We start from the raw sequence: 72,089 nt of genomic DNA, 5'->3' as shown, positions 1-72,089 counted from the left end.
CGGTTCGAGTCAGTTTAATAGATGTGTGAGTAAAGTCGCTTTCTTTGGAGGTAATCGTGTGTATGCCTTGACAAATGTAACTATCATTCTTACACTGATGATATAAAAAATGTATCAACTGGGTTACATCTTGAATACAAGTACAATGGCAAGTCTTGTTGAAGAAAAAAAAATTCAAATAATTAACTTTAAAAAAAAAAAAACTTGATCATTATAACTTCCCGAGTTTAGATTTGCAAAGTTAAAATGTGATCATTAATCTTCAGCATCACAAAATTTTGAATGTTAAGTTTTATTCTCCTTCTTCCAATAGCATACAGCTGCCAAAATGTGCAGCTGTATGCTGACAAAGGTGCTACCAATACAGAACAGTCACAACAAATGTTCCAATGAAGTGGAGAAAACAGAAACACCAATGTGTGCAAAACAAGCAGACTGACTAAATTTACATGCCGTCACTATTGGGTTAAGGTCAAAATTCTGGTTTCTGGAAACATTTGAGATAATCCGTTTCCATGGCAATTGGAATATCCCAATCTAAGACCAAGAACTGCAGAACACAAACCAATGTTCCGTTCAATGGAGGTAACTCTACCACATTTATATTACCAAACTTTTGGATTAGAAAAGGGGTAACCCAGGAGTCTTATTCAGGTTATTCGGGTTTAAAAAACCTGATTAAGAGCGGAACATTTGGGGTTTTGCTAATTTTTACATGGCCTTTCATTCAGATTTTTCAAAGGGTTATTGACTGCTTGTAAACATAGTCAATGATAACAAGTGAGAAGCTGCAATGTCCCAAACCAGGTGTGCCTGATCAGTAAGTAATAGAGCAATTAAATCATAATCACTGTAATCAGATTATAGTGATTCTTGTTTTCCTTTTACACAAGGAATCCAGTCATGAATTATAACGTCTTTCCAAGTAGTCATTATTAAGTCAGGGCTTTTACATTTGATCAGTGGTTGTTTTCAGTTATGGTTAACCAAAATGTTTGTTTGGTTTTGACTTCAGGAATGAGAGGCAGCTGTCTCTGAGGCTTAAGTGCAATAACTCTTATCACAAATGACACATTTGGCTTTGAAATCTATTCCTCGTCAATTTTTAGTCATGGGCCTTCAGCGATCCCAATGATAATGAAGCTGTCTGAAAAAAATTCTCAGGACCCTTCGGGTTGAGGCCATGGGAACATCGTTTGCAAAGGAATGGATACAATCGTCCATGTCTAAGATCGTATTGCCTGGGCCTGATAAATGCTGGCTTTTTTGGGGGCCTGTTTGAGGCACAAGGCCTTCATGGTCACCACACTGCCCTTATGCTTATAGTCTCCTGGACCGCATCTCCCGGGCACCCCGCTGAGCAGCTAGCCGCTAGCAGCCGAGCTCCCACTGGGCAGGCTCAGCAGGAGCCGTGGGCGGCGGGCGGGCTCCCATGGGACCACGTCGCAGCCATTTTCCAGACTTTTGTTCGTTTGAGAGCGGGGTCTGGAACCAACCAATACGACTTGACTCGGGCATCTGCATGTCTTCCTACTTGGCCCAAGTATGAGAAGGAAGACGTCATGCGCCAGATGCTTCCGCTCCCAGAAGTGGTAGCGGGGTGCCAGGGGATTCCCGCTGGGCCATCACAGTGGGAACATACATCTCGCCGCGGGGGAAGCCCAGCAGCCTTTAATGACGAGATGCATCAGTCTTCCTCTCAAGCACTGTCTGACATGCCCGGGTGTCTTGGTCATGGTGGCATATCCACGGCGAAAGAATGCATATGGCGGGGGTGCTTTATAAAGCCCTGTGGGACCCTGTGTTCAAGCTCAGCAGTGAGAGTATTAAAGATTGTCCAGCACAGTTGGTGCAGTTTGTTCGCCTTGCAGGAGGTTGCGATCTCATTTGCCTGCTACCGACTTTACTCTTTTGCTTCTGAACACTAAAAATGTCATTCTAAATGAAAGGAAGGTGTTTTAACTTGCATGGTGGACTTGCGGTTAGCAGGCCTACCTCGCATTTCTGAGGTTTGGAGTTCGAATCTGAGCTATGGAATTCTTGTCTTGAGTTTGAATGTTTTTCTTGAAATTGGCTTTTTTTGACCCCAACCTCTTTCTTTGTGGCAGGTTTTCAAAAAGAAATGACTGGGACTGGGTAACAGGATATCTTTTCCTCGATTTGATTTCACTTCAGAATTACGTTTAGCTGTCACAAGCCGGAGCTGTTGGGGCCGCACTAACACAGAATTTTCATTTTTGGCTCAATAGTAAAACATCCGCTTCATTTGCTGAGTCAAGCCCTCTGAGCAAGCGACCGTGCCGAGCAGTCTTTTCCTGAATGTCCAAGATGTTAAAATTTCCAGAGAATTGGGAGACAATAGCTCAAAGGATATTGAACATATAACTACCAGAATGTACAATTTACAATGAATACAGTATGCTGTATGTTTGGCGGTTTCAGGGAGCCTTTTGAATATCAGCATGTGAACTCTGCCTATTGCCCAAAAGGGATCCAAACTTATTTTTTTGCTATTTCAGTGAAGATACCAGGAGAGGCTTTCCAAAAATGAGAGGAGCATATCAGAGGTGACTCGTATCTGCCTCTCTGGATCACATCTCCTTCCTTGTTTTGCTTAAGGAGGTCTTCATCACTGGAAACGATCCACAGCTGAAGATTATATAACAACAAGTGGTTTACTTGTGGAGCTAAAACACATCAGAACATGAGGAGGAGGAGGTGGAGGGCACACAGTGAAGAGACCGTGGACAAGTCCAGAGGTGTTTTTGCATGAAAGCCTACCTCACATTCTTTGTCTCCGCTCTCCTTTGTTTTTCATGTTTTCCATGTGAAGAGCAAGCAGTGCTTGGCTTGCCTCAAGCCAGGAGGTAGACGTGAACAGCAGAGCCAGGCTGCCAAGTGATGAAAGACTCTGGCATCCAGGGACACCGTGGGCCTGGACCAAAAGCTCACAGCAAGAGAGAAAATACTCGCTCTTAAACTTAATGCTTTTTTTCCTGCCGCGTTCCTTTTCCAGCGCTTTTTTTTTTTGTATGTGTCCTTTTTCTATCACTGGTTTGAGCGATTGCTGCTTTATTTTCTCTTTTTTGTATGAGTGATTGTAGCAGAGGCTTGGAGCAAGAGTTCCTCGTGGGAGACCTGTGGATGTGAATAGTGAGGAAGAGGAGCAGGAGGAGGAGAAGGCCAAAAGGATGCTATTGAGTTTTGGTGTGGGAGTGTGTATGTGTGGATGCATTTTGAACGTGGGTGTGCAATTCTTATTACTGGCATTCATTACCACCACAACCATCATGACCAGTATCCAGAGAACAAATTATTAATTCTATACTGACACTCGGTTGTAATCGTCCCATCCTGTCAAGTCCTTGCTAAGGGTTTGCTGTATTGGTACCTCTGGTCAATACCTCTACAAGAGGTGAATAAGTAAGAACACCCCCCCACCCAACTTCCAGCTTTTACAGCTTCCACTCCTCTAGGAAGACTTTCCACAACATGTTGACAAGCAGTGGAGTGAATTGATCGATGGATGAGGAAATAAAGTCAAGTCGCTCCTATATGTAGTTACCGGTACCTCATTTAACAGGTCAAATAAGTCAGATGAACTCTGGCCTTAAGAACAGCATTGCAAAGTCTAGAGGATTTATGAGAGAAAATGTTAGCTAACTAGCTAGCTAGCTACTATTTGTCTGTCAAGAAAAGTTGCACGTTGTCTATTAAATGTAAATGTTACCTCCTTTCCAGATTGAGGAGCCCTCAGGTGTTCAATGGACTTTCTCAACTGTTTTCAATAATTAGCCACTGATCTATTACTGCAATCACTAGCCGGGTTTACATGGAGCCATGTGATACAATTAGAATGAATCCGAAAGGTGAAACGGAATGAAAATGGTCCATATAAACACCTCAATCGGAATGAAAAGGCTGAATCCAATTGGAATTTCAATCGGCTTGGCAGGGGTGGGTTATTCTTTTCGGCAATCTGAACGAAAGTCATGTGAGCATTTCAATCGGAATGGCGAGGCTGCGTCGTTTCTGCCCATTAAGATGGCGGCGTCTTGATACGAACTCCCCTGCAAGGGGAGAACTTATTTTAGCACTTGGAACTTGTTTTAATCAAGATTTAACTTCAATAAAAGTGATAAAACGATCACAACTATGTGCTAAATGAAAAATCAACTCCCATCTTGATAAATCACATACTCGATGTCCGCAGAAGACTGTAACAATCTGCAATGTGGCACCGCGCCACAGGGTGGCGCCTCTTTGTTTTTCTTGTGCATTTGCAGCGCTTTATCGTTTTGTGTTTGACGCTGTAGAAACATACGATTATTGTGACGCTTGGTGGCGCCGAGCACACTCTTTTTGTTTCTTTTTCATAAAGTGAACCTGTGGACTTCCAGTTCTTTTGTTGCTCTCCCATTTTTGCTGTCCTGCTGTGCCGTCCACGGCCGATCAGCCACTGTGCGTTACAAGACGTAAAGTAACATCATGTCACATCGTAACTATTTCAATCGGAATTACAAAAAAGTGTGTAAACTGTGTATAAACATATTTGAAATAATCGCAACAAAATATTCGTGGCTAGAGAGCACGGGTGATTAATTTACAATCACTATCACTAATTATTTTTTGAAGAATTGTACCATTTCTAGTGGTTAAAAAAAGCTGAGCTAAATATAAAGTACTAAACATAAGTAACTCACTAATGTGGTCCAATCATTTTCTCACTTTTTGTTTCTACTGTGTGGTGTTTTGGTTTGATGAAATATTTGGAACGATAAGCAAATAGCACTTTTTGTGCCCACTTATTGTGTGTCTGACTGCAGTTAGTACTAAAAAAAGTCAATTTAATTTATGTAACGCCAATTTACAGCAGAGGTTCTATCAAGATATTTAAAACAGCCCCTAAAAAAAAAAAAGACACCAATTGAACCCCGCATGAGCTATACAATTGTATTACTATACCGTATTGAATATAGCAGATACAAAATTGTTTCAGTTGCAGTTGTTGACTGCACTTCTAGAACCCCAGGCACCTATTAGAGGTGAAGGTGTACTAGCTGTGTTTTAGTCTGTGGGACAGGGGGAGGAAAGAGAGAGGTCGGTGGCATGCAAGGCAGCCGAACTAAGACGTGGGGCATGACATTAAAACAGAACAACATAATTGTCCATCATCAGAGAGACAAGTCAAGTCCTTATGCAATAGAAGACTTGAATGAAAGTGACAAAAGCTACAAGCTTTATTGGAATTTGACAAAGCTTTGTATGTTTGAGCTTTATTCCGGTTTGTGGCGACGATGTGCTTGAGACAATGCTGAATTCAAACACACAAGACCCAATCCCCCAATTCTCAGGTCAGGCTATGAGCGCCCTGCCAAGACTTTGCTTTCCTGACATAATCCCGTCTCATACGGCATGAAAATGTGATGCAAGGTGTCAGCAACACCATCAAGATTGTGTGTGCTTCCCCCCCCGCCCCCCTTTAACAGTACAGCTTTGCCGAATTCCATCTAGGGGTGTAATCCACCATCTTCCACTGTTCTGTCTATTCATCACACTCCATTTTTCATACGGGTGTAAAGAAGCCAAGGTGAGGAAACTGCAGGAAAGACTTCACAGTGTTTATATCCGAAAGAGAACACACAATCAGAGAGGAGACTCGGAGGAGGAGTTGGATCAGAACTCAGCGTCTGCTTTTGTGTTCCTGCTGCTGGAGACGTGATCACCTATAGACACACGCATTCGGGCTGTGCGTTATGTGTGTGTGTGTGAGTCATCTTTGTTTGGATGCTTCCTTGCTCTCATGTAGTCCGCTGCCTTCAGTCATGCACACATTCTACCTTGTGTGTATGTGCGAGTCTGGGGGGGGAAAGAGGGGGATAGTCTTGGAAAAAATCCAAAGTCAAATCAATCTCACATGTGGAGGCCGAGTGCGTTGGCGGCGCTGATGTTGATAGAGACTGTGTATATGGATGTGTGTTTGCTTGGGTGTGTTTTTGTACCTTAAATTGGAGCCATGCTGCAGGGGATTAGGACTGCGATGCAAAAAAAAAGAAAAAGAAAAATCTGACCTTTCCTCTGCAGCTAAACTTTTTTTATTGTAGGTCCATGAGTCTTCAGGACTTCGGAATCAGAAATCTGGGCGGCAGTAGCTCATCTGTAAGGACTTTGGGGCCAGACGGGGCATGTGTGATGTCTGCTTGTGTGTGTGTGTGTGGTGCAACAAAAACACCATAACCAGGATAAAAGAAAGCAAAATAAAAAGAAATAGAAATACTGAAAGGACATAAATAATGTTTTTACTATTCCGTGTACAAGTAAGTTACAGCCACAATGAAAAGGATAAAAAAAAAAGTATATGAGGGGGTGTGGGGGGATCTGCTTCACCAGAATTTATTTAATAATAACATGATAATACATGTATAGTATGAACCAAACGTTTCCTATCATTGCAAAAATTGCCCCAAAAAATTAGACCATTCTTCTTTACAAAATATTTCATTTTTAAATGTTACTCCCTTGAGTTCAGGTCTCTGACTGGGCCACTCCAGAAGGTGAATTTTCTTCTTTTGAAACCATTTGATTGTTGATTTTCTTCTGTCCGATGGCCATCGGGACTTAAGTTGTCCTGCAAAACGTCATGATAAACTTGGGAATTTCTTTTTGTGTTGGTGATAGCAAAGCACCTTCAAACCATGACCCTTCACCATCTTGTTTCTTGTCAAATAATTTAACTTTCATCTTGTCCTCAAAATAGTTCGCCAGTAGTAAACCTTGTAGCCTGTTTTTGAGGGGACAGCAATGACTTCATCCATTGACATATACAGGCCAGGCCTGAGCCATCTGGCGAGGCGGGACAATTCCCGGTGGGCCGCCAGAGGGCACTATTTATTTCAGGCCGCAGGTTTGTTTCAAAATCAGTAGCAGTAGCCCACACATTCATTTTGAAATCAGTCCATAAATAAATAGCGTCCACATCATCTTAATTAGACTGCCTCATTGTCAACCAACTGTAACACCAATGCTCCTTACAAAGGCCATTATATTATTTATAGCACCAAGGGGAAAGCCAAAAGGAAAAGAAGAAGAAGACTGACTGCCTGCCTGTGTGTCACCAAGTTCAAATCGTTAATCTACGAATAGAAACAATAAGACTGTAACTATATTAAACCTTGTCTGTACCAATGTTGTTTTAGTTAACGAAAAATAATGAAAAAACGAAAATTTAAAAAAACGATTTTGTTAACGAAATAAAATAAAAACGAAAATGCTTTTTAAAAAACTAAAACTAACTGAAACTACATTTTATGTTTACAAAACTAACTAAAACTAACTCTAACTATAGCAAAAATGATTGATTGAATGAGTGATTTTAAGTATATTTTTTTCAATATTAACTGAGATAAGGACATTTGAAAGTGTGTCACACAAAAGTGATGTAATCAAGCAGCAGCAAATAGAAAAGCACCTTGCTCGCTCCCATGGTGTTTTTTTATTTATTGTGCACAAGTCATACACATTTTTTAAACTAAAACTAAGACTGAAAATAACTCAAACTAAACTAAAACTAAGCATTTATTAAATAACAAAAACTATTAAAACTAACAGAACCACCCTGAAACCTAATTAAAAATTAAAAACAAACTCTAACAAAATAAAAACTAACTAAAATGAAAATTTCAAAACTATAAAAAACCTGGTCTGTACAAAAGTAACACATAAAAGAGTCAAAACACAATCATAAGTGTTACTAGTAACAGCAACAAAGCATGATGGGAAAGCCTCCTACGATTACCGTTGTGCTCTTCAAGTTAGCATCAGTCAGCTCAGTAGTGCACCAGAAGTGGTGAGAACACATTTCAAAATAAGAGTATTAACAGGAAGTACAGTGTTAGCTGCCTTGAGCGTGCTGGCTTAACTTCATTTAGTAAGTGTGTCTTGTGAAGTTATTTAATGTACCGTACATGTGAATATTGGTTTCTTTTTGCCCTTTTTGTTATTATTATTATTTTATAATGTGACCTTTTCCAGCCTCAGGCAAGTTAACACGTCGTAGTTGAAGATATTGTGAGTATTTAAAAAATAAATAAAAAATTGTGCAAGGCATGGTTAAAATCGGGCAATGCTTCTTGTGAATAGATAACTTAAAACTGGTGTAACCAAATGAACTCCATACAGTATATTTCTTTTCTTTTCTTTTTTTTCCAATTCAGTCATCAATTCCAATTTTAGCAGCATAATTACGATAGATACTACAAAGTTACTTAAGCAGTCAAATACAGATCCTTTCTCACTTGTTACACAAGTAGCCTCATGTAAAATTTTGAGACTTGCAAAAACATCTGAGCTATCCTCTCAAGCAAGACATAATTAATCGTTCACCTACCACAGTCAACTGGCTCCAGGCCAAAATTCCTAGTTTGGTGGTCTTAATGCAAACCTTCCACGTGTTTGTGAGTGGAGTGTGTCTCTCCCTAATCACTTCTGACGAGGTGCGAGAATGGCTTTACATGAACAAAAACCACTCAGCAAATGAAAAAAAGCTGTCCTTTGTGCACCTTTACTTGTTAGTGGGGGTATTAAGCAGTATGTAAAAATTAAAAATAAATAAAATCATAGCGTAGCTGAATATACAAGACTAAAAGTACTGTATGTTGTTTGTAATCTGACAAAATAACTATTGTTTCACATTGTTTCATGCAGGTCTCCTCCATTTTATTTGGAATATATTTACATAATGTGTGTTAATAACATTAAATTAAGTGTTAAAATGTCAGCGTTAAATTTCTGGAAGTTGATTTTAGATTAAATGGTGTAACGAGTAGGTGTTATTTTACAGAGTTGATCACCTAGTGTTAGATTAACTCTGCAGAGATGTAATTAAGCTCCCCCTTCACACCTGCAGTCCGTCCGGTTGAGAGAGATGAGTCAACGCCATTTTCTTTCTCCTCGCTAATCACTGGGAAACATTGATGATGATGAAAAAAAATCCATATATTGTACCACATTGTCATATTGTGTTATTGTAAAGTCAATAAACTGTTATAAGTGGTGGAATTGTTATTTTTTCACTTCAACTGCAAATGTGTTTTTTATGGAATGTAATAAAATATTATTACATAAAAGAATTAGGAGATTAAATTCACACTGTAGCATTTAAAAAAAAACTTTTTAACAGAATTAAATTATTTAAAAAAACATAAATTTGAAATATACAACACTAGATGGTTTAATATTTTTAATATTTTAATACTACATACTAGTGTAGAGTACAGAGTACCAGTGTTCGCTTATGTTAAATTTCAACTACCATCAGAGTTTTGACTCCATCTCAGTGTTAAAAAAAAAACTTCAAAAAGTGTTGTTTTAGTTATATATTTTGTATGAACCATTACAGATTAAACACATATATGTGTTAAAATAATTATTAATTTCAACTCTATAGGCATTGAATTAACGCTTGCTGTGTAAGCTTGTAACCTGCTTGCAACATTAACTCATTCACTGCCATTGACAGCTATAGACGTCAACAATTCATTTGAACTATTTCTATTAGTTTAGTTTTTAAATTTTTGTTAACAAGAGTATGAAAACCTAGATTTTTTTGTACATTTAGAACAGATATAAAATTTGTGATTAATCGTGAGTCATGCGAATAATTGCGATTATAAATTTTAATCGCCTGATGCCCCTAATTTTTTAACAATGTCTTCTTCTTTTTTTCTTTTTCTTTTTAATAATCTTTTTTTTTTATAATCTTTTTTTTTTTTTAAGAAAAGATTATTAAAAATTAGGGGCGTCAGGCAAGTACTATTTTTAATTGTAATTAATTGCATGACTTCACTAGTTAACTCACGATTAATCACACATTTTATATCTGTTCTAATACAATATAAAAAAAACACTAGGTTTTAATACTCTTGTTAACAAAAGTGGTAAAAAATGTTAAACTAATAGAAATAGTTGAAATGAATTTTTGACGTCTGTAGCCGTCAATGGCATTGAATGAGTTAATATTGGATCCTAATAAAGACCGGGATACATTGTGGTGGCAGTGTTGTTGTTGTTGTTGTTGTTTTTGATCAAGTAATGCGGACCAAAAAAGCGTGTGTTGTGGAGGTGTGTATCAGATGCAGACGTCAAAAACAAAACTGAAAAAAAAAAATGTTCAAAAGGCCGAGAGGCAGCCAATAAGCCCAGGCTGAAAAGATCCCAGTGCAGCCCGCCATGTGTGGCGGATGTTTTCCACACGCTGATCAGCCAGCTTGGCCACAGCTGTCCAAACCGCAGACCCCGGGAGAAGTGTGGGGGGGGGGGGGGGGCAGCACAGGAGTGGGCTGGGGGCGGAGGGGCGGCGGGTTTGGCAAAGGTCAGACAGGCTGAGGCAGCCGGGAGTGTGGGAACTGTCCGGGAAGGCATGTGTGAAATGCTCCGAGATGAGGGATCATCTTACAGCCAAAACCACCTTAGGGAAAGTACGCTGCGCCTGCATGTGTAAGTGTTTTTGCGCGTATGCCTTGTGTGTGCATGCGTGTGCGCTCGCATTTGGGAGGGGGCTGCTTTTGGGAAATGACGCTGAGCGGGGAGGGGAAATGCTGTGAAAGATGAAAAGAAAAGGAAGTCATTTTATGAATGCTGAGAGACAAGCATTCACACTAATGCTGTAGTGTGTAGTGTGGCAGAAGGTGTAATATATATATATATATATATATATATATATATATATATATATATATATATATATATATATATATATATATATATATATATATATATGTTATTTTTATAATTCGCATATCAACAGATTCCAGCTCAGTCTAAAATAAGGTGTTTTGTCTTTTTGTCTTTTTTTCTTAATTGATTTAAATCACCATTGCTTTTGAAATGTTGAGTTCAGAGCAGCGCTGTGCGCTAGTGGTTTATGTGTCTGTCTCACAAGGTCCTGCTCAATGGAGTTTTGCTTCATTGCAAAAGTAAAAAAATAAAAATAAAAAAATAAAAATTTATGAAGTGAAAAAATATTGTAATATAATTATCATGAGATTAAATTTATAGTATTAAAAGAACATTTTGGGGAATTTTATACCAATAAAATATGAAGATAACTTGAAGGGTTGCAATCAAAGATGTTCGATACCACTTTCTTCCAATTCAAGCTTCAGTAGTCACAGATACCGATACAAAGTACAGATACCACTAGCACTTTAAACACAAAATTTCCCACCCAAAAAAATGACAGATAATTTTACAGAAATATATCAAATATAATCCAAATTTTGCATTTTTCCTTAAAATCACATGAAATTAATGGCAATTTTCTGTTTTTCTAATTCAAATGTCAATTTCTTGATCATTTAACGGCCACAGGAGGGTGTTACTCAAGTGTTACTATTAATTAGCATTAGGGGTGGAAATCTTTGAATGTCTCACGTTTCAATCCGATTCCGATATTTGGGTGTGCGATTCAATTCAGAATCGATTTACGATCAAGACCGATTTTTGATTCAAAATGATTGGATTAACAATGTTTTTTGCTTCAATTCATAGATGTTCAAGGAATCGTAATGATTTACTCCAGTCTGACTCGCTTATACTAATTAGTGCTCTACTCACGGCACTTTTATCACTCAAAAGAACGGCTCCATGCTGCAAAAAAAACACAACTTTTATTGGAATAACTTGATCGTGACTGATTCCTTCTACTCTCTAATGTGGCTACAACTTAACAGTGTATGAGACCGCGTGGAACCACACTGCCCCTAAGTGGCCAAATCGGGTTCAACATGAACAGCGCTCCCAATAAAGGCACACATAAACAAAGGGAAGACAGTAAAAAAAAATTGAATGAAATCGATTTTGGGACATTTAAAATAGATTCTGAATGGTACGAAATGAGAATCGCGATTCTTATAAGAACCGATTTTTTGGCACACCCCTAATTAGCATGTTAGGCAGAACAATGAGGTCCTAAGCATGTCAAAAGACTCTGAGTTCGCATTGTAGCTTTGTCCTTCCTGTGTAGATTTTGCAAATTCTCCTTAATTACACTCCCGCATTCCCCAAAATCATTAGACCCCAACCCTAACCGTGACCCCAAACATTTTTGGGGTTGCCTTGGCACTGTCGTGATATTTTGTATTCAGCCTCTATCAACTCATACACACGTCATGGTATGGAGTACTTTATGTGTGTGCGTATGCATAATTTATGCCAATCTAAACTGCCTCACGTCTTAGAAATTAGCCCAATTGACTGTTATTATGGTTGCGGTTGGAGGTCACGTGCAGCGTGTGCTTCCCGACCCTGTGTTGTGCGTGTGCGGATTCCTTCACATTTCTGGGCAAGCGGTCTTCCCAGTCATCCATGTTTGTCTGCTGCTGATGCTTTTAATGAGTCGCAGACATCCTGGCTTGAACTTTTTGTGCACTCAAACTCGCAGATAAGCGTTTTCCGCGTTCACGTGCGCACGCACAGTCAAGTGAAGCGACACATTATCCTGCTGCGGATGCCTCGACATGTTATCTTCCTCCTTCTTGATCCACCTGAGGCCCACGCCTCGCCAGCGCGGCTGTTCCATACATCATCCGAGCTTTCCGTGTGTACCTTAGTGTCATAACAGATAAGATATGTATGTATTGCTAACCCCCACCTTTGTCTGCCCCTCCCGCTTCCATCTTTCTTATGGCCGACCCTTTGAAGACGCCTAATCCGCATTATTTGCTTTCCCAGGCTTGTGTCGGGTCCCGCTGTGAATTGACTTGTGGAAAATACACTCCAGTGTGCCGGCCGCTCCCCGTGTCCTTGATTTATCCGAATAGGATGTGGCTGATGGGCACACATAAAGCCGTCTGAATGGTGGGTAAATATGATCTCTTCGGCGCTCTTTTAGTGCGGAGGGCGACACTGCGGCTGCCGGTCAAAAAGCTTTATGCAGCCTGACGAGCATTCAGGGCGTGTTTCATGCAACCTCGCTAAATTTGAGGTCTCCAAAGAGCACTTTTGCTCACAATGGGGCCCCACTTCATTACAGTAAATAACAGTGGCAGTCGCCGCATTGTCTCCATGGTGCACGTTGATTCAGCACGCTTTAAATGGGGGATTGTTTCAGCGCCAGTGCAGCTTCCTCTCCCAGGGGAGGGGGGGGGCGGGGGGGGGGGGGGGGGGGGGTGAATGGGTGTGAGGCTTTTTAAACGGAAAAAGGTAAGTCCTGATGTGGACAAAAAAGGGAAGCGTATTCGAGTGCATGAGATGAGTATGTTGTGTGCCAAAGTACAGTCTATTTTCTGGGAAAACAACTTTAATTAAAAATGTTGCAAAAATAAAATATTTAAAAACGGATAGAATTTATTTATTTATTAGCAAATATTCACTCATTTTGAATTTAAGGCCTCCAACACATTCCAAAAAAGCTGGGACACGGGCATGTTTACCACTTTCCTTTTTACAAGGCTCATTAAGCATTTTGCAACGGGTGGCACTAAAGCCTCATCCCACTTCTTTGCCACAAAAGATATTTTGAACATGAAAAAACATTCAAACTGTTTAGAGAAATTTTAGGGAATGTTAAAAGAATGTTGCAATCTTGAACGAACCCCGACGAGGAATCACTTTTTCACAAATGTACTCGCAACATGAAAACATCATTTACACTGTTTGGATAACAATTAAAACTGTTTAAAGAATGTTGCAACCTTGAAAAAACGTTGTAGTGGGTGTGGAGCGTCACATGACAGCTCCACCATGGAACATCAGCTGATAAGACACGTCACAACTGTCAGTTTGGCAGCTTCTGAGGAAGGCGGCAGTCGTCGCCGAAACTAGTCAAGGTAAAGCACAACCTTTTTTTTGTCTTAAAAAAGAAAAAACACAGGTTGAACAAACCCCGACGAGAAATCATTTTGAACATGTTCAAAATTTCCTTGCGACATGAAAACATCATTTAAACTGTTTAGAATTGTTTTTGGAAATGTTTAGAGAATGTTGCAATCTTGAACAAATGCTAATTAGTGCGCTACTCGCGGCACTTTTATCACTCAAAAGAACGGCTCCATGCTACAAAAAACACAACTTTTATTTGAATAACTTGATCGTGACTTTTTCCTTCTACTCTCTAATGTGGCTACAACTTAGCAGTGTATCAGACCACGTGGAACTACACTGCCCCTAAGTGGCCAAATTGGGTAAAACAAGAACAGTGCCTCCAATAAAGGCAAACATAAACAAAGGAAAGACAGTATAAAATAATTTAAATAAAATCGATTTGGGGATATTTAAAATTGATTCTGAATCGTACTAAATGAGAATCGCGATCCTTATGAGAATCGATTTTTTGGGCACACCCCTAGATGCGACCTTGAACACAAATCAACAAGAAATCAACTTGAACATTTAAAAATCTCCTTGCAACATGAAAAAAAAAAAACGTTAGCAAACCATTAAATTGTTTAAAGAATGTTTGGAGAATGTTACAGAATGTTGCAACCTTGAACGATTTCGAACAAGGAATCATTTTGAAAATTTTCAAAAAATTCCTTGCGACATGAAAACATCATTTAAACTGTTGAGAATTTTTAGGGAATGTTTAGAGAATGTTTCAACCTTGAACAAACCATTTATAAACATGTTCAAAATTTACTTGCGACATTCATTTGAAAAAAGTTTAAAGAATGTTTGTAGAGCGTTACAGAATGTTGAGATTTTGAACGAACGCCAACAAGAAATCATCTCGATCATGTTCAAAGTTTCCTTGCGGCATGAAAAAACAAAACTTTAGAAAACCATTAAATTGTTTAAATGTTTGGAGAATGTTACAGAATGTTGCAACATTGAACAAACCCCAACAAGGAATCATTTTGAACATTTTCAAAAAATGTCTTGCGACATGAAAACACAATTTAATTAAACTGTTAAGATAACAATTAAAACTGCTTAGAGAATGTTTAGAGAAGATTTAGAGAATGTTGCGACCTTGAACGACCCGTGACGAGAAATCAACATTTGCTACCTTTGCAAATGTTTGCCCCTCAGCGGGATACGAGCTTAATTGTTGAAGCTTTGTAAGTGGGATTTTGTCGCATTCCAGCTTGATGAACAACTTCAGTTGCTCAACAGTCTGGGGTCTATGTTACCCTATTTTGCACTTCATAACATTTTCAATATAAGACGGGTCTGGACTGCAGGCAGGCCAGTACTCACACTCTTTTTACTACAAAGTCACGCTGTTGTAGCACATCCAGAACGTGCTTTGGCATTGTCTTGCTGAAATAAGCAGGGATGTCCCAGAAAAAAACACGGCTGGTTTAGCAGTGTACACATACAGTATGTTGCTCAAAAACTTTTATGTAGGCACTAACACACTCACATACGCAGACTTTTAAACATTGGCGCTGATAACAATCCAGATGGTCCTCTTCCTCTTTGGCCCATCCATGATTTCCAAAAAACAATTTGAAATGTGGACTCATCAGACCACAGCATGCTTTTCCACTTTGCGTCAGTCGATCTCAGATGAGCTCAGGCCAAGAGAAGCCGGCAATGTTTCTAGATGATATACGGCCATGTGCAGAGATTTATCCAGATTCTCTGAATTCCTTGAACTTGTATGTTGAGAAACTTTCTTAAACTGATGGATTAGTTAACCTCGCCCCATCCTTGTGAATAATTGAGCCTTTGGAGGTTGCTTCTTTTATACCCAATTATGACACTCACGGCCAAAGTGATGTGGAAACGCTATAATAAATTGCGCAATCCCTTTAAAAAGTTTCTTTTTTTTATGCTCATCCAACTAACTGTATGTGTCCTACTATTTACTGTTCTTGACTGCTGTGGAAAATATCATTAAAAGAACCCAAGCGATGACCTCAGACGCTTGCACAAGACAATCCAGTTGGACGTAACGATGGGCGTGTTCCTCGGACACTCGCCCTCATTCAGCGTTACGCTCCGGCCACCCTGCCTCAGTCACGCAAAGGCCGTCCGTGGGTGCCTGCCAAAACCTCAGTGGCCTCCGCAATGTGGCATTTTGTGTTCCCGGGGGCTTTCAGAGCTCCAGCCCGGCCCCCGCTCACTGTGTTTATGTCCTGCGTAATTGCAGACCTCATCCCGAGCGGGAGGCCGGCGTCTGTGGAAATAGCTGTGTGTTCGCTTCAAGTGAGACCTCAATCACATCGACTCAAATCTCCCATAACCCCCCGCCTGGCGAGGCTGGCGGGCTCCCCCCCGCAACCCCCAGGCGGCCTGATTGGATCGACGGCGTGAGGTTTCACTGTGGCGGCCGCCTCTTGTCCACACGCACACACAATCCAAACATCATTTTTCTCAGCTGCTGCGGGGCCCACGCCGGGTCCCACACCTTGAGCACGCAGCCGTGAAATGGGGCCCCGTGCGTGGGAGCTGTTGGCAAGCCGCTCGGAAAACAGCAACAGCACGCTGCTCGTTAGCGACGATGACGCCAGCCGTCCTCCGGGGAGCGTTACCGCGCCGCCGCTGCCAGACAATAAAACCTTCACACACACACACATGATCGGATTTTGAATGTGACCTCAAACTGTACCACAACATCAGCAGTCATGCCAACATCCGTCCGTCCGGCCAACCTGCTGACCTTTCCCAGCCAGGGAGGCCTGGCCACATACTTGCGTTGACCTCCAGCACGTCGCTCCCCTCCCACCCGCTTTCTCCTCCCCTGTCGGGAGGCAAGGGCAGATCAAGGAGTGGGTGGGGTGAGTCGTGGACGAGTGACAGGCGAGCATGAGGCGTGGGGGGAATTTTCGCAGCGCTAAATCCCTTCACATCCACCCTGGAATCAGGGAATTGGGCAGCCCACACAAACGCAGCCTCTGTGACACTCCCGGAATGCCGGGCCTCCCGCTCCCTTTTTTTCTTTCTTCTTCAGGTAATTACCACAGTGGTCACGGTGCTCAGAAAAGAGAGCGTCACCCAGGGCGGGCGTCGGGATAGTGGCAGGAGCTGAGGCAGCACTCCTCCGCTTTGTGCTGGAAAAACACACCACCTTTGGTCTTTGGTGGTTTTTGCCTGCCGACTTGAGTTATGTGTTGTATCAGGAATGGCCGACATTCCCATAGAATGAAAATGTTCTTCAACTTCTTACTTTGGCTGAAGCTCTGAGTTAAGAGTGAGCGTTAACACATAAGCTCAAAGTCAGCAAAGGCCCGAGTATTGAATGTTTCTAAATGATTATTCTGTGGTGTGAGTGATTTTTTCCCCCCATGTTCAATTTGCTCAGAAAATGGTCATAATGTCAATCATAAATAGCGGTTTCAAAATTAATTGACAACTTATAAACTATCAAATTAATTGACTATAATAATCAAGTAATCATTTAGATCTCTTATGAAAGTAGACTGATTATCTGATTATTTGATTTTACTTTTTGGAAAAAGGTGACCAAACCAGTGACTGGATCATTTCAATCCCTCACGTGTGATATTGCGCAATCGTTTAGTTGTTTTTAAAGTCAACATTTCTTGACAATACTATGTTATATGTGACCTCACTCGTCTAAACAATAACATTCTGATTAATATTACATTTGTGGAAAAAGAGTTAGGAACCAAAATCCCAAAACCAAAATGTTGCTCAGGGCTCAGGCAACGACCAATCACAGCTCACCTGTTTCCTGAAGCTGAGCTGCGATTGGGTGTTTCCTGAGACCTGAGCAACATTGATGTCATCTTCAGTCGACAGCAAGTGGCGAAATGGCCGCCCCCTGATCCGGACAAAAACGGCTGGATTTTGCAGCTTAAATCCTATTCCACTAACACAATATTAACTAGTATGCCATATTTAGACCAGTGGGGCTGCATAGAACATATTATTGTCAAAAAAAATGGGTTGACTTCCCCTTTAATTACTTAATTACTATTAATTAAGAATACTAAATAAACTACAAGAATTGTTATCTTTTAATACATTAACCTAACACCCCCTCACATAATACCTCTTTGCCTTCAAGCCTATGAAAAATAAAAGCTATGTCATATTCCATCACCTGTGTCTGCCTAAATGTTTTCTTGGACCTCCACACAGTATGAGATATATGGTAAAATAAAAATAAATAAATAGTGCACAGTATAGAGAGTGTAATGGTCCAAAATATGTTTTGCCTCCAGCAGTCTTGCAGTGCTCTTGAATAGTTTTGTTCTGGCGTGATTCACATGAGATTTCCATGCTTTACATATCATATTCATTGATATAATATAAATAATTCTCTGCATGTTATGTCTCTCTACTGAGATTTACAGTCACCTATTTGCACAAACTATTGCCTGTGTGTTGTTTTGTGAAGTAAACGTGCACACATGCGCCATGTATGAGGTACAATAAGTCGCAATTTTGAAAATCGGTTCGGATACTAAAAGTTTGGTATTGTTACATGATGAAAAAGGTGCTGTATTTTTGCCGTGACTAAACTGAGCTTGAAGGGCACCGGGAGTGATGGCATATCTGATACATATCATGATATGGTCAAAGGTGTCGAGCCAAGGGATGGCGTCAGATTCCTGGAGGGCCACCCCACCCTCCTTCCTTCCTCTTGTGCTCCCCGGTGCTTGTAATTGAAAATGTATTTATTGCAGGCCCAGAGGCCGGTCTAGAGAGAGGGAAGAGGGAGGCGCTGAAGCTTATGAAGATGTGGTTGAGGTGAGGGCCGCAGGGTTTGGCTGCTCTTCAGCGCCATCCACTCACTCACTGACTCTTTTTCCTTCCTTTTTTTTCCTTTTTGGCTGTTCTCTTTGTTTGCTGACACACACAATATTTGATATTTTCTCAACTTGCACATCATTTCTTTCAGTCATTTCTAGGTGTCTTGCCCTCTTGTCCATTGCATTCATTTAACTCCTTGGTATTCCTGGGGGTGCGTAGTGTTCATTTCAGATGCAAATACTGCAGTTTAACTTGTTGCAGCGCCGCCAAAAGACCAGACAGGACTCATAGAAGACAAAGAACTGACAAGGACTAGGGGGGGAAAAAAGCAGGGAACTAAATAGAAGAAATGAAGAGAAACACCTGGACAAGACGCAAGTGGCTGAGGGAGCTGATTGGAGGAGACGGGAAAACACAATAACTTAACGAGAGACACACCACAACACATTGGGCGCAAGGAAAACATGACAAAACAAAAACGGACCAAAAGCAAAAATCAACAAAAACGCAGTTATGGTGCCACAGAACCGGCCTATCAGGGACGACTATAACAAAAGGTGTAACCGAATAGTGTGTCAACGATCATTTTCTCATGGGCCTGGAAACCCACTACCAAAGTTGTTGTTCTCACAGGGCTGGCGGGTTAGTTGATCACCTCTTATTTTTTAAGTTATTGTACATTCCAAAAAAAAAACATAAAACCAAGAACATTTCATGTTTGGCAACTTTCCAACATGAATTAGTCATCATAACGCCATGATATTAAAATGAACGTCTAACGTCAACTTGTATACAGTGCACGTATGTACAGTGCATGATCGTGAAAGGGCGTGGCTATAGTCAGAGGTGTGGCTTTGTCAGGGGGGTTGCGGGGGTCAATGAAGTGAGGCTACTTGCTAGCAACTTGAAAACTGTATACTCCACTTTTATGTGCATTTTTATGCACTGGTTCATTTCAAATGATCCCAAAAATATATTTACTACGGTATTTTCAGATTGCAACCCCCAAAATAAAATTTAGAAAATATTTTTTCACAGAAAAACATACACACATTAGTAAATTTCACAAAACTTCACAGCCCCACACTGAAGTGATCCAAAGAAATATCCATCCGGCATCACACATCATTTGGAGAGTTAAAGTGTTTACATTACATTAGGTGGTTTACATTATTTCCACCTCATTAGTCAGGAGCTGTTTTTGTTATTATTTCTTGTCATATTATATTGTCAATGTCATAGTATTACTCTTACTTGTGTTTGACTTCTTCTTTTTTTACACACGGCTGATTGGTTTCTTACTGTTTGTTGTCATTGGTGTTTCTTGGGGTCACCAGATTTTCAAATGTAAAGACTGGGATGCAACAATTTCGCTAAAAATCTAATATACAATAAATTCTCACCAGGAACTATTTATGACAAATTGAATGGCTACTCAATCTGGTAGGCCTAACCATTGGTTGAGTTATTTATTAAGCTAATGCTAAATGCTATCTTGGTTGACAGTTCAACTGTGCTAAACAAGTCAATGCACTCACTATTATCCAACTTTTTTTGTTTGGTCCCGGTAGCAATTGGAAGCTTTGTAATATTGGGAAGACACGGAAGCAGAAAGTAGTTCCGGTATGATGAAAACACACTTTTTAGAGATTAGATGCAGATGAGAATGAGAACAGGTAAATAGGGACTGCTGGGACTGATGACACAAGAGCCAAAACCAGGAAATTAAGTCACCCGTCTTTCTGCATCACAAAAGAAGTTTGAACGCCAGAGAGTAATGTTGTAAGATGGTGGCACCGGAATGACGCTTGCCTTTTCGGTTATCACTTCCATGAATCCTCCGCCTCGCAGACACGGCGAGTGACACGCCGGCAATCATGGACTCTGTCAGCCCGGGAATGAAAGTGAGAGTAGCGGAGTACCTTGACGGCACAATGGAGAAAAATAAACCTCTGCAAACGTGTGATTGGTGGCTGGCCCCCGAGGAGGCGTCTTGGCAGACGGCAGCATGACAATTGCACTTCTTAAATACTGTAAGATGGAGAGCCGTTAGCATTGTCTTCCCAGCAATTCTTTGACTTCCCTATGACCAATCCCAGTAACAGTCATTTGGCACACCAAAGTGGGCCGCCTCGCGCTATAGAAGAGTCCGGCAAGGAGAAGATGTAATGCAGCTTTTTTATGCTCATTCTGAGCCTGTGATAGCTGCACTGGCAATGGATTTGTATCCCGGCTACACTGAAAGGCCCGCTCAATTGGATGGAGCTTTAAAGTGAAGCAAGAAAGCTCTGGAAAATCGGCCCTCAAAGGCACATTTCAACTGGAAAGCCTTCCTTTTAAGATGTCACTCCTTGCTGCTCCACAATCCTATTATGGCACCAACTTATTGTAATTAAAAGGCTGAAGAGATACGCGGGCAAAACACCTCCATCTGACCATCTGAAACACAAAGAGCCGTGTTGTCGGCCGGCCAGTCAGATCGCCTTAGTTGCGTTGACGTGGGATGTCGACAGAAGCCAGCTCTCCCTCTGTCCGGCCCGTCACTTAGCAGACGTTTCTCCATCCTTTTCATCCGCGCTTCTCTTTGAGACGCCACACAAACGAGAGCCTTCAAAAGAGAATCACCTCATCAACTCTTCCGCTGTCGAAATTGCTCTTGAAGCCCTCCTCCATATGCTGCTTTTTAATGTGCCTGATAGTAAGAGGATTGTGTCTCTTTCTTCTTCTTTGCGCTCTCCACAAAGAGCAATTTTTGAAGGAGTTGACAGCCGGACGTTCTTAGATCTGCGCTCTTATTTGGCCACTCGAGACCGCAAGCTTTAACCAAACTGGAGAGGATGTCTGCTCAATCATTTATTACCTTTTTGACATGAAAATAATAGGAGCTTTAAGATCAGCGCTTATATTTAAGTATCTCTTAGATCTCCACTCTCTGTGGACTTGTCTTGTGTTACAAATGATGATGGTGCTGGGAGAGCCACGCCGGCGACTGTCGAACCTCCAGCAGCTGTGCTTCAGGCCCATCGCTTATACTACGAGAAGGACCTGTCCGTATTGACACTTAGCAGCTGTGCCATGAATCACATCAAGAATTGTTCTTTGGAGAAATGTCCATATAGTCTTCCGTTCAATACATACACTATGTGGAACTACAAAGCGGAAGGAAATATGGCGTTAGGATTTGTAGCCATAGCATCTTTCATATTTTGGGGAAGACTTTCTACAAGATGTTGGATTTTGTCTGTGGAGATTTTCATCCATCCTCTGAAGTTTATTCACACAACACATAACCAAGCATGGTTTCATTGACAAGAATTGTCTTCAAACTTTTCCCACAAATTTGCAAACATTGATTGTTCAAAGTGTCTTGATATATCCACCCATTTATTTTCCATGGCGCTTGTTCTAATAAGGGTGAACTATAGCCAGCTGACTTTGGGTGAGAGGCGAGGTACACTCAATACTAGTCGCCCACATTTGCAAGTTTCACATTCACAAACAACGATTCACACCTATTGACAATTTAGAGTTTTCAACAGAGCCCGCCCGACTTTAGCTTCTACCAAAGTTATTTTTCAAGTGCAAATGTGAACTAAAAATAGTCATATGCATGTCAGATTCGGTTTTGGTTGATTCAGATTCAGATTTGGTTGCCTCAGCTTTTGTCTTCCAACATTGCAACTCAGTTATACAGTAGGTAAGACGGTTAGTCAAAAAGTCAGTCAACAGCTACAACAATTAATTCCTAGGGCGAATTTAAGAATAAAAGACTATTAAGACATCGATGTCTAGGTGCAGTATTACTTGTTAGGCTTTTGTTTTGACGTGTGAACAACCGTTATGGCGGCTAACTTGACTTTGCTGTCTCTAGCCTTTCACGCTAACGGCGTGACGGCGGCGGTGTCAGAACACAGGGACATTGCCGATGACATCTCAGTCTCGTTGCGTAGCGGCTTCGCTGATGTTCCGTCTACAGGCCCACTCGTTCGTTAACAAAATAACTTACGAGGGCATCGAAAACGGCCATTCACCCTGGTCGTCTAGTGAGCTTCACACGCTGCTTGTTGTGTAGCTTGTTGTAATTAGAAAATGGCTGGAAGTGTTCGGTTTAGGTGAACGGTATGGGATTTTTTTAATAGGTTTTAGGTGAACTAATGAATACACACTCACACGCACGCACGCACGCACATACACATCCTCACCCACATACAAAATAAAAAAAAAAAATAAATAAATAAAATAAAAACAAATAAAAAAATAAAGAATTAAAAAATTTAAAATTTAAAATTTAAAATTTAAAATTTAAAATTTAAAATTTAAAATTTAAAATTTAAAATTTAAAAATAAAAATTTAAAAATTTAAAAATTTAAAAATTTAAAAATTTAAAAATTTAAAAATTTAAAAATTTAAAAGAGAGAGCAATGATGATGACATGTCAAATCGGTGAAATTACCGAATGAACAATACTGAGCTCTCCAGGAGAAAAAGAAAAAAAGAATATAAAATAAAAACTGATGAAAAAAAATCTGTCAATTCAAAATGACACATATCCACATATTAACATTAAATCACTATGTCATCATTCACACAAAAAAAAAAAAACATATATCCAGACTCCATTTGTTTCATCTATACTGTATTTTTAAAGTGTGCTGACATTAGCAGAACCAGGGCAAATTCCTCTTCCCTCCACTGTGCAGGAAAGAATGTTGCAAAGAGGCTATAAGGACCACTGTTGGCATCGGCACAACTCTTTTTTCTTTTTTAAAAATAGTTTCTAGATTGGTTGTAAAAGTCACCAAACACATCAAAATTATATTTAAGTTGACTTTCTGAAGGCTGCTTCTGTCATCTAGTGGACGAGCATTTGATTGTTTGTGTGACTTTAGAGGCACACATTTCAGTATAAATAAAATGAAATGCTGTATTCGGAATAATATCTGATATATCTGAATATTCGAAAAATATCTGTCCCTTATCTTGGTCTCAGTGAGTAACGGTGACTGCCTGTTTTTGTCGACAGAGAGAGAGAGAGAGAGAGAGAGAGAGAGAGAGAGAGAGAGAGAGAGAGAGACATGGCCCGTAACAATTAGGCATTAAGTAGGCTACTGTTACATCTGCTTCGACCCAAAGTGCTTTGACAACGTCCATGACAACTGTAACATTCAGAAAGAATCTCACACATACTAGCACAAAGTAGAACGCTGGAGTTTTTAAAGCAGGCCAGTAGTGTGTAAACAGATGCCTTGTCACTGACACGCACACTCGCAATCCAACACATACTTTCTCAATCTGCCTCTCACTCCCACATTACATGGACCCTGACTGAGAGGCAGTCAATCTTCACTTGTGCTGACATTCACTTGTAGATGGCCAACATCCAGCTGAGCTGCTGAACATGTCACAGTGTGGTAACAAGCTTATATAGACACATATTAACTATTTAATCGTCATCAATCAGGTTTTGAGTCTCCCCTGTGTCTTAATTCTTCATCTCATCCGGACAATTTGGATAATTTTATGCTTCCTGCTTTGTGGGAACAGTTTGGCAAAGTCCCTTTTCTGCTCCAAGAAAGGCCCTTAAAGGCAACCTTGGAGGAGTTTGGTATGGAACAACCACTGGAATGAAAGAGAAGAGCGTCCATATTTCCTTTAATTTTATCTTCCTATTTACTTGCGCAGGTAGGTTGGTACAGACTTACTTTCTTGCTTATTTACTTACTTTCTTATGAGCGCATTGTTTGGTGAGAAAAAGACTTAATGCCCATAAAATCCCAAATACCGATGCAATTGTTTTGATATTTTCAGAGGTTGAAGTTGACATAGGTAGAGATGTGCATGTGAATTTTGGTGATAATTCATAGCATTTTTGTCATTAAGCCACATTTAGCTTTTGTACATTTAAGGTTGTGCTCATAATCTTACTTACCGGTGCTTACGTTGAATTAATTAATTTGTAGTGATTAATTTGCTTACTTAGCTACACAAACATATTATCTTATATCTTAATGCTCCAAAACCACTTTTACGACTTTTTTGTCTTCTCAAATAATAACCGCCATAAAGCTAGCTAGCTAACTAGCTAGCTTTAAGTTAGTTTATCTGTTTTTGTGAGGAAAGGATTTTGAAATAAGAACAACTTGGAAGTCAACCAGCATCCAGTTGGTATTCCATCTTTGAGTTTCCACTACATATCCAATTACTAAATACTTGTGCTCAACCCCAGCTGCAGTTACATTACAATTTAACTAAGTTCCAACTAACATTCTTTTGTCAATGTCTTCTAGTGGCCATGCCACCTTTTTATTAAGTTTATACTTAAATTGTAAGCGGACAGCACAGCATTAAACATAGACTCTTCTTTGTTGCTTACATTTATTTGTCAACCTTGTGAGTATAGTGAGAAGATACTTGTTTCTGTTTATTTTTAGGCCAGTGCTATAATGACAAGGGGTAGCACAGCGGACAAGTGGTTAGCTCATCTGCCTCAGAGGTGAGAGGGTCTGTGTTTGGGCCATTCTGTGTGGAGTTTGGATGTTCTGTGTTTACCTCCCACATTCCAAAAATATAGGTTCAGTTCATTAATAAATAAATTGTCCATCAATGTGAATGACACTGGCTGAGGACTAGTCCTGGGTGTACCCCACCCAGAAACAAACACACCATTTTGTTGTGTGCATGCCAAGTAGATTACAGTATTGCCTTAAGATAGGAATTGAATTTGTTCTGTGACTACACTTGTGACTCAAAAATATTTGTAGCTCAAATTAGGGCCGCACGATATTGGAAAAACATGCAATATGCAATATGTGTGTTGAATATTGTGATATCAATATCAATAATATTTGACATATACCTAAAGAAACGGTATTTTTATTATTTAATGATTTTTTTTCATGCAACAAAATACATACGTTCATTGTATTCTTAGCTTATTAATTGCAAGAACTTACCAAATTTTATATATTTTTTTCAAACAGTTATTTTGTATTTGTAATGCCCCTAGATACTGTTAACCTATTGGATGGTAATGTTCATTTAAGGTTGCATCTGATTGATCAAAGTCAGATAAAAGCAGACAATTCCAAAACTTATTGCACATCTTTGGAAAAAAAAAAAAAAAATGTGATGAGTTTTTTTTTAAAGAAAAATACCGCTCAATATTATTGTATGTTATCATTTTGATAACATACAATAATATTGAGCGGTATTTTTCTATAATTAAATAAAAACGATTAAATAAATTAAATAAAAGACACAATTAAATAAAATGTAAAGACTTAAACAGCTTTCACTACATTTTTTGCTTCACTTTCTTGGTAATTGTGTGTACATAAAGACACAAAGTTTCACAAATTATACAGTAAGCTCTAGTATTATCATTACCCATTTTTAGCAAATGATTTAGAAAAAGATATGCTTATGAGTACTGTTTTACTGTCTGTCAACATGTGTTGCTCCACTAATGTGTTTGAATAACACCACCACTGTCCTTCAAAGCTAATTGACACTTGGACCACCTGCAGGTGGAAAAAAGCTGTCCCTGTGCCCACACAATGATGAGTATGAACATAGCATCCTCATGCTGATGCTGAGCCTGATAAAACAGCCTCAACACACGCACACACACAAGGGCTGCTGTCTGCTTCTGGGAAAGCAAACAGTAGAAAAAAGAGGCGTGTATTTGACTCACCTCAGGGTTTGCGTGTGTTTGTGGTCTGGAGTGTGTGTGAGAACATTCAAATGCTGCGTGTCCATGTGCAAAAGCGTGCCATGACTTTGAGGTAAAAGGGATGCTGTTCATTCTTTTTTGCAAGGAGGGAAGAAAGATGGCTGCCCATGAGGGGGGTTTTGATGGGCCCTGACACTGTTTGTGCTTTACGGGCCAGCAGCTGCTCCAGGTGCCTGTCAGCCGGAGAACACGTGCGTCAAGGTGGGCCCTTGTGGTGTAGAAACAGTGCGTGTGCGTGGCCATGCTAAACCACAAGGTTGTCTGGAAAAGGAGGTGACAGAGAGGTCGGCTGCTGCACACCCATTTATTGGCTTTTTATACATGTATGTAGCCTGCTGTTTACCGTCATAACAACCGCCTAATTTGTGTTGTTGCTTAAGTGAACTTTTATTGCAACATCTTGTCCCAGACTCAGGTCTGTTGTATTAGCACGCCATCCAACCATGTTTGATGTGGCGTTGAGCTCACGCACGCTGCGGTCTGACATTTTCCTCAATGGTTAAGTGTGTGTAGAGGGCCGACTTCCTCTGTGGGCGTGTGTGTGTGTCATATCCTCAGGGGGGTTATCAAATACAATACAGTGAGCCCCCATTTATCTCGGCGGATACGTTCCAGACCAACACACAAGACAGTCGATGGAAATCCGTGATATGAGAGACCATATGCACTTTTTTTTTTTATATACAGACAACAATGCCTGTACATCAGTTTAACTCGTTCTGTGACCATGCTCAAAACTCAAAACACTTGTATCGCAAATCATCTTTCCCCATTGAAAAAAAATAGAAAAGCCATTCATCCGTTCCAGCCTCCCATAAAAAAATTATGTATTTTCTAATACATATTAAAGCAATACTTAAAGGAGCTTTTCAGCCTTCCACCTTTTCCCCTGATGGTGAGTTTTTCCCTGGCCTGTGGTGGTTAAAGATCAGTGGTTGTTAATATTTGTTAACTGTGACTGTGTGAAGCAATTTGAGACTCTTTTGTGATTAAAGGGGAAGTCAACCCCCCCAAAAAAATTCTTGACAATGATATATGTTCTATTCCCCACTAGTCTAAATGCAGTATTCTGGTTAATATTGCATTAGTGGAATATGAGTCAATTGTTTGTCTCTGTGTGCCGCGCGATTGGTACCAGTTTAGGGTGTACCCCGCCTACTGCCCGAAGCCAGCTGGGATAGGCACCAGCGACTCTTGTGAGGACAAGCGGTTAAAAAAATGGATAGATGGATGGATGGATGGAATATGAGTTAATTAAGCCGCAAAATCCAGCCATTTTACCTATATCAGGGGGCGGCAAATTTTGCCACTTGCTGTCGAGTGAAAATGACATCACAGTTGCTCATGTCTCAGGTAACAACCAACCACAGCTCAGCTTCAGAAAACAGGTGAGCTGTGATTGGCCTTTTTTCTGAGGCTGAACTGTAATTGGTTGTTACCTGAGACCTCAGCAACTGCAATGTCATTTTCACTCGACAGCAAGTGGCGAAATGGCCACCCCCTTAAATGGATAGCTAAAAAAAAAAAAAAAAACTCGTTGGTCACTCGTTTCTCAAGGCATCCTTGTATATAGTGTATACACTGAAAAAATAATAATTTATGTCTTGTCAGGTCTGTTAACAAGCAGCTCACTGACAAGCAAAAGATGCTCACCAGCAGTATTCGCTCCCTCACTACCGCTTTAAGGAAGTCTTTTCTTATGCAATCCTTTCTCTCTTTTGAGCTTCGTCCTCCTTTTGCTTGTGAGAGCGGAAACAGGATGGGCCCACCTTTACACAGAACCATGTTCCTTCTTTTTCAGTATCAAGTGCCAGGAAATGAACACTGAATGAAGCTTTGTTAAGTCTGGATTTACACTTTTTGCATGGCTCAAGTGGCACAGTTCTCTCAAATAATATAATTGGGATACAATATGAGTGACAAATGCATGTAATCAAGAATTTTCATAGCAGAATCCAACTTTTTCCAATATCGGATGCGTCACTTGTGGCATATATTGAAATCAACCCAAAAATTCTGATCTAGTCATTCATTTTGGAATTGTGCGCTTGAAACTCCAATCCAATCGAAGGTCTAACACGATCCATTCCGAGACGATGGCCACCCTCTGATTTCTTCCCATAGCAAATTATAACTCAATCCACTCTAGGGTCAAACTGTTGCCACCATAAAAACTTTATTAGCTGTACAGGCAATGTTTGAAGTTCCTGACTGTCGCACAGGTGTAAAACAAAAGTTAACCACAGCTACTTGTAAAATGTAAATCCAATAAAACAAAAAAAGTCCAGTGAATTGAAGCCAAAAAAAAAGAAAACAAAAAATGGTGACTTTTTTGTTTTTTACATTCTTTTTAATTGTGTAATTGTGAGCGCTTAGACTCGCACTCAAAATCTTGATATGCTATTTGTGTTGACGTTGGCGAGTGATTTGAATGAAAACATGTCACAGTCCAGCAGATGAAAGATCCAATTTCATTAAAATGGTAAATTTAGAGCATAATTGTAATTACATTGCACATGAGGTGCAGTGATTAAAAATATATAATGTGATATTTATTCAGCATGTGCTCAAATATGTAAAGTCTTTTAACGAGGGTTTCCACAACTTGTACAAATGTTAAGACCACTTTGTTAGTCGCATGCATGTATTATTGTGTTAAACTATCAAACCATCTTTGCTGAACAGCCGTATTAATGGATTGAAATGGAGGCTGTTCAAAGCTGTAAAGATGCTGAGTGTAGAAACGAAAACCTCCAGCTTCTCCGACACCCACGGAATGTCTTCTTTGATCCTAGTAATGAACGCGTCTATTTGTGTCGCCTCCAAAAACATCCAACGGGAAGCACGAGCTGGCCCCGGTCGTCTGTCGAGGCGGTAAATATTCAGGATGTGGTTTTAGTGGAGGAATTTCATCTGTGATGATACACTCGGCCACAGACTGTCTTTGTTTGTCATTAGCCTTTTTTCCCCCCCCTTTCATGTCGTCAAATGATGTGGGGCTACTTCATCGCCACCAGAAATTGGATACTCAGTTAAAATAGCTTAATGATAACACAATATTTTCATAATCTGGAAAATGAAACCAATGTCAAACTAGAGCAGTCAGTGGAGTGTAGAACTCCACTAAGGCCAAGTAATGATGACAGATAGTAGATTTCTCCCTCAGAACTAAGCAGCTAACGCAATACTGGATGTCAAAACTTGCTTGTAAAAGTGTTTGGGGAGTTGGAAGCAAGCCCTGCTCCAAATAGCAAATCATTGACACCCCCAGCCAAATAATATTAAACACTGCTTTTTAATGGCAAAGCACTACTTTTCTTCTATTCGACTGGGCTATGGCCTGCCTAAATAAAGCCCCTCTAGTCTTTTCAACATAGGTTGGTGGTACCAAGATGCCACAAGATGGCACCAATGTAATGTTTTTACAGTGCACATTTAGCTCTTTTTTCAGTACCTATTCCAAAAGAAGCATTCTCCACAACAGGTGTGAAGAGAAGAACAAACGCCAAAAGTTTGAAGACTCACATTCAAAGCAGTAAAATTCTAGTATCATCATATACTGTACAATGCCACTAGTTATAAGTCGCATTTTAGGGTTCGGGTTACATAACAGCACCCATGGGTTCATTTTGCGAAAATCTCAGCTCACCTGTTTTATGGGGTTTGGTCATGTGATGTTCACAAGCTGAGCTCTGGGTATACTGTGGTATTTAAAAAAAGAAAAAGTAGACTACTGTTTAAAAAAAAAAAAAAAGCCAAATTCCACACACACAAAAAGAAAATTGATGAAACAGCGAGGCAGTGAAAAGTGAACAGTGCTATAGCGAGGGAACACTGTAATGAATAATTGGGCTCCCAATACTGGCCCCTAGGGGACACCACAAGTAATCAATCAGCACAAATTGCTTCCGCACATCCAAATAACTTGATACGATTTTTATATAACTTTGTAATATAGTCATGATTCATGGCGTCAAATGCTTTTTTCAAGTCAATGAATATGCCAATTGCATGTTATTGGGTTTGGGTTTGGTTATGTGATGTGACTGTGGTAGATCAAAAAAATAATAAGTAGACTACTGTAAAAAAAATAAAAATAAAATGGTTGAAATTTCTATTTTTTAAAAATCGATGCAACAAAAGAAAAGAAAACAGTGTTATAACGAGGGAACACTGTAATGAATAATTTGGGCCCCAATAACTGCCCTTGAGGGACACCACAAGTAATCAATCAGCACAAATTGCTTCCGCATATCCAAATAACTTGATACCAAATTTATATAACTTAGTTAAAAAAATATTATTATTAACGGTGTCAAGTCAATGAAAATGCCAATTGCATGTTATTATCTATTGTTTTAATTGATTCTATTATTACATTTGCTGTCGATCAATTACCCCTGAATCCATATTGACTTCCTGAGTGTAAATTACTTTACTAAAAATGAACCTAACCTTTTGTTGAACACATTTTCTAATACCTTTGAGAATTGTGGAAGTGGACTTCAACTTTACTAAGAGCTGTATATTACGTGATGACACAAACGATGGTTTGTTTTTGCACATGGTTCCCTCCCCGTGTCCTCTGAAAGCATAATGATGAGCACCTGGACTCCCACACGCTCCCACTTAGGCCCAATTGGTGCTAAACTGTTCAATTGGAGCGGTGGCTAACATGACTGCAGGGAAGTGGTGAATGAAGCCTTTTCACGACTGGATGCATCCGAGTACTGGAACTGAAAGATGAACAGATCCTTTATATACACATGAGAGGCGCGCACACGCTGGACACAGTGCGGTTGAAAAATGGAAGGTTCTAATACACCCGCACGTGTGTGGACCACACACGCCGACGCACACGCCGCATGTGTCCGTGTTCACCCCTCATCGTAACATCTAGCCTTCGCTCTCTCAATCCGGGCCACACTCCTCGTCGACTTTGATGCCGGCTTTATTTCTCGCCGTGTACGACAATAATCTTCTTCACCCCTCCTGCTCTCGACGCTCCACTTTATCTGTTGCCCTCAAAATGTTTGAAAAGAAAGCAAATCCCTCTCACATGCAACAAAACAACACTGTAGCCCTTTCAGTGGAAACGGTCCTTTCTGTCCTTGGCGGACTCCGTGTCCGTCTTTCCATGCGCTCCTCACACATGTTGACACAGTTTGTTGCGGGTTAAGATGCCCTCTATAGCGCATTGTTCCCCTTGTAGCTTCTCTCTTATTGAGTTTTTCTTGCCTCGCTTGGTGAGCTGGAGAAGAGCGAAAGCACTGAAAGACCCCCGGGTAGCAGTCAGCACTCCAGGGGGGCTTTCTGCCCGCGGAGCCCTCGCCAAAGGGCTTGATTGTGGCAGCCAGCGAGGGCTGCGTGCTGGGAGTATTGTCTTGCTGCATAGACTTACGTCATTCTCCGCAGGTCAAAGGTCAAAGTTGATCCCCCAACTCCTCGCGGGTTGCTCTGTACCTGTCTTCTTGCTTTTCGACACAAATAAAGAAACACAGCACACTACTAATCAGACGCTTAACGTTGAGAGGTAGCAGAGCGGAGAGGCTAATTCAGTGCACTTTTCACAAATGACTAACTCAATTAATGGAGGGACTAACGAGCAGAGCGTGTGTACTTTGCCAGCTCTCAGCACGGGATTAAAATCTTGTGAAAACACACACACACAAAAAAAAAAGCTTTGATGGCAACCCGTCATTGTTGATGCGGGTTTATGAATCCCAAGTGTGTTTGTGTATGTGTGTACAGGTGAAGATACACGAGTTAGATAACTCAGATGGTGAAAGAGCTTGTCAAACATTTTGCATCTCTGTTGAGCCAGACCTCACCCCTATCTGCTTATCTGGACAGCCTTGTGCATGGAGGGAATGCTGGCTCGCATGCCTCCATGCAGCATCAGCATAAACACACCAGCAGGACACAAGAACCGAAGAGAGACAAACATCTCGGAAATATTATTGCCTCCTCTAAGAGAGATATATAAATACAGATAGGCAAAAAGTCCATGCTATATTTCATGGCCCACATTTCAGTTTTCATCATCAATGTAAAATTGTTTACAATGTATAGAACCGTAAGGTTGTATTGTTGCTAACGCTAAATCAACTAAACAATATTTTATAAAAACAAACTGACGTGAAAAAGCAGAGGAGAAATCGTTGTATTCAAGTAAGGCGGCCTAATCGAATGGCAACGTAAGATGTCCGCCAGGGGCTTCACTTCTCCTGACGTTGGTACTCCACTGATATACACTCAACAAAAAATATATATGCAACATTTCTGTTTTTGCTCCCATTTTTTATGAGTTGACTTCAAAGATCTGAAACATTTTATACATACACAATATCACCATTTCTCTCAAATATTGTTCACAAACTAGTCTGAGCACTTCTCCTTTGCCGAGATAGTCAGTACTGACTGGTTTTCTGACCCCCCCAATAAAACAAAACTACACCTTTTAGAGTGGCCTTTTATTGTGAGCAGTCTAAGGCACACCTGTGCACTAATCATGGTGTCTAATCAGCATCTTGATACGGCACACCTGCGAGGTGGGATGGATTATCTTGCCAAGAAGTGACATTGCTCACTAAGAATATGTCACAGTACATTAACAAATTTGATTGCACGGTTTGTTTTGAACCAGGCCGAAGGGCGGTCATTGGCAGCTTGTCCAGACCCACTTTATTTCTTTCAAGTGGGTGTGGCTTGCCAGGTTACAACTAATCACCACCTGGCGGTATGTTGGATCAGATGGTGAGGAAATTGTACGTTGAAATTTTTCGCATCCCTTAAAATTGGCCTTTCTCCATTTCCTAGGTGTTGTTTGACACAGGTTAAATCATTCCTATGTTCCTCCTTTGTTGGGTGGACTTCATCATTTTGAACATTCCTGACCGCACAAAGGCAACTAATGTCACCATAGCACCAGTGTGGTGTTTAGGACCATCAGAGATGGGTGCTGTCAATGGTGATTTATGAGCATGACCTCACATTAACAGTACATGAGTCTCTTCAACTCTGACCCGTGTCGCCTCACACCACCACAGTGGGCCTTCAGTCAGCGCTGTCCCCTCTGCAAGATGCGCATTGTGCTGGGAAGGCCCAGTGTGTGTAAGCATGTGCATGTCTATGTAGCGCTAGCTCATGTACATTTCTCATGCTGACCTCGTGGCTATGTCCAGCGCCTGGGGATAAGATTTTGGACTCACCATTAGAGGGATGGGGGTCACTTCCTTTCAAATGTCCCTGGACGACCTTCCGAGTGTCCCGCTGTTAGAAATGTGTTGTCTCCGGGTGTCTTTTTTTAGAAGTGTCACCCTTTTCGAGCCCCTGATGGGACATTTGTTGTTATGATAACTCAATTATGCTTCAGGACGGATGACATTTTGTCAGCGGTACACAGGAGGACAATTTGTCAGGATCCCCAAATTAGGGGGAGTGTTTGGAAAATTAGCACTGTTAGTAACACTTTCCTTTTTCACACAATGGCCAAAGAGATGAGCAATGGAATCTCTGAAGTTGAACACATTACAACATTGTTAGCGCTCATATAAGTCTAAATATGGGTACTATGAAGCTAATGATGACTCAGCTTGCAAAGGTCATATAACCAAATTCCGAAAACAATTGAGGCATCATTGCTCGTTACCCGAGTCCTGAGCAACTGTGATGTCATTTTCAGTCGACAGCAAGTGGTCAAATGGCCGCCTCCTGAGATGGATACAAACGAGTGGGTTTTACTGCTTAATTCATATTTCACAGACGCAATGTTAAATATAATAACATATTTAGACTAGTGGGGATGCATAGAATATACAGTATTATTGTGAAGAAAATGTTGGGGTTGACTTCCCCCAATAAGGTAAAACTAGGACAGCAATGCAGTCGTTAGCATGTCTGCCTTAGGTCTAAGGTCACTTTCTGTGGTGATAACCAAAAAGAAAGTAAAGTTAATCTTTTAAATATTCACTAAACTGACATCTCAATCCCAGTTTTATTGAGCTCCAAATTGTTTATCTATTATTTCTGACCACAACTTTTTGGATACCTCTGACTATTAGGCTTCTGAACTGAAGGTTGCTCTTGTGATTTATGCATGTGTGCACCCGCACATCAAAATCCAGAATTCAATTAATGCAACCAAGGTCCACCTTTCAAACGTGGCCTGATTTGCATCATAGAAAGCCTGCTCAATAATCGACCCTGACGGCCAGGTGAAAAAAATGTTCATGCTGGAAACAAAGCGCGTCCCTCTGAGGCTTTGCTGCTTGTTCAATGTCATCGTATACAATAGCAGAATGTGCTCATTTTTTTATGATTATATTATGCTTTGTTCTGTCAGCTGTCGATCACAACACATGACAACAGAAAATGGAAAAAAGTTAATGACTGTATTTGAATGAAGCCATTGTAAAATTATCAGGGATTTTGCAGTTCCTTGTCTATTTCACATGGGTTTTTATTTTTATTTGAAATATCCATCCATCCATTTTCTTGGCCGCTTTTCCTCACTAGGGTCACGGGGGTGCTGGAGCCTATCCCAGCTGGCTTCGGGCAGTAGGCGGGGTACACCCTGAACTGGTTGCCAGCCAATCGCAGGGCACACAGAGACGAACAACCACACTCACATTCACACCTAGGGACAATTTGGAGAGTTCAATTAACCTGCCATGCATGTTTTTGGAATGTGGGAGGAAACCGGAGTACCCGGTGAAAACCCACGCAAGCACGGGGAGAACATGCAAACTCCACCCAGGAAGGCCGAAGCCCGGACTCGATCTCACGTCCTCTGCACTGGGAGGCGGACGTGCTAACCAGTCAGCCACCGTGCTGCCCTTTGAAATATAATAATAAAATGATAATAAGTTGCACTCAATAAAAAGTACACACTTTGCATTTTGTTGACTCAGCATAAAAATGTTAACTCAGTCCATCATCACCTGACAAAATAATTAAAACTATTAAGTATTGTCACTTTTCAAACTTGAAGTTGGGCCAATTTGTTTCCCGCCAATGCCAATATAAAATAATACAGAATATGTACTACGAGTACTGTGTATCATAAAAAAAAAAATTTGAATATTATATTTTCAATTACTAAAGTTTGTTTTACTTAAGTAAAACGTTACTGAGCTAAAATCTTGAGTTTGAAGTATTTCAATTGCTGCCCCATTATGAAGGATAAATGCATATCATTTAAAAATAGCTTTAATCCCAGAATATGTCAACTGTAAGGCAGATGCACTGTGCACTATACCACCGTGCTGCCAGTAATAATACAAGCACTAAAATTTTTTTTTTTTTTAAAGAAAGGGGGGGGGGGGGGATTCTAACACACAAAACACAATTTTAGATTGATAAATCGATGTTGACTTGAATGACAACACCTCGTTTTCTTCTTAGGACTGTGCATCTTGTCGGCTCCATGACCTCTGACCAGGCAAGGAATGTGATGTATTCAAAGTTTTGCCATCTGTGGCAAACCCCTTCTTCTAATCTAAACCCTTAATCTCACTGAGCCCTTGTGTCTTTTTAGTGGACACATGCTCTGTCCACCGGGACTGTGCATAAATTGGTGCTGACTCAAATATAAATGCAAATTGTCCGTTAAAAACAAATGTTGAATCCGAATTTTGATTCCAAAATGTGATTGTGAATGCATATTTGTCTAATTGTGTCCTGCGACTGGTAAATGTAAACCTTTCAGCCAGTACATTTAAACCTCCTTGTTTCATGATAAAGAAACATGATTTGAACGTGAATTAAGTAACATCATTGAAAGAGAAGCAAGATCAATTAAAAAAAAAAAAAAAAGTCAGTCAGATAGATGGACGAATTGTGATGTGTGCTTCCTTTACTCCGATATTAACAGGGATGTGCTGCCACCTAGTGAGTATCCAAGGAACGTCAAGCATATATATGAACCTTTTTTCCAATCAAATTATTGCGCCTAGCGTCATCTAGTGGACGTTTTATGGTAACCCAAACACAATTTCAGTATTGCTTATATTACTTGTTTATATAGTGGTATATATTATATGGCACAAACTGTATATCCTTCTTCAGTACCTTTTTATGCATGTTAATCTCAAATGTATAATATTTTAAAATAAATTGGCAACACAGCTAATATTTATTATGTATCTTGACACTTTATTTAAAGAGGACATATTGCGGGGGGAAATGATTTTAATCATTTGTATACAAAAAGTTGTGTCTCTGGGGTGCCAGCCTCAGTTTTCAGATCAATACATATACGGCTGGGGTTTATATACAGTATATTGATCACTTGCCCAAAAAAGTGTGTAAAGTGTTTTGTAATTGTGGATCCATTTTTTTGTGTGCATGTGACCCATGGGCCCAAATAACGCCATCAGTTTGCATAATATTAAACTCTAGTATGAGTGTTGGTCTCTCTTTAATAGGTTGAAAATGTTTTGCAAATTTTTAACGACATTTTTGCAACGAGGCGACACGATATGCAAGTGTTCATTGGGTGTGGCTTTCTGGTTTGGGACATTTTGGTTTTGCTTTTTGTTTTGTGTGTCTACTGTTAAACAAACAAATACCTCATTTCAAGTTTCGGGGAAGACAAACTTCCCGGTGGCCGTTGAAAGAGCAACCACACCTGCCGCATTCTTTGATGGCAACTGGTAATTATTATATTGTGTGAGTCTTTGACTGACAAGTAAAAAACAAGGATTACAATTTTTGTATTATGATATTTTTGCTCCACAGTCTTGCCGATGAAGTTTCTTTCCAGGGCATATGGACATGAAAAAAGAAGGCATCCATACATCTATCCTCGCTCCTTCTGGTGTCATAGAGTATAAAATTGCACAATTTTACTTTGCTAACTCATTATGATCGGTGCTGGAGAACTTTCTTCCAAAATATAGCACAGTTTAAGGAACAGCAAAAAATTAAATATACATTGAAAAAAAATCTCAGATAAATTGCCAATACAGTTGTACAGGTACAAAAGCTAAACGTCGAATAATGGCCGGTATAAATAAAGATGACTTGACAAAAATGCTATGAATCATCACCAGAATGCACATGCACATCATGTCCACTTCAACTTCTGAAAATATCAAAACCATTGCCACCATATTTTGGATTTTATAGGTATTTCACTCAAAATCCTCACCATTCAGTTGTGCTCATAAGGCACAACTATGTCCTTTCCATTAAAAACAGGGGTTGCCCCCCGCCCGCTAAAAAAAAGAAAAACACACCAATTATCCATCCATCCATTTTCTTAACCACTTATTCCTCAAAAGGATCACTGGAGCCTATCCCAGATGGCTTCCGGCAGTAGGCGGGGTACACCTAACCCTGAACTGGTTGCCAGCCAATTCAGGGCACACACAGACAAACAACCATTCACACTCACAATCACACCTAGGGACAATTTAGAGAGTTCAATTAACCTGCCATGCACGTCTTTGGAATGTGGGAGGAAATGAAAAGGCTACTCTCCATGTTCAATTTGTTCGCCAGTAAACCCTATACCTATGTCTTCAATTTGGGGAGAAAAAAAATAATTTCATTTTTCAATAACGAAGGGTTTGGTGAATGCAAAACTAGGAAACTGGTGGGGTTCAGCACTTCCAACAAATTTAAGCACCACTGCCCTAGGGAATGTGGCTTAGTACTAAGATGGTTTTATCATGCTGCCATTCATACCTAACGGTTGTTGTGTGTGTGTGTTTTTACCCCCAACTATTCATCTGTTTCTGTGACTGGATCAAGAGACATTTTTTACACTCAGATGTTTCGCTTAAATAATGAGGTCAGTATATGAACAGCAAGCACTAGCACAACAGAGACTTTGGAAACAAACACAGCTCACTCAACTAATCAACGTTGGTCCAAAGGTTTGTGTTTGTTTAGGTCAGACCTGCAGGCTATTTATTCATCACTAGTGAGACTTTATGTGAAGTATGCAATGGTATTTCTAGCTGACAGCACCTTTTTAATGAAGGAAAAGGCATTTGTGGATTAACGGATTAGGTATTTAGGAATGCTGCAGATGTTTTTTTTTTCTTTCTTTTTCTTTTTGTCATAATAGAATTTCAAGGGCGGCTTTGACTTCCCCCTGATGCATACAAGTAAGGCTCTTGAGTTAAAGTATTGCTTTGGACTTGATTTTGTCTCTTCTTTACTGCAAAGGCTGGCCTGTACAACCAAGGATGAAATGCAGGAAGTTTCTCCATGCGGTACTCAAAGGCAAAAAGTCAAGAGTGACCTTTGCCCCTTGAGATTTCATCCTCCAAACTTTATACCACTTTTTATTTCACCACAACATGCAAGTCTAATTGTGGTTTACACACGTTCACATAATTTGTCTTCAGTTACAAACAACATGAGTTTTTCTAATCATTAAACCAATTGAGATCTGATTGTATGACATGTCATAGACTCATACATCCATTCATCCATCCATTTTCTTGACCGCTTTTCCTCACAAGGGTCGCGGGGGTGCTGGAGCCTATCCCAGCTGGTTTCGGGCAGTAGGCAGGGTACACCCTGAACTGGTTGCCAGCCAATCACAGGGCACACAGAGACAAACAACCATACTCACACTCATACATAGAAATCTTAACAATTGGGTGAGGCCATTGTTGCAATATGTCAGTGCGTTCGCCATATTGGAAGTGTCAGACCGCGGTTACACACATTGATATAATTGGCACCAAAAACAACAACAACAACATATGTATCTTTTAATGTAATTATTGTTTAATCCCTATGTTTAGATCTGTTGGATCTGTATAAGCTTCAAACCAACGCATGTATTTTTCTAATGTTTTCACAAGTGTTTATGCTGCCAAATTGTATATACCAATATACGTTACACGACTTGTGACAATCCGTCTCTGTGTGCCCTGTGATTGGCTGGCAACCAGTTCAGGGTGTACCCCGCCTACTGCCCGAAGCCAGCTGGGATAGGCTCCAGCACCCCCGCGACCCTTGTGAGGAAAAGCGGTCAAGAAAATGGATGGATGGATGGATGGACTTGTGACAATGTTAAAATGACATATTCATTCTGTGGCTATAAAAACTACGTCATGAAATGTGTAAATATCCTGTATTGTGTTTTCATTTGACCGATTGTGAATTTGTGATTAGTAGTTTTGTATTGATTTTAAAGTCAGTGGTTATGATTAATCATTTTTATATTCAGTGTTTTAAAGCAACGTAACAGGGAAATCCTCCCCTTTGTGATTATGTTTCTAACTTAAAATATAACACTTTGACGGGTAAAATAATAGTCACAAAGTCAGCAAATTCTTTTCATATACAAAAGTTTTTTTGCCACATCCAATATGGCGGTAGCCCCACTGTACGGTTTAACACTCAAGGCTTATGTTTATGTTTCTGTAGACATGTCTATGGTTCATTTCCGGGCCCTTCGATTTTTTAACGCCTACCCAGAGAAGTAACCAATAGAAATAGACTTAAGCTTCCGGGTTCCGCTCCTTAGCCGCGCCCACCGTACGTGCCCCTGACAACCGTGCGAACGTGTCAACGCTGTACGCATGGCACGGAGGTGGCACTCACCGCTTGCGCTTCCATTCTGGTTTGACCAGTCGCCCTACACAATAGCACGCAGGCAGCCATGTCGGAGGAGAGCGACTTTGAGAAGACGCTCGCCTCAATTGGAGGCAGAGAGAGAATCTATTTGGTGACCGATGCGGGAGAAAGAAATGTAGCGAACGAAAGCGACGCCGACGTGGTGCGCCAGTTCATCGACGATTTGTTCGGCAACCGACCGCCCCTTTCTACCCTCGCTGCGGGGGATCAGTGCCACGACAAGCCTCCCCAGGGTTTGGACTCTGAAGCCTGCCGGTGTAGCACTCCGACGGCAGTTATGAGGCAGACGAGTCGCTCCAGCCGTCGGAGGACCATCGACCACCCCGCCATCATGCTCCTCTTTAGGCACACTTTCATCAGAAGCGAGGTGTGCGTGAAGAAAGTCCTCAAGGACGTCAGGTCACGCACCAAAGGAGCCAGCGGCGCCTTGCCGGCCTTGATCGGATTAGTGCGTATCACCACCGGGGAGAGCGACGAGAACCACCGATGCCTACATCGCTTGGAGACGCTCATCCGCAAAGTGTTCCCGCAGCATCCAGCGAACACTGTCTGGGTGGGCTCGTTCGTCCCCGGCACACCGAGTAGCGTGCTCGACATCAAAAAGAACGTCTGCAGAGTCATAGCTTGTGCTCAAACAGCAGGTGTGTGAACCAATTACAATTTGCTTTAATCACAAACGCAAGCATTAAACACGTTTTCTTGGTTTTACTTTGAGTGGATCACATTAATGAATGGTCGGCTGCATCTGCCCCCCAGGCCTTGACTTTAGACCACTGTTTTAACAATAGCGGGGCATGCTGCATGAAAACATAGCAACAACTCCTTTTCACCCGTGAAAAACAAAATTGGTCAGGTACACATTGTGACTCCATTCAAATAGATCATGCACAATTTAAAAACTTGGGTAATAAACTCACTAACTTATAACTAACAACGGTTGCCAAATCATCTGCATATCATTTTTTAGACAACTGTACTTCTTGGTACATAGTCATGGTAAACAACATTGTCATTTCAAATATGCATTATATTAAATATTAATATTAAATAATAATAATTATTATTATAATATATATAATTATAATAATAATAATTAATATTAAATATATGCAGGTGTGATCAATTGGTCCATGGTGTTACAATGTACACTGTTGTGAACAGTGCTCAACCATATTCCCACTATATGCTCGGATACACTTTTAAAATTATGTAACATTTATTTTGGAGGCACAATATGGTTGTCTGCTTTTGCCATTTAAGTAGTAACAAAGCCAGATTGTGAAATGTGAGCAAGTACAAACTTTGTTTCTACTCTCTGCATTGAACCCACCATGTTTGTTTTAAACTTTGGGGTCTTTAACCTGAAGCACAGCATGTAGCTTTGACCGCCCATTACAACAAGAGAATGCTTATTTTTCCTCGTTGAAGGCTATTGTGTTCATTAAAGGGCCATCAGCTTTAAACTCAACTAATGAGTGCTAACACTGGCCAGACATAATGAAAGTAGGTCAAAGCATGACATTCACAAGACCACTCACTACTCTCTAAAAAAAAAAAAAAGTCCAAGAACAAAAGGAGCTTTCAAAGCATTGAGGATAAGTTGACAAGTTGTTAAATGCTCATTATTGCTTTCCAGATATTCCCCAGGATAGAGGGAACCCGCTTTTGTGGCCATTCCAGTATTTGTTCAGGCTTATTGGAGGAGGAGCCAGAGGTGAAGCCAACAGTCCGACGGCCAGCAATCGAAGAGGTTAGCAACAACATTGCGTCAATGACAGGAGTGAGCACTCCAACTCACACCATCTGTTTCGCAACCTTGATCCATTCGATCGCAACAACACTTTCGCTTCTAATTTTATTCCTGATTACACGCCATGGGTGAAAAGCAGGCAACACCCAGTTAAGACAACATGCTCGTCAGCCTGTGAGGACCAAGGAAGACATAATATGCTCTTTTTTCCCCTCTTTCTTTTTAACAGCTCTGAGGTGCTGATTATGGGTGGGAAATTCGTTAGCTTCCAGATCCAAATGCACCCCAGAAGGAGGCTGCAATGACTTAGTCATTATGTGCAGTGTTTATTTACATTGTTTATTTGCATTCTATTACATTTTTACTATATGTTTTTATATGGTGCAATGTTATAGAGTGCTCTTATCTATATTGAAAATATATTTTTTGGGGGGGTGGGGGGGTGAAACATCTGAATGCCATTTTAACTCATTCACTGCCAATGACGGCTATAGACGTCAAAAATTCATTTGAACTATTTCTATTAGTTGAACATTTTTTCCCCACTTTTGTCAACTAGTGTATGAAAACCTAGAATTTTTTATTGTACATTTGGAACAGATATAACATTTGTGATTAATCGTGAATTAACTACTGAAGTCATGCGATCGATTACGATTACAAATTTTAATCGCCTGATGCCCCTAATTTTTAATAATTTTTTCTTTTGTTTTTTTAAATCGCGTCAGGCGATTAAAATTTTTAATATTAATTAATCGCTTGACTTCAATAGCTAACTCACGGTTAATCACAAATGTTATATCTGTTCTAAATGTACAATAAAAAAAATCTAGGTTTTCATACTCTTGTTAACAAAAGTGGACAAAAAATGTTCAACTAATAGAAATAGTTCAAATGAATTTTTGACATTTATAGCCGTCAATGGCAGTGAATGAGTTAATTTATTTCAATGAGGAAAGATGATTTGAGATACAAATGTTCTGAGTTAAGAGGCATGTTCACAGAAAAAAATGACATTCTTATCTTAAGGCACCAATGTATTGACTTTAGTGACCTTTCCAACAGTCAAATCCCTCCAGAGCAGAGATGTTCACCCTCTGCATCCAGACTGCAAATGATAAGCAAACAAGTGTCAAAATAAGTTAATAACGGGAAAACAAGGGATTCACATTGAGTCATTCATCACAGCAAATTTGTTTTCTTTTCTAGGTAACTCTAGAAGCGTAGAGGAGAGCATTCATTTGAAAATCAATTCCATGTCTGCTGGTTCTAACGAAGAATCAGTTGGAGCAGATGCCTGATGTCGCTGGACCAAGAGCCCAACTCTGTGGATAATGTTTAGGTCAAGAGCCTTCAGGTTGTCACGGATGTCAATTTCTGGTGCTCCAAGGTTCTCGGTGCTGAGCCTGACAGAACTTACAATACAGACTTGCCTTATGACATTTAATATCGTCTTGCACTACAAGGAGTACAATCAATTATTGTGCACACATTTATTACTAGTTTAGTTAAACTACTGTAACTTGCGCATTCCGAATTTTGGGTTAAACTTATTTGAATTACGGTGTTTTATCTGAAGACTGCAATTAATACTGGCCTCCGAGATACAGTATCAACAATTAAATATTTTTTTTCTGAACAGCTCATCTTCCTATCGGGCTGAATCATCTTTCTTCTTTTTCACCATTTTTTTTTTTAAACATGCTGTGTCTTAGATGTATGCTTTTGATGATTGTAAAAGTAAACAAATGTGCTCTATTGTTGTTTGTATTTATTAGGCTTATGGATTGCCCATGACATATTTGAATAAAAAATGTACACAATTTTGGATCTGTTGTATAAGACATTCACTTATTATAAGAACTGGTGCTTGGACTTTTTATGTCAAGATAAATTCCCTTGTAACCAGGGGCATCCGTTGCTAACATTAAGTATTGTTTTAAAGAATGTAGTGCCGAGCCATTAAGTCTTTTATCACTTTTTATGATCACTGATCCTCCATGGGGGGTTGTTTGAGTCAAAATTAAATAGTCAAGTAAAATGTGAAATGATTACGTAATTAAGTTGGGAATTATATTTAATATATATTTGATCATGTTTCGTGACTTCTTACAGCATAGTTCATGAATTTTTTCATAGCTCTTTTTTAATTCCATAGGAATTGTCATGATTTAGTGAAATAATTTTTTAACTTGGCCATCAATTATTTATTGGCATTGGCATATTTCATATTTTAGTCCCTTAAAGAAGTAAATATTTGAAAGTCAAAGGTTTGATTAGGTGGTATGTGGGATTTGTTATTTAATAAATAGCCTATTTTCACTCTCCTTCATTTCTTCTACCTTTATCATTTCGCGTTAAAAAAAATATAGCATATTCTAAGTTATTTTGCCAGCGTGGGTCGTTTTCAAAAGCAGAACAGATTACACATGAGTCACATTGCTTTTATAGTATTTTTTTTCAATCAGGCTGTAACGAGGGCAGCTAACGCAGACGTCGAGCGTCGGGACCTTCGGCTTTGTCAAAAAGAAGTTAGCAGCGGCTACCTTGAGTAGGACTGGTTTGCGTCTCCTGACAGTTTAACGTGACTAATTCATTAAAGTATTCACACGTATCTACACCGTTGAACACTTAACCCGGGATAGAGGAGGGAATACAGGCTAGCCATGATAACATCTGCCGGTAAGTTGCGAGGACGGAAATAATTTTTGCTAGCCTCAAGTTTAGCTAGCTGCCATTGATTTAGCTGAGTCACACAGATGTACTGTATGCTGTCAGTTAACGTTTAGCCTACAAGATCTCCCGAAAGCGTATTGTCAACAGTTTATATACGTAGTGCATCATGAAGGAAGAATAGTTACATTAAAATGTAACACCACGTGTTGGAAATACAACATAGAGGGATTTCTACTACGCAATGATTATTTTGCCGTGACCGGCAACTCGCCACCTAGCCCAATAGCAAGTACAAATTCTGAGCCGGTGAATAAAAAATAACCTAAATAACTAAAATTACCTGTTCACGGCCAACCTACTATAATCACGGATGTTGACGGCAGATTTATAATTCCAATTACCCGATCAGCCGTTCATGGCAAAATAACGCGAGCAGGAGTGTTGCGGGTCACTGCCTTATAGAAATAGATTGCTTTCTAGGTACATTTCTTTTTGTCTTTCAGTAGTGGGAAACCCAGTTGATACATAGAAAAACACTGTTGACTAAAAACGTGTAATAACGTTTGGCCTAAACATACTATATATTTTTCCCTCTCCAGCCGGAATTATTTCCCTCCTTGATGAGGAGGAACCACAGCTCAAGGTAGGACACTTCACACAGCCTAGCTTTAAGCAGTTGCCTTCAAATAAACAAACCTGTTTAAGAAATTGATTTGAATTCTGTTGGCAGGTGTTTGCACTACAGAAGCTTGACTACCTTGTCAATGATTTCTGGGCTGAAATTTCTGGATCTGTTGATAAAATGTAAGTGGCACTGAAAAACAGTTTTTGTTTTCAAAGAATATTTATTGCGATAACAAAATACAGGGCACCCTCAGTTGGTGATGGAATTGTGATGATAGTATACTGTTGCAACGTAACCTGAATTTATATGCAAAAGTGTGCCATTGAAGTTTGATTTCTTCCCAAGTTTTTGAAGGCATGTAATTATAGATAGTGAAGTCATAATTGCATTATTTGTATAAAAGTAACATATTTGTTATAAGTATCAAACAATCGTAACCATGAGATATTGTATTTTGGGACCATCATAACCCGAGGACACCCAGTGTGTATTTTAAACCAAAAATATTTGAAAATTAGATCATGTAAAGGCAAAAAAAATGTAGTCAAACTAAATATACGATACTACAATCAATTTTGTCTTACACATGCAGCGAGGTTCTATACGAAGATGAGACATTCCGAAACAGAGAGTTTGCTGCTCTGGTGGCCTCTAAGGTCTTTTATCATCTTGGAGCTTTTGAGGAATCTCTGAACTACGCACTTGGTGCTGGGGATCTTTTCAATGTCACTGATGACACTGAATATGTGGAGACCATCATTGGTAAGTGAGGAAAGATTATCACTCCAGTATCTCTTCTTAAGATGTAATGATGAAGGTGACCCCTCCTCTCCCCACTCAATAATTGACTGTTATCTCCTGTTAGCCAAATGCATCGATCATTACACCAAGTTGCGAGTGGAAAATGCTGAGATGCCTGAGGAGGAAGAAAGGAAAGTTATCGACCCTCGCCTTGAGGGCATCGTCAACAAGATGTTCCTGCGCTGCCTCAACGACCACAAGTACAAGCAGGCCATCGGCATTGCCTTGGAAACTCGCCGCCTTGACATGTTTGAGAAGACCATTTTAGAATCGGTAACGCCACCTCTTAACCCTTTGCAGCTCATATGAGAGATGTGATTTGTGTTAATGGCTGCTAAATTAAATATTTGTTTCCTATGTAGACTGATGTCAGCGGGCTTCTTGCCTACAGTCTGAAGGTGTGCATGTCCCTCATGCAAAACAAGAAGTTCCGCAATGAGGTGCTGCGGGTACTGGTCAAGCTCTATATGAACCTGGAGAGGCCTGATTTCATCAATGTTTGTCAGGTAACTACCAATGTTATCTTTAGTGAATCTTGCGAAACTTGCTCACCCCGTTCCGCTGCACCTGGTTCAGCTCTAATCTTTTATTTTCCTACTACTACACTAGTGCTTGATATTCCTGGATGACCCACAAGCTGTCAGCGACATTTTGGAAAAGTTAGTGAAGGAGGACAACCTGCTGATGGCCTACCAGATCTGTTTTGATCTATATGAGAGCGCCAGCCAGCAGTTCCTTTCCTCTGTCATCCAAAACCTGCGAACGGTCGGAACACCAATCCCAGCAGTTCCTGGTTCCACTAATACAGGCACTGTGTCCACTACAGATAAAGACAGGTGAGCATGAAGATAAACGAAAAGGAGTTTGAATAAATATGAAAGATCCTTAGCATTATAATTAAATATAAATCACCTTGTTTAGGTGCCTGTGTATATTAAAGGGATAGTTCGGGTTTTTGGCATTCTCACCTAAAGTGGTGTGCAATCAGCACTGACTTACCACTGACAGCGTCCTGTGACACGAGATCTGGTCCAGTTTTGGTCGAGACAATAGTAGTCTGGCAAGTTAGCTGGGGTCACAGAAATAAAGTGTTTTTTTTTTTAACAATTTGTGTTCAAAAGAGTGATAAATTTGCATCACAAAACTGCACATTAGAAAAAAGTCAGACTCTTTTACCGCTGGGCTCTATTTTTCTGTTCGTATCACTGCTCGGCGCGCTGACAGATGTGCGTTCCACCGTAATTATAACTTTGAAAACTCACGATAACATGTCTTTAACAATTTTCTTCCCCCAGTGATGCAATGGAGACAGATGACAAAGCTGGCAGCTCCCCTGCAGGAAAACCAGCAGAGGCGGTAAAGGATAATACTGCAGTGTTTGTTGTGTGTGTCTGTAGAGAAACCCGACGTTGGCCATTAATCCATAATCTTTGCTTCTCATTACATACATAGAAGGAAGAGCCCAAAGATCAGAATGCCAAGATGATCAAAATCCTCAGCGGGGAGATGGCCATCGAGTTGCACTTGCAGTTCCTAATTCGAAACAACAACACTGATCTGATGATTCTCAAAAACACAAAGGTAATGTGCGAGTCCGCAGCGCCTTTAACAAGTGCAAAATGAAAATAAACAAATGCATACTTTTGCCACTGTGATGTATGCAATTGTATGACTTTCATTGCTCAAATCTGTTCTTTTAAATATTGATTTTTTTTTTATCAGTTCATTGTTGGAGTCCTGATGGGAACTTTTAAATATTTCCAGAAGCACTCTTTTCAGTGCCCTAAAACAGACTTTGTGTGGACAAAATGCCAAAAAGAAATGCTTGTATCTGTGTGGATTTTGACATTTTAGCAAAAGTTGGTTGTTATGTGTTGTCTTATTTATTTTTTTATTCTTTTTATACAATTCCCATCTCAAATCTCCCATCTCATTTTAGGATGCGGTCCGAAATTCAGTGTGCCACACAGCCACTGTCATAGCCAACTCTTTTATGCACACTGGCACCACAAGTGACCAATTCCTCAGGTCAGCATTTTATCCAAGGGGCAACATGTTCTGTAAGAATTTTATCCACAAGTAATGATGTTTCTTGCTCATAATCATTGTTTTTTTTTACAGAGAAAACCTTGAATGGCTTGCCAGAGCCACCAACTGGGCAAAATTCACAGCAACAGCAAGTCTTGGTGTCATTCACAAGGTAAAGCCAATAAACACAATTTATTGACATCAGTAGTGTTGTTTGTTGTTAAATTGTTGTCATTTCTTCTTAAGGGTCACGAAAAAGAGGCCCTTCAGTTAATGGCCACGTACTTGCCAAAGGACACCTCCCCTGGCTCTGCCTACCAGGAGGGCGGAGGTCTGTACGCTCTCGGCCTCATCCATGCCAATCATGGCGGTGACATCATTGATTACCTGCTCAGTCAGCTCAAAAACGCCAGCAATGATGTAAGTCGGACTCTATATGTTTGAACATGCAAATCCTGATGCGTAACCCGTGCTTCAGGTGCTTCGTCTTGTTTTTGTTTGAACAGATTGTTCGCCATGGGGGTGCTCTCGGTCTCGGACTGGCTGCTTTGGGAACAGCTAGACAGGATGTGTATGATCTCCTCAAGTCCAATCTGTATCAGGATGATGCTGTGACTGGTATGTGAAACCAACACAAGTTGAGAAAAAAACAACCTGAGATGGACATCTGGCCTCTACTGTTGGATGACAATTATGTTGCCCATTGTTAGTATGTCCTAAAATAATTGTGCATGATTTTCATGCATCTGATGTGATTTACTGTACAGTCCTACCAAAAACGTTGTACATCAAGAGTTGGTTATCATGCGTGTCCTTGCAGGTGAGGCTGCTGGCTTGGCCCTGGGTCTTGTCATGCTGGGCTCCAAATCAGCTCAAGCCATCGAGGACATGGTGGGCTACGCGCAGGAGACCCAGCACGAGAAAATCTTGCGTGGCCTGGCCGTGGGAATTGCTATGGTCATGTATGGACGCATGGAGGAGGCCGATGCCCTCATTGAGAGTCTCTGCAGAGACAAGGTAGGGCTCACATGTTGAAACTCGTATTTTCCGCATTAAAAGAACATTTTGTGTTTCTTGTGAAGTGTTTGTCACCCACCAACTTGTATAAGCATCAAATTTGTAGCTGCAAGTTCTCAGAGCACTGCTTTCCCTTTCTAACTTTTAGGACCCCATCTTGCGGCGGTCTGGTATGTACACCGTAGGCATGGCTTACTGCGGCTCTGGGAACAACAAGGCCATCCGACGCCTGCTACATGTGGCTGTAAGTGTTTGTTGGTTCACTTCACAGTGTTGAAACTCAGCTTCTCCCACCAGTAACAGAGATGCTACAAATCTGTCCTCTAGATGGCATCATCTGCATGCTACTATCAATAGGAGGCCACTTGTATTTTGTATGAGGATTCTTTGCAGGGCTAGCTGCTATATTTGCATTAGTGGACTGAGATGTATGCTTTCTTTTATCTGAAGGTGAGTGACGTAAACGATGACGTCAGGAGGGCAGCTGTTGAGTCCATTGGTTTCATCTTGTTCAGGTAAGGACCAGATTGAATAAATCATGATAATAGCTTTATGATTCTATCACATCTATCAGTGGTCCTTTTGTTGCATTTCAGGGATTATGTATTTTATTTATCCTACATTTTTGTCATTGATTTTATAGAGCTTTTTTTGTACTATAATGTTAATGTCAATGTAAGTAAGGTCCCAAAACTGTTTGTACATTTTAAAATCTAGATATTATTATTATTATTATTATTATTATTATCCACTGAGAGCTTTTTTTGTACTATAATGTTAATGTCAATGTAAGTAAGGTCCCAAAACTGTTTGTACATTTTAAAATCTAGATATTATTATTATTATTATTATCCACTGAAATGCATTGAAAAGAGGAAAAATAATACTTTATTTTTGTTAACCCCAAAAATGTTTAAAAAAAAATGCTGATGAACATTCAATATGGATTTTCCACAAAAAAAAGGGGGGGGGGGTTGATTACAAAAGACTTCTGTACGCTTAAAAAAACAAACTGTGTGTGCGTCTTAATCAGCTCTTATTTTTCTAGAAAATAACACAAACTTGTCTGTGGGTTACTCATTAAATGTGATTTATCACAAAGTAAACAACAATGTTCATATTTAAGAATTTAATTTAGCTTTCTAAATTTAGTCTTACATAAACTTTAAAAGATAATAAGATCAGACAAATCTCTTGTGGATTGTGCCATTTACCCTTTTCAGGCTGACAGAAATATGACAGCCATGTATTCATACCCTTCGAAAAGCAGCCGAGTATGCGCCTTAAAGTGGATAGATTATTTTCAGGGGTTGACATGGATGATGCCTTAGGGATTCTTGTGTTCTCATGTGCGCATTGTGAGCAAAAATCATTGGTGTTCTGACTGTCACAACATAGTCTACAGGCAGCACTTCACTCCAGAACAGCATATTTAGCTGAAACCCTCGGAAAAAGGGTAGTTTAAAATGTAGTTTTTTTGTTTTGTTTTATTTTCAAAAAAAACACAGTAGGGTTTGAAATGTTTGACTACTTTATTCATGAACTTTCCGCAATATGTATAGTACTTATTGGTAGCTTTTCCCATCTTAACTTTGTACATTATGGAATCAAATGTTATCATCTGATCAGGAAAATCTTTGTAATCTAAATGTAGATTTTGATTTTTAAATTCATGGATCTCATTATTTGGCAAGTCTATTTCTCCTTTTAATTGACTGTTATCAAAACAGCGTTGAATGTGGATGAGAATGTGTGTATTGGAACACGACAATGCCCTCGGTTTTGCTTGTTACTTTTGGAAGGGAGATTTATCTCTTTTTTTTTTTTTTTGGGCTGAAGACTATGAATGTCAGTTGGTTATTTTGGGCAAGTTCTACTAAACACATCGTTTAGCCATCCGCCTATAGCCGTGTAACAAAACTAGAAAAGACAGAGCCATATTTCCAGCAACACCGAAGATGACGTGCAAAGAGCACACTGAGCCCCCGACCTAAAGGTCGTCTTGTGCTTTGATGTGCGAAGAGTTTACTTAAGTATAAACTGTAATGCCAACAGTCTAGGCAAATGAAGACACAATTAAGTTTAACAACACATTTTATTCAGCATGTTTAGGTGCTTAGTCATTCCTTTCATATTTAGATCAATTTTATACAAAAAAACATTTGAGCATGTCTGTACAATTTAGGAAGTACAAAATGTATCATCTCTAGAGATGTAGATTAGAAAGTAGCTACACGAGATGGTATTAGTGCACATTTGTAGTCCAAATTAAATGCATTTTGTTCTGTACTGCCGACAGAATGTAAACATTGCAAGAATCATAGGTTGAATGGATTTGACCCCTCAAAGAATTTCATGCATTATCTGTATAGCTGTGTGTGTCGACCTTGCAGTTAAATACTTGACATTAATTTGGTCTTTCTTGCTGTGTAGTGAGTAATCTGTATGATAACACAAGATACAGACTTTTACAGTAGATTGTTAGCGGGGGGGTTCTGAAAGGTAACAGTGGCCTGTTTTCCTATATTTCTTGTGTAAACACATTTTGGTGGTGGCAGAAGATGACAAAATGCATTATTTAGCAGTTTTGTACTGTAACATAGTATAATTGTAGGGTCAACCCCAGTAGATGGGTCTAGTTTGATAGGAAAAAATACATAAAAAAATGCCAGTCAAACACAGTCCAATCAATCCAGCTTTTGAAATTGGTGGTGGTGCAACTATTCTGTCTTTTGAATTTGAAAAACTCGATGTTCAGCACAATCCAAACCACTTCCTGGTGCTTTCATGTTGATTGGATTGTTGTAACTTCATAGGCGGCTCACATGTTCTTCCTGCCTTGTGTCGTCCTCATCAGTAAAGCGCATCGGGTCTAACACAACACCGCTAGATGACTGAGTGCGTAGTTGGCATCTAAGGGGAGTTGGGTGGCTTACTGTCCCAATGCCGTTCCTCATGCCCTTCTTCATGAACAGTTTGGAGTTTTCAGCCATGGAAGATCTGAATGAAATTCTCGTAAGAGTCAGAGTAACGTTTGAGGCCTTTGGATGTCTTTCCGGCCGATGATGTTTGCATGTCTTATAATTACAGGTAATGTAGCGTGTGAATGCCTCCCGAAACGTCTTGTTGAAAAGCGTGTACACCAGCGGGTTGATGCCCGACGATACGTAGCCCACCCACACAAAGATCTCCATCAGCCGGGAGATGATGTCGACATCGCAGCTGGTACATAGCACAGAGGTGACGTTAGTGATGAAGAAGGGACACCACATGACCACAAACAGGAGGAAGACTATGCCCAGCACCTTAGAGGCGCGCTGCTCATTGCTTAGAGTCTGCATTGATTTCTTCCCCATGGTGGACATTCTACGGAAGGGGATTTCACCAACGTTAGGAGGGTGTGCTGTGCCTATATTGGGGGTTTCTTGCATCTTAGAAAACCTGTCCAGCATATGAAACTGATCAACTTGATTAGCAGTCTCAGGATGTTCCCTTTGGAATAATGTGGACACTGTCGGGTAACTGAAGCGCTGAAACACCTTTGACCTGAGTAGATAAACCTTTTTGCGCAGCACGTGAACAGTAAGAAGGTAGATGACCATCATTATGATCAGTGGAACAAAGAATGCCGCCATGGAGCCAAACATGATGAATTCCCGGAAGGTGTCTGTTTTAAGCTGGCATGTGTGGTTGCTGTTGAAGGTGTTGTTGTTTCTGGGTTGGTAGTTTCGGAGACCCTTGATTGGAATAGGGATTGCTATACCTGGAGAAGGAGATGAAAAATAAATATTAGTCTTGCGACCCTCGCCAGTTTGTTTTCATGTTATTGTAAGTCAAGGCCTCAGGGGTGCCAAAACTTTTTCCTCCGAGGCTCACAATAGAAAAATCGGATGATGCTAGAGACACTTTGAAAACATTTTTATGTCAAATTTTCAATCACACCAAAATCAAGCAATTGCATAATCTTTAAAACTGTTGTTTTGGGAAAAAGTGCTCCCTGAACAGCTTTCTACAAAGGAAATACTGTAGGTTTTGACCACATTTTGGGGCAGTCGAGACACTAACCCACCAGAATATAGCAGCTCCTGCACTGAACAGCAGCTGAATTAAATCTTTGCATTCAGAACAAAAACAGGAGCAATCTGTCGTAAGATGACCTTTATTAAAGCAATAATTCATGTGATATTTTCACAATTTGGACATTGTCACAGAGCAGATTTTTGCTTATAAAAAATCATCAGTATTGATGAAGAGAAATGTTATTTATTTAAATTGTAAGCGGTTCATTTGCATATTTAGAAAGGCTCTATAGTATATAAAACAAATTTATTAGCAGCAGATGTCATTTTTAGTATATGTTGTAGGCCGCTTAAAAATGAATGGCCGGCCACAAATGGCCCCCGGACCATAGTTTGGATACCACTGTAGTAAGTAGTATGAATGCACACGCCAGTGGTCATGGCCAACGAATCTGCATTAAACTGACATCCTTGACCCCATTGTTGGTAACATCGCAAATGTTTGATTTTATTTATTTTACTTGTGTTTTGCTGTTCCGGAATACGGTGCCTAAACGACACCGTGTCCCTCCCATTGCTGCAGAGAATGTAACTGTTTATATTGCATCTGCTTTTATTCCATCCGGCCTGTGTTTATGAGCCTATAAACCAGGTCTGCCATGGATCTTATGTCAAGAAATGTATTTCAAAACCTTGCCAGTGTTTGAAATTTGTCATTGTAAAGATGGCAACAGAGAGGAATGAAATGTGTGTGAAAGTGAAAGAAGCCTGTGAAGTGATATGCTTACAAATGGATATAAGCCACACCAGTGCTATCTTGACCATGGCCTTGGCTCTGGATTTGTACTGGCTGTGCTGTATGGGCTTCTTGATGGCAATGTAGCGATCCAGTGAGATGGCGCACAGGTGCATGATGGATGCAGTTGAAAACAACACGTCCAGGAAGAGCCAAATAGGGCAGATGAAATCTGGAAGGGGCCAATCAGAATCTAAAGAAATAGTAGAGAACAATGATTCACAACTGACAGTTATTGAAATTCCTATTGCAGCAGTTGGATTTCTGGCACATTTTGGGTTTCATGCAATGGTCTGGTCAGTGGGAGCTGTATCACCCAGCAAGGGGTTAGAAGTCTCAATCTGAAGATCTCTTTGTTTATATATGTGAGGTTTTACTGGAAAGAGGAATGGCCATAGGCTGTTAATAGCACTAAAAGCTCTTCATCAGTCCTGTAGATGTCCTGGAGAATTACCGTAATGTTTATTTTCACTTCCAGGCATTCATTTGGCACTTAACACTTTTATTCCAGCACCTTTTTACTTTTGAGAGAGACCCTTGGATTATTTTTGTGGGTTTGATCTTGGTTTCTGATAGAACCTTATTTTTTCATACAGATATGGCATTTGTTCTTTGAAAGTTGTCGTACTACCCGAGTAAAGACTAATAACCAAAAGTACTGAATTCTGAATTTGTGTCTTTTAATAAGTCAATATGTTGAGGGAAAGTCGGGCACAAAGCTTTAAAGTATCAGTTTCCCTCAGTTATTTGTTCACACACAGTTAATATTTTAATTTAAGACTTCCCTAGTGAGTTAGCGACAATGACAAAATTGTAGTATGTAAGTGAATACATCTCCTGGAACTTGGTCTGAGTCTGACAAGCTGAGTCTAAAATAAATTATATATACATATTTAACTTACTGTAGAGGACAGTGGCCAGTGCAATTGGCATCACCAGGAGTCCCACCAGTAAATCAGCCACAGCAAGTGACATCAGGAAGTAGTTGGTGGCATTCTGCAGTTTCCTCTCCAGTGATACCGCAAGGATAACTAAGATGTTTCCGCCAATGGTGGGAATGATGACCATAACAATAAGCAGGGCAGCCCACTTTAACTGAACCCCATAGGTTTCTGATAGCGAGCCGTCAGCTTCCAGTGGAGCCACATCTGACCGGGACATAGTGCTGTGAAGGTTCCAGGGGGCCTAATTGTGAGTTTGGGCTCTGATATTTGTGGTTTTGCAGGCTCGGTCAGCATTGTCACTGGTAGCCACTGAGAAGGGCAAGTAGGTAGGCCAAAAAGCTCAGGGGCAGTGCACTGGATGTCCCATAACTTCAGAAAAGATATTGTTATAACAAAAAATAATAAAATACAGGCAGTCTCCGGATGATTGTGGAAAAAATTCCAGTATTGTTAATCCATAGACATGAAGTATTTCCACAAGGAGACACCAGCTGGAGTCCTCATGTTCTTTCGTTTTCCCTGGCAGGTTATGCTATCCACGTTTTCCACCTGTAATGGCAAACAGATCCTTCATTGGAACAGAAATCTATCATTTTCTCAGTAGTAATATGACAACAGATGATAGTTGCAAAAAGTGAGATTTAAAAATAATTTTTTTTTGGGAAGTTGTTAAAATTGTGAAAATTGAATTTTCTTACAACCAAATTCCAAATGCTAAAAAGAGTGGGCCTTAAAAAAATATCTGAGAATGTCCGAATCAGTAAACTGGATTTTTCATTTAACTCTTCATCCAGTAAAGTGGTGAATTTAAAGAGAAAACATCCTTGAAAACACACTGAAAATGTCCTGCATAACCTTACAAATGCGTCTTACCTCTCCTGAGTGAGTTGCTCATAGATGCTTCAGCTCTTGAGGTTCCCTTCCAAAAAAGACTTGGAAGACAGCAACATTATATTTGTAGCCCTCCCAAGTGAGAACATGAGACAATTCTCTCCATGTCCACGATGGGCGATTGCTTTTCCGCCCAAAATGTCTGGCTATGCATCACCTCCCTCCATCACAGCTTTCGAACTTTCAGATGTTGTGGCTTGTGCCTACCTCTTTCCTTCTCACTCTCCAGCCTCTAAAGAGCTTGTAATCACTCCTCCTTGCTCCCCTCTCACCCGCTCCCTCCCCTCAATGTTGGTGAGCCACACTGTGTGCACAACATATGAATGTCTTCATGGTGGCCACGTGCCAGTGGTTCCTGGGGGGTCATTTTCTTCAACTCAGTCGCCCCACTGTTTAGATTTGTCATTTTCTCTTCTGTCCTCCATTAGAAGTTACACAAACACTAGCCAGTGTATAGACTGAACTGTTAATGCTTTTACCGGTATATTTCTACACTTAAAATTCCGTTTTCACCGTTTTGATGATTGAAGCCTCAAAGGTCTTTGCAGTCGATGTTAAAAGCAGATGTGAGGTATTGAAATATGTAAAAGACTTGACAGATGGTGGATGATTATATTGCGCACACGTAAATGTGAAAAACGTGACCAGTAAATGTGCATTCCCTTATATGTCCTTAAAGGGTAGTCTCCACTCTATCCGCTTTAGCCAAAATATTTTTCTTATACATGCAGAGCTTACCTATAAAAGTCATACTATATCATGTCTTGTTTATTACAACACTGTCCAGGTTTGTTCAGTCTGTATTTGAACGATAATGTGTCACAGCCAGGAAGCGTGTTAAAAGATCTTATCTGTGAAGTATTGCCCACAAACACATCGATCAGCTGTTTTCCCGCCACTTTGATTTACTGCGTTCCTTCCAAAGGCCTGGGATATGTAGAGCGACGGGGCGATTACACCACAGCTGTATCAGCTGCTGCCACTCCTCTTGATACATTTGAGGCATGCGCGCCATGATTTAGTACTTAATTAAACAGGCCAATGATACATTCAGAGGACATCACAGGTGGTTTTGGAGGACGTCATCTGACTACCAGAATAGAATACTTTATCTCTCTAAATTAAATTAAAAGGCCATCTAGATCTGTTGTTGAGCGCCACGTGAATCAAGTTTGATCCTCTGGTGTGTTTGAACTCTTATCTTGAGTCCAGAAGCAGTTGCTAGCATGCACAAGAAGTATGTCTTTGTTAATGCAGGGCTTGACACACACGCACAACAACCCAATGTCAATTAAATATAACCCCGGAATTGCCTTAGAGATTAATAAAGTAACTCCTCAACCATCTTCTGCTGCTTTCCACAACATGCAGTCAGGCATAAATAAAATAAATATTGTTCAATATCTTGGAACAATGGAGAAACTTCATTGTAGAGCCTTTTGCCCCACTTAGGTGGGTGTGGCAATCAATGGTACTTTAACCATTTTAGCTCTTATAAGTGTTACAGGATTTGCAAATCACATCACATTGTGTTTTTTCTTAACACCATACACAGTATTTCATTTTTTTGCTGTCATGGTTGTGTACAGTAACAAATTCCTTCTTTTTGAAAGATGGCCCGAACAGACTTTCCCTAACACAGCTAGATCTACAGTCTGGCTGTGGCGGTTTGAGTTCGTCTGACTCATTTGTTCAATCCCTAAAACACATTCTTTGGAACAAATCGTGTTGACAGACTTTTCATACAAAGCCTTCAACTTACATTTTGATTGTCAGTATGCAAACCAGCTTGTGACTGTTTGTGCCTCCACTGTCACCATTATTTTTACTTGTCTTTTCAGAACTCCTGAGCAGTGTCCCAGTGTTGTGTCCCTTTTGTCAGAGAGCTACAATCCTCACGTTCGTTGTGGTGCCGCCATGGCTTTGGGCATCTGCTGTGCTGGAACAGGCAACAAGGTGAGATACCTTGTTAAGCTGGAAGCAAATACCGCTACATTTCCCACGTGAACAATTGAGGTTAAAATTAGGATCTGCAGGATACTAAAAATATGAGAAGTAGCAATGTCAACCCCCCAAAATTTCTTGACAATAAGATGTTCTATGCAGCTCCACTAGTCTAAATATGGTATTTTGGTTAATATTGCGTTAGTGGAATACGAGTTAAGCAGCAAAATCCAGCGGTTTTTATCCGTATCAGAAGGCGGCCATTTTGCCACTTGCTGTCAAGTGAAAATGACATCACAGTTGCTCAGGTCTCAGGTAACAACCAATCACAGCTCAGCTTCAGAAAACGGGTGAGCTGTGATTGGTCGTTGCCTAAGCCATGAGCAACTGTGATGTCATCTTAAGTCGACAGCAAGTGGCAAAATTGGCCGACCCCTGAAATGGATAAAAATGGCTGGATTTTGCTGCGTAACTCATATTCCACAAATGTAATATTACTCAGAATGTCATGTTTAGACTAGTGAAGTCACATATAACATCTTATTGTCAAGAAATGTTTAACATTGACTCCCCCTTTAACGCTAAATAGCAACAAAAGTTCTTGAATGAGTTGTCCACAGTTGTTACCAAAATAAATGCTTTACAACAACCTGATTAGAATTAACCAACGTAATCAATGCCTTCGTTAGTATTAAAAGCAGCAGGACGAAGAGGCCCGGTTGAGTGTGTATACACTTCTGCCCAAGCTTATTAGGCCCCTTATTGGGAGAGTGATGGTGTTGTGGCGAGAGAAGTAGGTCACCTATTTAAAGGAATCAATACTTTTGTTGTCATTTATACAACTTGTCCTTTGGAACGACATTGTAGCCTTTGTGCAGAAAAAGGAGGGCCCTTGTTGATTATGTTAGCTAAGGAGGGGTTGGCTGCTTATATTATACTGTTTCATAACCACAAAAAAAAAATCCATAATAATTTACAGTTTGCGGACTTCTTCCCTCAAGTGAACCAATTGCCAAACTAACCTAACCAATGAGGAGCATGATATGGCCAGCTTTACCTTCTAACTTGATGTCACATGACCCAGGAGATATGTTATGACGTGAACCTCCACTCTCACCTTGACTGGACACAGCGGTCGCCTCCCTCCAAGCTTGTCCGTAAACGTTACAGCCCTGAACGCTCAATGATCTGCAGAGTGAGAACTAGAAAAATCATCTCTCGGTTTTAATAGGAGCAAATTGTGGAAGGCGGTCCTTGTTTTAACTGTCATACGGTCGTCCACGGCAACCAGATATGGAGGCCACTAATCTCATTAATTAGTATGGTCTTGTTTCCTCTGATAATAATGTTTGTCCTGCACACATGTTCCTCTTGTCGCACCAATGTTGCAGTTACAAACATTGTGTCTATTTATAAAAAAAATTGGGGGGGTGAGAACATAAGCAAGTAAAATGTCTTTTTTCTTTTTATTATAATTTTTTTTATTGTGACGGTTGTTTATGCAGGAGGCCATCAATCTGTTGGAGCCCATGACCAACGACCCAGTGAACTACGTGAGACAAGGTGCTCTCATCGCTTCCGCACTCATCATGATCCAGCAAACGGAAGTCACCTGCCCCAAGGTTTGTCTCGTCTGTTTCTTTGTCTTAACAGACATCCCAGACTGCAAGTCATCTTCATGAAAAAAACGTTCAGTTTAATCAGCAGTTGTAAACAGCCTTACTGTTATGTATGGAAGGATAGCAAAGAAAATAGTGTGAAAGCTCAGGGTTGTGCTTCAAGCTTTAGGAAGATGGAAGGAAAAAAGCTGGAAAAGAACGCGTCCTAGCAAAGCTTCACACACTTGCCCTGCAAGCACCTCATATATTGTCATAGACAGTTAAGAAATGCCAGACACCTTTTCAGAGACTCCTCAACTGTACCGCAAAACGTTTTTCTTTTTTTTTTAGCCAAGCTCTTGTGCAGAATTGTGCAACAGTCTTTTTCCAAACAATGAAATGTTTGGCAGCATTGCATCCATGACTGTTTATTTTAAGAGACTTTTTGTAATCTACAAATCGTCTCTAGTTGCAGACAGCAGCTGTATGTCTCTTAAGGTATAGCCCAAATATAACCTACACTTGCTGTACTCTCTCACTATCAGGGGCGTGGAAATGTTGATGTTGTTTTTGTATTTTTTGCACAGCATAGCCGTTCAGCAGCCTTTTTCCAGCAAAGTCTGTCCCCCTCATCTTTGTAAAGAATGAAGAGCTGATGCTTACAATGTTCAAGCAAACGCATGACAATTGAATATTATTCATACCCATTTTTGCCTACAGGTGAATCAATTCAGACAGCTTTACGCAAAGGTCATCAACGACAAGCACGATGATGTTATGGCCAAATTCGGTGCCATCTTGGCCCAGGGAATCCTCGATGCAGGTCAGTGTATACCATATATATTATATTTCAAAATAGATTCACAATGCTCCCAGCAATGTTGAACTCCCAAAATGTTGGACAATTTTGGATTTCAACCAAAGTTTTTTTATTTTTTTTATCAAAAATGTTTTTAATAAAATGGTACCAGCAATGCCAATTGAGAAAAAATCTCATCATAACCAGATAACTTGGTATGACATAAGATTGGAAAGAGTCTCGCTAAGCAATTGTATCAAGTACATACATAAAGCATTTTCTTTCTTTCTTTTTTTAATACCGCAAGCTCAACTCTAAATTCCAGCAATACTTACAAAACTGCTGCTTTTCAGATATGCAACGTGTTAAGATTTAATTTTGAACCTTAGAAAATGCATGTCTTCCAAATAAAGATGCAATAACAAAAAGAAGAAAATGTCTACACTAAATTTTTTTGCAGTAAAAAATCTTTCACTTATCTAACATTATCTTATACTTTATAAAGTGGCAAATTTGTGAGTTTTTTCTCGGAATATGACCCCTCCTTCTCTGGGGGAAAAAAAATTATATGTGGCCCTAATACGCCGTCATGTTATCTTTATTGTAAAAATAATAATAAAAATAAAAGTGCATCCTCAACGCAGCTACTGCCCAGCAGGTCACCAGCAGAAAGCTTAACATCTCAAAATAACCCCGTTTTTAATTAACCGCTTATTGGCCATGGGATTCTTAGGCCGATGCTGAAATGTACGTACCAAAATGCCAAATATCGGCCCGATAATCAGCTCAGCCGATAATCGGGTCTGTTGGTCTTGTGTGTAGTGGATCAAACTGGCAGACAGAAGATGATGTGAAAACTGTAATCACGCTGTAACAACAAGCACTGTTAACATCAGATGGTGGTTTTGTACGAGCGTTTCCTATTTTGAGTTCCTTCAGGCAGTTAAGCAGCGCGCACGCCTGACCACCCGCACGCTGTGTTTCTGGAGCAGATCACATTACGGTTCATTAGCGGCCGGCGTTTCGCTCTCAACCATATGGCCCGTCACTGTCCCGCTGCTAATTGTGTTTGTCTGATCGTCTCTGCCGTTTGTGTGCCTGCGCCGCTGCTTGCGGGCTCAAGCGCACAAAATGGCTTTACATGTGTGAGGTCCGAGCTTCGCAACACACCCGACGCAGAACGCACCAATTTTCTCATGTTTACGCAAAGCCTTCAATGCACTACACAGTATACACTCTTCAGTAATTTCACTTTTATCAAACGTAGTGATGTCTCAGCCCTTCTGGTTGCTTTTCGCTGTTGACGATGGACAACAGCCAAGTCATCGATCAAACGTCATCATGCCACGATGACCTCGCGTGAGAGCATCCAGACGATCATTCCTTTCCCGCCGGGATCATTTTTCGTTCGTCTCCCTCCAACTTGCATGGATTCGGCATGCTAGGCGTCGCGGCACCTGGAATTTAAACACATCCAGACAGGAAACACTTAAGTGCATATTTTCTTGTTTACTTCTTGGAACTTTTGAGGTGTGATGGGAATTGTATTGAATTTGTCAGGCGGAGGAGATGAGCTCAGTTTCATAATCACTTTGCCTCATTACCAAGGAAATGTCAGTCCCTGTTTCATGTTCTCCTCATTCCCCGTACATCTCACTTGTACGTCTTTACCCTCCTGATGTCGTGCACCAATAGGAAGAAACCATTTGTCCATTTGCACTTTCGAAACGGTGTATTTGGATACTGGTTGTTGATTAAATAAACTAAAACCTTTAAGGTCCAACGCAATCACTTCTGAGATGCTGGTTCATCTCCCACTTTTTTGAATTTGGATCATATTTTCCCACAGGAAAGAGAAAAAATAAGTTGACCTGTCTTATTATTATAATAGAGGCTGCACTCTATTTGGAATGACCTTCTTTCTGGGGAACTCGTTGGTCAAGTGTTCTTAACCTGTTGCCACATTTTGAAGAGACTCTTAAGCCGCATTAATGGCAGCGTGACTGTCAGTAGACTGGAAGAGTTTCAACACTCACTCGAATCAATCTGCCAGCTCTGATTTAGTTGATTGACCTCAGATAAGAGTGAGTTACCTCTATTGTTTTGGCTAATTTCATTTAAAATAGTATGACCCACTCCCTTGAACCATCATTTCTGTTCATCATGACATGACAACTTCATCCTGGTTGCCTCCCTATCCGTCCTTCCTGTCGCTGTCTTTGCCTCTGAACTTTTTCAAATCCACCCTATTGTCTGCCTCTGATAGTCGGAGGGCGTTCTGCTAAACATTTTTCATTAGGCTTTACATGAGCAGGATTTTTGGGGCCGATCACCGTTCAATTAATTAAAAATAAATAAATAAATAAATCACCAGCCACCGACCCGATCACACGATGCAGCAATATATCTATTCAAATAGCTTGTTTATTTACTATACAGTATTGTTTTTAATTAGGCTTTTAGGGGATCAGGATTTAAAAAAAAAAACTAAAAAAACTAAAACGCAATCACCAATTCAATGAGGAGATTGGGAAATGTATCTACTTCAGCAACTTGTGTTACGAACCCCTGCCATAATGAAAAATGCCCATTGAAATGCATTTAAAAAATAGTAAACATTCTTGAAAAACAAAACACAAAAAAAACACTGAAAGATTAAATGTAGCATGTAATGTTTACGTTTCCAACATATCCTAAATGGAAAAAAAAAATGCCGGTCATTCAGGTGGCAAAAATATGCCAAATAAATACTCTTGCTTTCTTGGTTCAACAGCTGTAAACAAACCAATGCACTTACTTACCAGCTACGCCAAAAAGCGTGTGCTCTTTTTGGCTCGTATTGGAAGCTTTTGTGTTACATTGTCCACTTTTGCTGTAATGTAATTATTTCACAGATCTGATCAATGACGTCATAGATTGATCGTGCAAATTGCAGTCGATCACCGATTTGGCATCAAATGCAAAATACTGGCCGTTATCTAATCAGTCGATCAGATTGGTGTAAAATGTATTTTTCACGCTGTTAAGATGTCGTCCGTTTAAGAAGTCACTATTAAAACTCATTTGCTGCCTTTATTGGCTATAGACGTAAAAAATTAATTTGAATTATTTCTATTTAACATTTTTCCCACTGAATATTAAAAAAAGAAAGAAAAAAAATAGCGGTTGCTATTTGGAGAAAGACTACTTCTAACATGTTGAATTGTCTCCTATATTTAAGACGGGCAACTGGCCTTAACCTTAACTAACTTAACTTCACTGCCATTGATGGCTATAGACATCAAAAATTCATTTGAACAATTTCTATTGGTTTAACATTTTTTTCCCACTTTTGTTAACAAAAGTATCAAAACCTAGAATTTCCTTTATTGTACATTTAGAACAGAACACATTTTTTATTTTATTAGTCATTACTTCTGATTAGAAAATTTAATCGCCTGACGCCCCAAATTTTTTATAATCTTTTTTTTTAATCATGTCAGGCGATTAAATGTTTTCAATTGTAATTAATCGCTTGACTTCAATAGTCAACTCACGATTAATTGCAAATTTTATATATTTTCTAAATGTACAATTAAAAAATCTAGGTTTTCATACTCTTGTTAACAAAAGTGGGAAAAAAATGTGAAACCAATAGAAATTGTTCAAATGAATTTTTGATGTCTATAGCCATCAATGGCAGTGAATGAGTTAAGGCCAGTTGCCCGTCTTAAATATAGGAGACGATTCAACATGTTAGAAATGGTCTTTCTCCAAACAGCAACCGCTATTTTTTTTTCTTTCTTTTTTTCATATTCAGCATTTTTCTTATCTAATCCGAAAACGATTTATTTTTTAACTAGTAAGCAGACGCAACATGTTAGATGAGGCACGTGTGATTTAATGCAGGATGTTACAGACAATGCATTCTTGGCTTTTGACTTTCCATTACAGTCCGTCTGTGTTGTCGACAAGCCACAAAGCGATCAATAGATCACTGGTCTCGACTTTAACCTCTCACCTGCTGTCTCTTGTGCCAAGTTTCAAAGGGTTTGGTCCATAGTTAGTCACGAATCACAATGCATCACGCTGATGAATGTTTTTTTTTTTCCTCTTCCACATATGTTGTATGGCCTCTCCGCATTCTGATGATGTAAAGGGACATCATCCAACTGTTGTTTGCAAATGTTTGTGTTGTCACACTTGGTGTGTAAATGTGCCATCCTTGTGTTAACTGCTCATCACCAGCACTCTGACTTCAATTTTTCATTATTAAGCTGCTGTTACGGTGAGCTTCGCAGTCGTTTTCAAAAGAGTTCTCAGATGTTTTTGCTCTTTACACATAAACACATTTAACTCATTCACTCGCAGCCATTTTCACTGAAGCAATCCCCTTCGCTCCTGGCTGTTTTACTGGATTTTGACAGATTTTACAAGGTGAAGAGGTTACACATATTTGTCCTCTTTTGCGTGTTCCAAAAATATGAAGACAGATTTCTTGTAAGAAAAAACACCATTGCAAAGACGATTTATCAAAACAGAGATCTCCGGACATCGGGATGACCCTGAACATCACGTAGGAGGTGGAATTTTTAGAGTGCCCATTGTGCCCCCTCCCTTGCGGAAGAGGGCTTCTTATAGTATCGAGCTTGGAAAGTGAAACGCCTTTTAAAACACGTTATACAACAGATTTGCAGCTTTGCCGATCTCCAGACAAAATATACTCTCCGGGTACTTTTTCTCAAAACAATATCTCACAAACAAGTTGAACTAGATTTAGAGTGGCTGTGAGCGATGATGCCAACAGAGTCAGTGTGTGTGGGTGTTCGAGGCAGATTCTGTTCTCACGAACAGAATGTGTTTTCGCACACTGAGAAGGAATTTTAGACTAATCAAAGTGTATGGTTTAGGTTAAGGTCAAATTATACTGAGTTCAACACTATTTCACTTACTTTACACATCTATAAAACATTTCAACATGGTTAATATATGAAATAAAAAATTAAAATGTTAATAATATCTAACAAAGGCCCGTAGAATATTGTGTTCTATTGCTATAAAAACATGGAACCTACCAAAAGAAACATTTGAGTCTCTTCCTTCTTCAGGGGAAAAAAAGTATATTTGTATCGGTTTCTGTTTTGCAGCAATTAGCATTACAATATAGCTATCTAAAATTCACCATTATTCACAAATCTGTTGAAAACACTGGGGGAAAGAGTTTGTTGCAACATGGCCCTGGTTGATCTCTTATACTCTGCTGCCACCTGCTGGCCATTTTTTGTAACAACTACCACTGCTTCAACCATCATCTTCAGTTCAGAGGCTGCATCAAAGCCTTCTGTATGCGCTGGCATTTAAAAAAAAAAGTATGAATATGTTTTTGGGTCCATAGCAATATTTAAAATAGAACGTTTTTATACGTTTTTGGGAACAAATGAGTTAATGTCCGCTTGTTCAAATGATTGTTTGTTCCCATGACAACCAGGGCAGAATTAGAGCATGATGTTGTACTGTGTTGACAAATCTGGTGTGACTTTTTGTAGCGTTATTGCTATGAGCTGTTCACCGCTCTGACTCCAGACATGTTCAAAGCCACCACTGGCTAATTTAACCACACAAGTCCCCTTGAACGCAATTATTTGTCAAATTAGCAGTTGCTGTGTATCCAAGCATTGTGCCGTGTGTGTTGTAGGTGGCCGCAACGTGAGCATCTCGCTCCAGTCCAGGACCGGCCACACACACATGCCGTCAGTCGTGGGCCTGCTGGTCTTCACACAGTTCTGGTTCTGGTTCCCCCTCTCCCACTTCTTGTCTTTGGCCTTCACACCCACCGCCATCATCGGCCTCAACAAGGACCTCAAGGTACTGACTCGGGACCACTGAAGATTTTAATATAGTCTTTACATTTTCGTTCCTGTTTCTCTTAGCAGCACCAAGTTTATTTCAAGATTCCTAAATAACCCGAACCAGGTTGAACTCAAGATGTTTGATTTTGTCCAACAGTCCTAAGAACATGGTTTCCACTGGTCATTAACTCATTCACTGCCATTCATTTGAACTCTTTCTATTTAACATTTTTTCCACTTTTGTTAACAAGAGTATGAAAACCTAGAAAAAAAGTTACTGTACATTTAGAACAGATATAAAAATTTGTGATTAATCGTGAGTTAACTATTGAAGTCATGCAGTTAATTACAATCAAGAATTTAAATTGCCTGACACGATTTAAGAAAAAATAAAAGATTATTAAGAATTAGGGGCGTCAGGCGATGACTTCACTTGTTAACTCATGATTAATCACAAATTTTATATCTGTTCTAAATGTACAATTAAAAAAAATCTAGTTTTGCATACTCTTGTTAACAAAATTGAAATATAATATATAGTGAATGAGTTAAAAATTAAAAAATCTTGCTAAAATTAACGCCTTAAATACATTTTTTAAAAACATTCTATGTCTAGAGGCATTAAATTTTTTTAAATACAAATGATGAAAAAAAAACCATTGTTGTTTATGCTTTATTTTACATACAAAGTTGTGCAAAAATAAGTCACTATAACGCAATTTAGCAATACTAAAAATGACAAAAATTTGTGGAGACTTGTGACTCGTAATTTACAATTAAAGAAATGGCCTAGAGTCCACAAGTTGTTATAGTTCCGAATACCAATTGCTCTGAATTTGAAAAGAAAAATGTGCTGTTCCTGTCACCAATGTCCAACACGAAACGCTAATGCCATCTAGTCTAGTCATCTAATATAATCATATAATATTTGCGCCCTTGATCCTGTTCAGATGCCCAAGGTGCAGTATCGCTCCAACTGTAAACCTTCCACCTTCGCCTACCCGCCTGCTCTGGAGGTTCCCAAGGAGAAGGAGAAAGAGAAGGTGAGAAAAGACACAAGCGTCTCTTCGTCGTCCTTTGGCATGTTGTGTGGCCTTTAAAAGTCTATTTTCTTGAATCTATGGGAAAAAGAGAGATTAAAATAATTGATTCCTGGTTTTATGAATTAAAAAAATAAAATGAATGAAACCCACCCCTACAAAATATATGCAATGTGTGTTCCCGGCAGGTCTCCACTGCTGTTCTCTCCATCACAGCCAAAGCAAAGAAGAAAGAGAAGGAAAAGAAAGAAAAGGAGGAGGAGAAGATGGAAGTGGTGAGTGCTTAACTAAATCAGTCCAACAATGATTAAAAAAAAATTTTTTTTTTACTTTCCAACAAATGCCTGCAAAGTCAAAGAATCCCAAACTCACCGTGCTCGTCCGCGTGTCGCCACAGGAAGTGCAGGAGGGCGAGAAGGAGAAGGAGAAGGAGAAGAAGGATGAGGAGAAAGAGAAAGAGAAGAAGAAGGAGGCGGAGCCTAACTTCCAGATGCTGGAGAACCCGGCCAGGGTGATGCCGGCCCAGCTCAAAGTCCTCAACATGCCGGACACGTGTCGCTACCAGCCCTTCAAACAGGTTACACGCGCACACTAATCGCTTAAATGGGGACAAAATAGTCAAAGAAAATGTTTTTATTAATTTTTCCCCCCTCCCGAATGTTGGAATGCAAAGTGGAGATGCAGCAACAGGACATTCGGCCAATAAAAGAATGCCACTCAATTGTTCGTTCTCTAAACGCTTGAACCAATCGGCACGCAGCGCCATCCGACGAAGAGGAAGTCCTCTTTTGATTGGCCCGCTCTCCTTGTAAGGCTTTGTTTTGTCATTCGGAGGAAGTGAAGACTTTTATAGACCTGGCTGGACATCTGCTCCGTGTTCGCTACACTGCGAGATTAAACACGCGCATCAGCTTTCATTCATGAAAACCACCATATTGCATTCCGACAACTATTATCACACAAGTCTACAGTTGGGCAACATTTGCAGGAAATCAATGAAGTTTGTCGCCAATGACACTTGTTTTGTGTGTTTAGCTGCACACGGGCGGCATCATCATCATGAAGGACACCAGCGAGGAAGAGGAGGAGTTGGTGGAGCCCGTCTCGGCTCACGGCCCCAAAATTGAGGAGGAGGAGCAAGAGCCTGAGCCTCCCGAGCCCTTCGAGTACATTGACGAGTAGATCAGGTGCGGAAAAAGAATATATTAACTTTAGATCCATGCAGAGTTGATGTATGGATTTACGTGTGTTTTTCTTGTTTTTAGGCCTCAGAAGAAATGTTGTTCTTCTGATCGCTCACATTTTTTGTTTGCCTCACTTTGTTCACTTTGTATTTTCTTGTGTCCATACAATAAAAAGGCATATACAGGGAGTGCAAAGTTATTATGCAAATGAGTACTTTGACCACATCATCCTCTTTATGCATGTTGTCTACCAATTAAGCATATCAGTGATGTGCATCTCTGTAATGAGAAGGGGTGTGGTCTAATGACATTCACACTCTCTATCAGGTGTGCGCAATTATTAGGCAACTTCCTTTCATTTGGCAAAATGGGTCAGAAAAGAGATTTGACGGACTCCGAAAAGTCAAAAATAGTGAGATGTCTTGCAACACTCTTAAAATTGCCAAACTTTTAAAGTGATCATCAAACAATCAAGCGTTTCATTCAAAATAGTCAACAGGGATGCAAAAAGCGTGTTGAGAAAAAAAACAAGGCGCAAAATAACTGCCCGTGAGCTGAGGAAAATCAAGTGTGAAGATACTACTTGCCACCAGTTTTGCCATATTTCAGAGCTGCAACATCACTGGAGTGCCAAAAAGCACAAGGTGTGCAATACTCGGGGATATGGCCAAGGTAAGGAAGGTTGGAAAAAGATCACCACTGGTCTGGGTCAGTAAAGGGCAGAGAGCTCCACTCCGACGCCAGCATGGTGAAGGTGGGGTAATGGTATGGAGCTTTCGGGTTGAGGATGGAGTCGAGCTCAACTCCCATTCCTACTGCCAGTTTCTGGAAAGACACATTCAACCAGTGCTACAGGAAGAAGTCAGCATCGATCAAGAAAAACATGATTTTCATGCATGAAACAAATTTAAAAAAGCATCCAAAGACGAAAAGTTCCATTGGTCAATTGTATTTATTATTTAATTTTTTTTTATTAAATTAAAAAGCATCCAAAGACGAAAAGTTAAATTGGTAGATTTTATTTATTTATTTAAAAAAAACAAATTGAAAATAGCATCCAAAGATGAAAAGTTCCATTGGTCATTTTTATTTAAGAGGGGGATTATATGGCAACAAGAATGCAAAAAAAAAATAAAATTTAAAATCATCCAAAGACGAAAAGCTCCATTCGTCAATTTTATTTAATGTATTTTATTTTTAAATAAACAAATTTTAAAAAAGCATTCAAAGACAAAAAGCTCCATTTGTCAATTTTATTTAATGTTTTTTTTAATAAACAGATTTTTTAAAAGCATCCAAAGACGAAAAGCTCCATTGGTCATTTTTATTTAAGAGGAGGATTATATGACAAGAATGCAAAAATAAATAATTTTAAAAAATCATCCAAAGACAAAAAGCTCCATTCGTCAATTTTATTTAATGTAGACAAATAAAATAAAAAGCATCCAAGGATGAAAAGCTCCATTTGTCAATTTTATTTTATGTATTTATTTTTTTTATTTTTAAATAAATTTTAAAAAGCATCCAAAGACAAAAAGTTCCATTGGTCAATTTAAGAAAGGTATATATATATATATATATATATATATAATGTGCTTTTAGCCTCTTTTTTTTTTTGATCTCTATCCAACTGTCTATGAAAATAAGTGTTTTTTCCCCCTTGAGCGCTCTTGCTCTTCCTTTTTAGTCAATCCAGCAGAGTCGACCCCACCATGTCAACAGACCAAAAACTATGCAGGAATTAATTCTATTTTCATCTCTATTTGCTTTCAACATGCCAAGTTTCCAGCCCCAGTTTGCTGGACGAGCGTGCTTTCATTTATAATGTGGGGGAACATAAGAGACACAAGATGTTTCCTGTGTGACGCAGCACATTGTTCACTTTGGACCAAATTGGGAAATTGGCCAGAATTTGTCAGGAGGGGATTTATAGTTTCGTCTTAATCCATGTCTTGTTGGCGCGAGTCGACGAAGAGCCGTTGCGTGACCGTTTGAAGGCGCGCTCGGATGAGTTCGGTGTTGACGAGATCGCCATCAAACATGCAAGCTGCTTCACCGTGGAAGCTTTTCCTTCTTCCCAGAAGAGCGGAAGCCGCTGCGGCTCCTCGAGGCCCCCGGACACGGATCGCAGACTGCAGTAGGTGGTCCGATCCTTGGGCCAAGTTTTGCTTGGTGTTTCCCTCATTCTTCTTTTGCCCGTCACGTCGTCGATGTGACAGATGGTGTGTTTCTCTGATGATTTGCCAGGACGCTTGAGTGCATATTCATCATATAATCTCATTAAATGCACATGTTTTTCCGCAATCATATGAAGTTTGTAGACGAAAACGTCACCAGTTGAACTTCATGACATCTAATATAACTTTATTCTTTCAATATTAGGACTTAATCTTGTAAATTAAAAAAAATAAAAACATTTTTTGTTAAATTCAGTTTTTCAATGGAATATTCATAATCCCCCCCCCCCATTTTTTTATTAAACTTAATTTGCATTTAACTGACTTTTTTTTGCCACTTCCAACGCCTTAGCAACTTTTTTTTTTTTTTTTTTTTACAAAAACATAATTTATATATATATATATACTTTTTACCCAGTAATAATACAAAAAAAATATATAATTTAAAAATGTACAAATTGCGAGCATAAAAATTACAAATGTTTTCCTCATTTCGACTTCATTGTTATGAAATTACCGGTATTGCCTTTATTCGACTTGTGTACATGATCTCAACATGACTTATTTAAACTTTAATATCAACTTAAGTCAATATTACTCATTAAACTACGTTTTACCTTGTACTACAACTATATTTTTGTAATACCTATTTTATGTTAACATTTTCAATGAATAATATAGCTTTTGTAAAAAAAAAAAAAATAATAATAATTGGTCTCATTGTAATACAAAAATATTTTTTTCATTCTTATAAAAATGTTCCCAACTTTTGCCTTGTTCAACTAAACACGTCTACACAACTTTACTTCTCAAAGTACAAAAGTAAATTTGAACTTTTTATTTATTTATCAAAACGTGATTTTGTTTCCTTTTAAAACAACTTTTTTTTTCTTTTGATTTAATTTGATCATCTAAACTCATCGGTGAGAAAGAAGTATGTTGTGCACATGCGTGAGAGGAGAACACTCATTGGTCCCCAAAAATATTAAAGCCCAAGTCGACAACACGGATTCAATTAAGTCAATAAGAGATTTTGTCCGGTGCGTGATGTGACGATGTCTCACTCGCCCGTGAAAATCGCTGACTCATCTCAGACACACACACACACGAGCACTCGTTCCAAAACTTGTGCTTCTTGGTACTTGGGGCGATCCAGGATCTGTTGAAAGTATCCCACAAGCAGGACCCCAGCAACTTAACTCATTCACTGCCATTGACGGTTATAGACGTTTGAACTATTTCTATTAGTTTCACATTTTTTTCCACTTTTGTTAAGAAGAGTATGAAAACCTAGAAAATATTTGTTGGGGTACATTTAGAACAGATTTAAAATGTGTGATTAATCCTGAGTTAACTAGTTGTCATGTGATTAATTACAATTAAAAAATTTAATCGCCTGATGCCCCTAATTTAAAAAAAAAAGAAAAGATTATTAAAAATGAGGGACGTCAGACAATTAAAGTAATTTAATTGTAATTAATCGCATGACTTCAATAGTTAACTCACGATTAATCACAAATTTTCTATCTGTTCTAAATGTACATTTTTTTTATGTTTTCATACTCATTAACAAAAGTAGAGAAAAAAGTGAAACTAATAGAAATAGTTCAAATGAATTGTTGACGTCTTCAGCCGTCAATGGCAGTGATTGAGTTAACCAACTAATTTAAATGCTGCTTCTGTGTGCTCATGCTTTATGTCCACGTTGAAGCAGAAGAAAAAGTTTCCACCGTGAGGGTGTTAAAACAGCTGCATGACACATCTGGAACAGTGGTAACACGCCAGTTTTTTCCCCCCTTCAAGACAGAATGCAAATGGCTGCAGCTTGAAATGATCCAGAAGGATCACATAATAATAATAATAATGTGAGGTGAAGTGCAAAAACAGTAAATGTCCTGTTCACTTGTTTGCATTGTCAGCACGAAGCAGCTCCACAAAGACTGAAAGTTGACACTTTTTTTTTTTTTTCTCAAA

At 39.7% G+C, this 72,089-nt stretch overlaps 3 protein-coding genes across 4 annotated transcripts; 2 read left to right on the top strand and 1 right to left on the bottom strand.

The window, feature by feature from the left end:
- Nucleotides 1-39,908: 39,908 nt before the first annotated feature.
- Nucleotides 39,909-43,576, top strand: LOC144063179 (uncharacterized protein C2orf72 homolog). The gene is made up of 3 exons (XM_077585202.1): nt 39,909-40,639; nt 41,635-41,748; nt 42,958-43,576. Exons 1-3 carry the CDS (start codon nt 40,024-40,026, stop codon nt 43,047-43,049), a joined length of 822 nt encoding a protein of 273 aa, XP_077441328.1. The 5' UTR covers nt 39,909-40,023; the 3' UTR covers nt 43,050-43,576.
- A 656-nt stretch (nt 43,577-44,232) lies between these two features.
- psmd1 (proteasome 26S subunit, non-ATPase 1) lies at nt 44,233-68,126 on the top strand. Of its 2 annotated transcripts, none has more exons than XM_077584136.1 (25): nt 44,233-44,430; nt 45,024-45,067; nt 45,155-45,228; nt 45,642-45,811; nt 45,915-46,123; nt 46,213-46,356; nt 46,460-46,686; nt 47,146-47,203; nt 47,303-47,431; nt 47,790-47,878; nt 47,972-48,050; nt 48,125-48,298; nt 48,385-48,496; nt 48,699-48,895; nt 49,044-49,139; nt 49,346-49,410; nt 57,387-57,501; nt 58,995-59,111; nt 59,808-59,910; nt 65,561-65,730; nt 66,665-66,757; nt 66,943-67,029; nt 67,152-67,331; nt 67,790-67,941; nt 68,020-68,126. In XM_077584136.1, the coding sequence occupies exons 1-24, from the start codon at nt 44,415-44,417 to the stop codon at nt 67,934-67,936; spliced, it is 2,895 nt and encodes a 964-aa protein (XP_077440262.1). In that variant the 5' UTR covers nt 44,233-44,414; the 3' UTR covers nt 67,937-67,941; nt 68,020-68,126. The 2 variants fall into 2 exon arrangements, with proteins under 2 accessions (XP_077440262.1, XP_077440261.1); XM_077584135.1 differs by having other exon boundaries at nt 47,146-47,206.
- htr2b (5-hydroxytryptamine (serotonin) receptor 2B, G protein-coupled) lies at nt 51,032-54,896 on the bottom strand. The gene is made up of 3 exons (XM_077584137.1): nt 54,613-54,896; nt 53,703-53,903; nt 51,032-52,658 (listed from the first exon to the last, which is right to left on the bottom strand). Exons 1-3 carry the CDS (start codon nt 54,869-54,871, stop codon nt 51,706-51,708), a joined length of 1,413 nt encoding a protein of 470 aa, XP_077440263.1. The 5' UTR covers nt 54,872-54,896; the 3' UTR covers nt 51,032-51,705.
- Nucleotides 68,127-72,089: the final 3,963 nt, after the last annotated feature.

The sequence above is a fragment of the Vanacampus margaritifer genome, chromosome 13 (genome assembly GCF_051991255.1).
Source record: "Vanacampus margaritifer isolate UIUO_Vmar chromosome 13, RoL_Vmar_1.0, whole genome shotgun sequence".
NCBI lineage: Eukaryota > Metazoa > Chordata > Actinopteri > Syngnathiformes > Syngnathidae > Vanacampus > Vanacampus margaritifer.
Note: the sequence above shows the minus strand (reverse complement) of the source record. Positions and strands in the feature narration are given on the sequence as shown.

Excerpts from the sequence above, each read along its gene's own strand:
- LOC144063179 (XM_077585202.1), top strand. The coding sequence starts at position 40,024 with ATGTCGGAGGAGAGCGACTTTGAGAAGACGCTCGCCTCAATTGGAGGC. Across the intron at positions 40,640-41,634 it reads AGCTTGTGCTCAAACAGCAG|ATATTCCCCAGGATAGAGGG; the intron begins GTGTGTGAACCA and ends ATTGCTTTCCAG. Across the intron at positions 41,749-42,957 it reads GACGGCCAGCAATCGAAGAG|GTAACTCTAGAAGCGTAGAG; the intron begins GTTAGCAACAAC and ends TTTCTTTTCTAG.
- psmd1 (XM_077584135.1), top strand. Across the intron at positions 48,051-48,124 it reads GTCTTGGTGTCATTCACAAG|GGTCACGAAAAAGAGGCCCT; the intron begins GTAAAGCCAATA and ends TTTCTTCTTAAG. Across the intron at positions 57,502-58,994 it reads GTGCTGGAACAGGCAACAAG|GAGGCCATCAATCTGTTGGA; the intron begins GTGAGATACCTT and ends TTGTTTATGCAG.
- htr2b (XM_077584137.1), bottom strand. The coding sequence starts at position 54,871 with ATGTCCCGGTCAGATGTGGCTCCACTGGAAGCTGACGGCTCGCTATCA. Across the intron at positions 53,904-54,612 it reads ACTGGCCACTGTCCTCTACA|ATTCTGATTGGCCCCTTCCA; the intron begins GTAAGTTAAATA and ends CTATTTCTTTAG. Across the intron at positions 52,659-53,702 it reads GGTGTGGCTTATATCCATTT|GTATAGCAATCCCTATTCCA; the intron begins GTAAGCATATCA and ends CTCCTTCTCCAG.